This window comes from Pyrus communis, chromosome 1, assembly GCF_963583255.1.
Source record: "Pyrus communis chromosome 1, drPyrComm1.1, whole genome shotgun sequence".
Classification (NCBI taxonomy): Eukaryota; Viridiplantae; Streptophyta; class Magnoliopsida; order Rosales; family Rosaceae; genus Pyrus; species Pyrus communis.
This window is the reverse complement of record NC_084803.1, coordinates 18622104-18692725: the sequence shown is the minus strand read 5'-3', so window position 1 is coordinate 18692725 and position 70622 is coordinate 18622104. Positions and strand designations below refer to the sequence as shown.

Genomic DNA, 70622 nt, shown 5'->3' with positions numbered 1-70622 from the left:
TTCTCCCTATTTTCTTCCGGCAACTCTCTCCCTCCCCTCTCCTTTTTTTCCCTTCGTCCATTTTATCCCTAACCTCTCCCTCTTTTCCTTATGCAGAAGATTCGCGTGGAGGATTCATCGGAGCTCTCCACACAGCGCTTGCTCTGATTTTCTCAAAAAATCTTAGGATTCTCTGGTGATTTTGCCTTTTTGTTTTGAATTTATGTGGGGATTCGCAGGTGCTTGAGCATTTGGTATGCTTTCGGTCCCGACTTGTGTCTGGGTTGCGCGCGAATGCGGAGATCGACGGCGAGCTTCTGGTGATGGTTGTCTGGTGGTGGTTTGGTGGTTGCAACCATGATGATTTTGCTAAGAAAAAGAGTGAATTGAACGAAGAAGAAAGGAAGGGAATCAATGGATTGCTTTTTAGTTTTGTTTGAGGTCTAGGTTTAGGCTTTTGGGTGGGATAGTGAAGGCCCAAGGGAGTGGGCGAAGGTGTGAATCAGAAGGGAGAGGGCGAAGGAGAAGGGAGACGACGAGAGATCAGCAGCGGGGGAGAGAACAGGACTAGCAGTCCGCTTAAAATCGAGGGGTCTCCTTGAGAGCGTTTTGTGAAACGTTCAGTCGGGGCGAGTCCCCTTTAGTCCCATTAAACCTAATCCTTGTCCAGACCAAACAAGGGACTACAGTCTAGTCTAGTCCAGTCCCCCTTAATCCGGTCAAACAAACGCCCCCCAAGTGTTATAATAAAATTGGTTGAAAGTTTAGAATTTTTTTTAATTAATTGTTTAGGCCACTTGGTTTAATTAAAAAGAGTTTTAACAAAACATTCTCGGTACTGTTTATCTTTCACAAAAAATGATATTTTTACCTTTCCTGATACTATTCACTTACACATTCATTTGTCATTTTTTATTAAAACTAAAGTTTTTGAGAATTTTTAGTTAATTTTTCTTTAATTAAGGGAGTTAGTTTTCCTTGTCATTTTTTATTATTGTTTTCCACAACCTTTAACCAGAGTTCTAGACTGGCGGCCACCAACCCTCGTTTAATTACATGCTTTTCCTGGTCATTTTTTATTAGCGTCTCCCACAGCCTTAACCAAAGTTCTTGACTGGCGGCCACCTAATTTGCGTCTTACTGATTGGCAGTGTCCTACTGTTTTCTTTTGTTTGGGGAACAATTTTTTATTTTTTTATCTCAAATAATTGAGACCTTTAACATTATTGGTTTAATCTCTCATAAGAATAGGAATAGTTTATTAACATAAGGAAAAAGTTTGGTACTTGGGATTAAATTCTATAATTAAACTATGTTTTTTTTTTATACAAACGATATTTTGGGAGAAAGATTTGAACACAAGTCTTAAATTTGTGAGTTATTCAATCTGTTTTTGGGCACCAAATGTGGCCTAAATGACCGAGTTTGTTCTAATTATGAGGCGGGCATCAACGAATTGGCAAAGACTAGAGGATGCATCTGTGTTTCAGGTTTTTTGGGTTCCATAAATTACTGTGCATTGACGTGTAAATAAAAAATAGCAATTTCAGTAGGTAAAGTGATAACTTCAATAGTATAACTAAAACATCAAGAGGGCATCCCAAACACAAAACCTAAAAGGGCAATAAAATCAACACGTCTCAAGAATCAAAACTAAAGCGAACAAAAACAACTAAATAACTAAGGAGTTTAGGTTAAAAATTGTGAACGTAATATTAAATACTACAGAAAGTCGATGGTTTGAATTGAGAACTAAATATCTAAAACGGTTATAAGAAAATGGTGAACGTTGAAAAGAAATAAACCAGTTAACTTGCTAATAGCAAGTAAATGTCTGGTTGGCTCTCTATCCTCTCTATCCTTTCTCTTTCTGATTTAGTAAATGTCTGGATTCTACGGTCAGCATTCCAGACCGTTTCGCCATGACGCACTACAATGATCTCCGCGTAATCCGAGTCAACACTGCTGCATTGAATCCACAAGATTGAAAAACAATTGAATTTGAAGCTTCATTTTTTTTAAAATTTATTGACGAAGTATGCGATTGGAAGGAAACGGAGGATTGAGGTACAAGGAGAATGAGAGGGACCTGGAATCGGCCTCCGCCATGGATGAATCGGGAACTGACGACGCCGCCGTACCGACGCTGAGCTGTGAGCTCCGTGAGGCGCTAAGGGTTGAGTGAAAGTGAGAGGAGGGTAAAGAGTGCGCATTGCAATAATTGTTAATTAAATAGAAGAAGAATCCGATTGTCTGTGAAAGGACATGGAAATTGCCTGGAATCAATTCTTTGTGGCGGGCGTTCACTTTCCCACCAGATATGCTCCGCTGACGTTAGTTCAAAGAAAATTGTGACAGTTTGCTGACGTTAGTTCAATGAAAATTGTCAGTGGTTTTTGTCTCGGATTTGTGCATCGAAAAAGAGGATGGATTGCGGTTTATGTGATTTTTGCTCTCTAGATATTAGAGTTCTCTTAAATCTTAGATGAGTTTTTTTTTTTTTTTTTTTTTTAAATTTTTTTTATTATTATTTTTTCTTTTTTTATAAACGATAGTATCTATATTAAGGCTTGGATAGTAGGCTAAGGCCTGGTTTGGTACTGAGGTGATTCTGAAAAAAGCTAGTATCAAAAAAAGCTGGGAGCTGTTTTTGTGTTTGGTAAACATTCAGCTTCAGCTTTTTTTCACAGTTTTGGGTGAAAAAAAGTCAAAAACAAGAAGTTGCAAAACCCAGCTTTGAAAAACTGGCTTTTTTCACATCTGTTTTACATAAAAGGTTACCAAACACTATAATACTGCTTTTTTTTTTCAAAAGCACTTTTACAAAAAAGTTTACCAAACACTCTGCTGCTTTATTTCACAGCTGCTTATTCTCACAGCACAGCAGAAGTAGTTTTTTTTCAAAACACAGCAATACCAAACCAGCTCTAAGTCTCACACTGGGTAACGTATTATGTGGTTCAACTCCGCCTTTAGCGAAAATCAAAGATAACACATTTCACTTACAAGTGAAGATGAATACTAACAGAGCATAATACTAAGTGGCACATTAGATGAGTTATTATTACTTCTGATTCTCTACAGTTTTTTGGAGCGATTTCAACTACATGGTTATTTATACTTTTCTTGTTACAAACAATCTTCTATATGGCCCGGCATTAATCTATTGTTCATGTCTTGTTTTAGAATTATCGCTGAGCAATTGGATTGGTTCTAGTACTTCTCTTTGGATTGATAAGTGGTTGGTTATGCCTATTATGGAGGCTGTTGCTGCTACTGAGCTTGCTCCTTCTCTATTTCAGACAAAAGTCTCAGACATTATGATATGGGAAAATCGGTTATTCCTTCTTCTTTTTTTCTTCTACTTTTCCAGAGTTAGATAAAGAGATTTTAGAGATGCCTCTTATAATTGATGAGGAAAAGGATTGTTAATCTAGGACGCACATTTGGAGATTTTTCGTTTTCTGATTGCTATGAAACTATACGTCGTCGGTTTCCTATTAAAAGTTAGTCTTCCATTATTTGGCATCCTTTCATTCTAGTTTGCTACTTTATTTTAGTGTGGTTGATTCTTTTTAATAAGCTACCAAAAGAGGATCAACATCGAGTACGGGACATTCCTCTATTTCCAATTTTTTAGTTGTGAATTTGCACAACATGCTTAGTGTTAGAACTAAATTCGCGCACTACCTTGAGGGGTGGGGATGCTCAAACTCGATTACCTATAACAAATAACTGTAAGCAACCTAAGGATCGGTAAGGTACTGGTCAAAGACTCTTCGACGGTCAAGTTAGTAAGCAATATTTGAGACTCAAGCAGTTTGCAAGATAATAAGTGTACGATAATTGTGTTACCAGAGATGAACCCTAAAAAGGTGTATTTATACTAATTGAGATAGAGTTATTTTAGGATATATAATTTGTATTAAACCAGGAGAATCCCACAAGATATCTAGGAGTAAATATTGAATCCTCTTAGTGGTATGATTACTTGCGGTGCACACCAAATCCTTAGATTGTAGGAATCTTCTAGATTTTAGGAAACCTGGGTGATTCTATACCATATCAAATTTATGTATCTTGCTAAACAAGCATGGTCAATCTTATTAAAGTCAATAGACTTTGCCCCCTACTTCGAGCAAGATGACAATGGAATCGCTGGTCCGTCTATGCAGCTCCGTGATGGAAGCTGTTAAGTCCATGACCGAATTTCTAAGATATTCGTATTCTGATTTGTCTTACTCCATCTCTAGAAAATCATGGTCTCACACTTAGTTATGCTTAATGTGTTTCTAAATTTTAGACTTGTTAGATATTCTTTTTGTATTTTATTATTCTTTTATTATCTTATGTATGGATTTTATACAAATATAATTTTTTATGTGTCCATATGTATTTATTTACAAGATATACAAGAAATTTGCCTAAATCCGCCTAGGCCACTTAGGCGCCCGTCTAGATCCCACCTACCCGTCTAGGCGCTAGGCGCTAGCCTGCCGCCCGACTAGTTCCTAGCGTTTTTTAAAACCTTGCTCTTAAGTAGAGTTTGATAAACATTTTAGTAATTATATTTAGTTTTCAGGCTTTGCTTGGTAATGTTTATCTGGTTTTTAATAATACCAAAATACGACAATTAAAAATCAAAATCAAATAAAGGCATTTGCCTTAACCATTTTATTTATATTCGCAAGGCAGAAGAACTCATGGTTAAACATTCATATAATGACCAAATTATTCATTTAATTATAGGTTAAGAAATAAAAAATAAAAAAAGTTACGGACAAGATGGTTAAAATGTGCAAATGAGCTATAGAGAGAGAAATGCGAGGGGAGTGTGTGACGGGAACATAGCCAGTACATCAAATGTTATAATAAAATTGGTTGAAAGTTTAGAATTTTTTTTTAATTAATTGTTTAGGCCACTTGGTTTAATTAAAAAGAGTTTTAACAAAATATTTTCGGTACTGTTTTGTCACATCCCCGCCCGGGGCGAATCACTTCCCAGGCTCGCTCCACCACCGTAGCACGATATTGTCCGCTCTAGGCCCCAACCACGTCCTCACGGTTTTGTTTCTGGGAACTCATACGAGAACTTCCCAGTGGGTCACCCATCATGGGATTGCCATAGCCCCCTTCTCGCTTAACTTCAGAATTCCTACGGAACCCGAAGCTAATGAGCTCCCAAAAGGCCTCGTGCTAGGTAGGGATGGGAATATACATTTAAGGATCACTCCCCTGGGCGATGTGGGATGTCACAATCCACCCCCCTTAGGAGCCCGACATCCTCGTCGGCACACACGTGGCCAGGGTTAGGCTCTGATACCAATTTGTCACATCCCGGCCCCGGGCGGATCACTTCCCGGGCCTGCTCCACCACCGTAGCACGATATTGTCCGCTTTGGGCTTACCATTCCCTCACGGTTTTGTTTTTGGGAACTTACGAGCAACTTCCCAGTGGGTCACCCATCCTGGGATTGCTCTAACCCCCTTCTCGCTTAACTTCGGAGTTCCTACGGAACCCGAAGCCAGTGAGCTCTCAAAAGACCTCGTGCTAAGTAGAGATGAGAATATACATATAAGAATCACTCCCCTGGGCTATGTGAGATGTTACAATCCACCCCCCTTAGGGACCCAACGTCCTCGTCGGCACACACGCAGCCAGGGTTAGACTCTGATACCAAATTGTCACATCCCCGCCCAGGACGAATCACTTCCCGAGCTCGCTCCACCACCGTAGCATGATATTATCCGCTCTGGGCCCCGACCACGCCCTCACGGTTTTGTTTCTAGGAACTCACACGAGAACTTCTCAATGGGTCACCCATCATAGGATTGCTCTAGCCCCCTTCTCGCTTAACTTCGGAGTTCATACGGAACCCGAAGCCTGTGAGCTCCCAAAAGGTCTCGTGCTAGGTAGGGATGAGAATATACATTTAAGGATCACTCCCCTGGGCGATGTGGGATGTCACATGTTTACTTTTCACAAAAAATGATATTTTTACCTTTCCTGATACTATTCACTTACCCATTTTTTTGTCATTTTTTTTTATTAAAACTAAAGTTTTTGAGAATTTTTAGTTAATTTTTCTTTAATTAAGAGAGTTAGTTTTCCTTGTCATTTTTTATTATTGTTTTCCACAACCTTTAACCAGAGTTCTAGACTGGCGGCCACCAACCCTCATTTAATTACATGCTTTTCCTGGTCATTATTTACTAGCGTCTCCCACAGCCTTAACCAAAGTTCTTGACTGGCGGCCACCTAATTTGCGTCTTACTGATTGGCAGTGTCCTACTGTTTTCTTTTGTTTGGGAACAATTTTTTATTTTTTATTTTTTTATCTCAAATAATTGAGACCTTTAACATTATTGGTTTAATCTCTCATAAGAATAGGAATAGTTTATTAACATAAGGAAAAAGTTTGGTACTTGGGATTAAATTCTATAGTTAAACTATGTTTTTTTTTATACAAACGATATTTTGGAAGAAAGATTTGAACACAAGTTTTAAATTTGTGAGTTATTCAATCTGTTTTTGGGCACCAGATTTGGCCTAAATGACCAAGTTTGTTCTAATTATGAGGCGGGCATCAATGAATTGGCAAAGACTAGAGGATGTATCCGTGTTTCAGGATTCTTGGGTTCCATAAATTACTGTGCATTGACGTGTAAATAAAAAATAGCAATTTCAGTAGGTCAATAAAATCAACATGTCTCAAGAATCAAAACTAAAGCGAACAAAAACAACTAAATAACTAAGGAGTTTAGGTTAAAAATTATGAACGTAATACTAAATACTACAGAAAGTCGATGGTTTGAATTGAGAACTAAATATCTAAAACGGTTATAAGAAAATGGTGAACGTTGAAAAGAAATAAACCAGTTAACTTGCTAATGGCAAGTAAATGTCTGGTTGGCTCTCTATCCTCTCTATCCTTTCTCTTTCTGCTTCTCTTTCGCCATTTTTCACAGTGCCTGTTCCTCTCTCCATCCGATTACCAACTTCGAAGGAAACAGAGAGATGCCGCAAGGGATAGAGAGATGGAGAAATACATGAAGAAATCAAGAATTTCAGGCCACGTGGCTGTGATGGAGGTTTCTATTTCGCCACCGTTAAGAAAAACAGTCGGCAAAAAACACTACATTTTTGTATCACATCCAGGTATTATATATTGATAAATTATTGGATGTAACAAATAATGTATACATGCGACAACAATTAACAAGCGTCTATTTTTTCTTTAAAAAAGATAATTAAGGGACCGATCAAAACAGCTTGCCTCCTACAATTTTTTTCTCAGCCTGACAATTTAATTGAAAAAAAAAAAAAAAAAAAAAAGCCCTAGCATCTAGTGCTATGTAGTATTAAAGTTGGACTTCCCAAAATTGATGCATCAATAGTAATATATTGTGCTCGAGTTGAGCCTTGTTAGAGCATCCCCTAGGAGCTTTATTCTATGTAAGTCTATTACATTTCATGCTTTTGTGAGAAGTTTCATTCCCAATGAACTAGAAAATAAGGCTAGATCTATTTCTTGGGCTAGCAACTTCATTTATTTGATAGCAAAAACAGTGGGTCCCACAAGAAAGTAGCAAGTGAGCAAAATTTTATTACTCACTCTCTACTTGAGAACTTGAGAATACACTTATACTCTCATTTTATTCTTTTTTTTTAATTCTTTTTTCTTTACATATTTTTCTTGCAATTTGGCTAATTAATCATTGTTTTAAATTCCATAAGAATTAAAATTTCAAATTGATTTAACGTTTATGGGCATTGATGGGTGAAATTTTCAAATAAGTATTTCAAAATTGCATGATACTAATTTACCAATTGGTGCTAGGTAAATTGTTGTGTTGTATGAGAAAATCAAATTATTTTAGAGGGCGAAGTGAGGGTTTATATCTTTCAATGGATGAGATTGAGATAAAAGAATCAAATCCAACGAACAGTTCATAAGTAATGAAATCTAACTTTGTAAGAATTTGAATTTTTTTAGGTTGAAAGTCATAAAAAAAATAAAATTAAGATAACACGTCCAAAAATCAATTTAAAAAAAGTTAAGAAAAAAATTTATCGCATAATCAAATTACTGCATAAATAAATATCTATAGCCCTATATAAAGCTCGAAGGAAATAGCTAGCCCCTCAATGAGAGAGATTCTTTTATAAAACCTCAAAGATTCCTTGAAGCTCTAAAATGGGCTATATCCACCACTTTTCCAATCCCATGTAGAGCCTCTCACTGCCTCCAACATATTTAAATTTTAATTGGAACAATGCCTCCAACAAAATCGGAAAGGGGTCCTCTTCGGATCCCTTCCTTCTAATCCACCAAGTTCGGGGATTCGGGCCATTGAAATTTGATTCAATGACTACAAACAGGGGCCCACTTTAAAAGTTATAATAACTTTAGCCGTTTGATCAAATTTCAATGACTCGAATTCTTGAACTTTGTGGATTAGGAGGAAGAGATATGGAGATGATCCCTATCCAACAAAATCAACGCACAAATTATGAATCAATAACATAAAACAAGCGTTGACCTGCAAAAGAAGCTTTCTAGATGCCGATGTGAATGCGAACTAATTCAATGATAACAACAATTCATCTCAATTAATACCAAAGAAGCTTATAGTCGGTCGTTATAGAGAATTTTCTTTAGTGTTCTTTAGATATAAGCTCATGCAACACTTATTTTTTTTGACAAAAATCCATTCCGTTTTGAACATAATCCAAATTTGAAATAAACTGCCATGTAAACAAATAAATACCTATTATTTTCAAAATATTTACAATTGTGCCACAACACTCTAATTATGTTGATGAATTTAATTATCCAACATAATTATGGAAAATAAGTGCTTTATTATTACAACAATATCTATTTTATACTTGTCTTACCATCATTTGTTCCATTTCTTATATTTGTTTGACAATCATTGTAGGTAAATTATTTTGCATGTATACATTAAACACATTTTGTTATTATTATATATGTGTTGAATAAATTACTTATATTTTTAAGTGGCCTAATCGGATAAACAGTCCTCGTGGTGATAAGGTAATCGGAAGATAGCTCTTGTGGTAAAAAAAAATTAGGATTTAAACCTTCGTGGTAAAGTCCGTTAGAAAATTTGGTCCAAAAGTTATTTTTCTGTTAATTGTTCGTTAAATACAAGGATAAAAATGTACTTTTATGTGTAGACCTTCTTCATCATCTCTCTGTATTTCATCTATTCATATCTCACCAAGATACAGAAGCTTGTTAGAATTCTTCGGCTTCAATTAGTGTAGTACTGACAGAAACCAATTCAATTTCTCACTATTTCCATTTCACTACAGTAAACCTCACAGTGATACTCTCCGATAGGGTATTTCCATCATCATGAATGCGTAAAAAAATGTAACTTCACCGAGACTATTGAACTTCAAACGGGGCTGAAAAATTGTGATCCTCCAGAAAATGGGAAACAAAAACTAAACAAAAATTTCATGTCAATTTCCTTCCTAATCCACAACAGTAATCTAAACTAGCTTCTGAAACTAATTGTACTTCATCAAAAATCCTACCGGCAAAAAGAACAAAACCATCAAAAGGTTTTCTTTTTTACCCCGCAATAACTCATTTGAAGACAAATCATTTCAGTGGTTATGTTAGGTTGCCGCACATCCCTCGTCTGTGTGTTTTATTTGAATTTCTTTCCAAAGGTGTAGTACTTAATTTTGGTAAACAGTAAGCAGTTCCATTCTTCTTTTCCGCCATTCCAGTTATCTGCAAAATTTCTTTTGTTTCTTAGAATGTCAAGATTTTCACTTTCGTTACAACTTACATGTCAATTTTACCATTGGAATGGGATGATGAATTTCTACGATTTTGCTTTCGTTGAATACTTATTCCAAGCTAGTGGGATGTTTTTATATATTTAATTGCAGGCTGAAAAGATTGGGTTGGACTATATGAATATTGAAGGGCTGAAGAAGGGGCGAAGAAATACCATGCCTTTTCGGTTTCAGAAGCCGTTATTAAGCAGATTCTCCATCTTTGTAAGATATAAACAGATGAAATGCAGAGGGAGGAAGAAGAAGACGTACACGTTAAAATACATCTTTATCCCTATATTTAACAGACAAGTAATGGAAAAATTAATTTTGGACTAAATTTGCTAATGGACTCCACCACAAGGATTTAAATCCTAATTTTTTTACCACGATGGCTATCTTCCGATTACTTTATCACCACGAGGACTGTTTATTCGATTAGGTATTTTTAAGTAGAATATAGGTAATTAATTAACTTTGAATCAATTGGCTGAAAACATGCTTTTATTTTGCAGGTAAATAATTTTGCATGTATTATTACATATATTAGGCACATTTATTATTATTATGTGTTGTTTGCAATCAATCAACATTCATTTATTCTATAGGTAAATTACAAAAGTATCTACTTTATACTTGTCTTACAATCATCTATTCCATTTCTTATATTTGTTTGACAATCATTGAAAGTAAATTATTTTGCATGTATACATTAGGCACATTTTGTTATATATTATTATGTGTTGTTTGCAATCAATCAACATTTTTATTTATTTTGTAGGTAATTTATTTCGCATGCATTATTAGTATGTTAGGCACATTTTGATATTATATATATATGCGTGTGTGTAACATCCCACATCGTCCATGGGAGTGATCCTTATATGTATATTCCCATCTCTACCTAGCACGAGGCCTTTTGGGAGCTCACTGGCTTCGGGTTCCATCGGAACTCCGAAGTTAAGCGAGAAGGGGGCTAGAGCAATCCCATGATGGGTGACCCACTGGGAAGTTGCTCGTGAGTTCCCAAAAACAAAACCGTGAGGGAATGGTAAGCCCAAAGCGGATAATATCGTGCTACGGTGGTGGAGCGGGCCCGGGAAGTGATCCGTCCCGAGCCGGGATGTGACAATTTGGTATCAGAGCCTAATCCTGGCCGCGTGTGTGCCGACGAGGACGTCGGGCCCCTAAGGGGGGTGGATTGTAACATCCCACATCGTCCAGAGGAGTGATCCTTATATGTATATTCCCATCTCTACCTAGCACGAGGCCTTTTGGGAGCTCACTGGCTTCGGGTTCCGTAGGAACTCCGAAGTTAAGCGAGAGGGAGGTTTGAGCAATCCCATGATGGGTGACCCACTGGGAAGTTGCTCGTGAGTTCCCAAAAACAAAACCGTGAGGGAATGGTAAGCCCAAAGCGGACAATATCGTGCTACGGTGGTGGAGTGGGCCCGAGAAGTGATCCACCCCGGGCCGGGATGTGACATGTGTGTGTGTGTGTGTGTATGCAAATAACTTAACTTTTGAATCAAACATTATTTATTTATTTATTTTGTAGGTAAATTATTTTGCATGTATTGTTTTACTTAGAACTTATATTGTTATTTTATATATGTAAAATATCGGTAATTTTGAATAAAACAACATTTGTATATTTGTGAAAAATACTAATTTACCTGTTACAATTATTTGAAAAGGATAAAAAAAATGCTTAGTTTTACGTAAACGTGAAAACAACCATATAAGGAATCAAAACTCTAATATCATGTATTTTTGTTATTAATATGCATTGAAATCATGACACTAAAATTTTTCTTTTCCAAATCTGCATAAACATTTTAAAAAGTTTAATTGAATGAAATAATATAAAATAAATGTAGATAACAAGTAATAGACCCAAAGTTCATGATATTAGGGGTAACTTAGACATCCAAAAATACTAATTTTGCCAAGTCATACTTAATTATGGATATTGCTTAGTTGGAGCCTAATCATTGGGTTTTTATTAGAAAATTTTACAATTGTGGGTTTTAGTTAATGAAAATTGAATTCCAAGGGGTATACTCATACTTTCAAATTTTTTTATTATGACGAAAATATGGATGGTATATCACGTGTTTTTATCACCTCGTATGTTGGTTAAACTGAAAAATCTCTCATCGTTATACCATTATAATTAGTAAGAAAACAAAAATCTGGCTTTATATGTCGTATGTGGTGGATAATTACGCACCAACTTCCCCAGAAGAAGAGACCGCTGCTTTAAACGTCTTGCTGCAACGAATGGTATCAAACTTTTCAAGACTAATGTTTTCTCACCAGAATCAAGAACTTTCAAAAATGATTTACCAAAAATAATCTAAACATTAGTCTTTATGGAAAATAATAATTACTAATATATTTTTCCTCCTAAACGTTTTTTTATTTTATTTTATCCATTATTTCATTGAAGTATTTGAATTTAATAATTAAAAATTAAAAATTATTTAGTACTACAGTCTAGTGATATTCTTTTTCACTTGCAAGTGAAAGGTCTTACGTTCGATTTTCATCAAAGACGAATTTGAATAACATTATTGCTAGTTCATTGTGAGGCTAAGTCCACCCCTTCTTTTTTAGTGCAGATAATGTTTGTTCCAATAAAAGTTAGAAATTCAAAAAAAATTGTATAAAAAATATAGTGTGCGGTTATCATTTCAGTGAGTCTGGTGTTTTGGATGATAATATAACTGCAACATGACAAATGAAGACAGGACCTTGGAACTTTATGATGTGACAAATGCATCAAGTAAATAAGTATTAAGATCTTTATCCTCATGCAAATTAATGAATACTTATACGTACGGTAATAGAACACTTTGACCAAACCCGTTCAACTATTGGAGGTGTGAGAGTAGCCGCCTAAGAGTACCTACACAGACAGAGTCAGTAATATGGGCCGCCATGGCTGCTACCATTAAGAATAATGTGTGGGTTCTTGCTATAAATAGCATACTTAATCTCCGTATGCTTCACAACAAGCTTCCTTCACAATCACAACTGGCTCACATCAAGTGCCTTACCGATTTTTTTCGAAAAAATTTCAATTTCGACAAGGTCTCGTTAATTCGAGTTATAACAATGTCGACTGGTTTGACAAAGAGAAGGACGGTGACAGTACTAAGCATTGATGGAGGTGGCATTAGAGGCATAATTCCCAGCACCCTCCTCGCCTTTCTTGAATCCAAGCTTCAGGTACTTTAACCATTTCAGTTTTCAATTTTTATTTTTTAATTACGTGCTTAATTAATATGTTGAATGTTAATAATTTGTGCATGTGGTATAGGAATTGGATGGGCCTGATGCAAGAGTCGCAGATTACTTCGACATAATTGCCGGAACAAGCACCGGTGGTCTTGTCATCACCATGCTTGCAGCTCCCAACAAAGACAACAGGCCCATGTTCGAAGCAAAGGATATCAACAACTTCTATTTCGATCACACCCCTAAGATTTTCCCTCAGAATAGGTCAGTCATTTTTATTTATAACAACTTAAGAAAAAGTTGTTTCGTATCAGGATATCAACTTACAGTATTACTATGTACAAGTTTGGTAATGTCATAAAACATGATCACATATCCACAATGCACTAAGTACTGTAAGTTGGTACCCGTATCCAACAGATCAATCAGGTCACTCAAATCAGCCTACTAGACATCATATATATATAGGTTAACTGGTCCTAATGTTAATTTGTTTGAAATTTTGCAGTCGTAATAACTTCTTGACATCACTAACAAGTATGGTTGGTTCTGTCATGGGACCAAAATATGATGGAAAGTACCTGCGAACATTGACGAACGAGCTGCTTGGCGATCTCACTCTTAAACAAACCCTAACCACTGTGCTTATTCCAACTTTTGATATTAAGCACCTTCAACCTGTGATCTTCTCAACCATCGATGTAAGACAAACAACAATATACAAGCTCTAATTTTTACTCAAATTTTTGGGATTGTTGTAGCTACTTTGTACGTATTCTTATATAGTTTTAAATCTATGGCACAGGCAAAAAAAATTCCACTGAAAAATGCTAAGCTTTCGGATATCTGCGTTAGCACCTCTGCTGCTCCCACTTATCTCCCCGCTCATTACTTCGAGGTCAAAGATAACGAGGGAAGAACCCGAACTTTTGATCTTGTCGATGGTGGGGTAGCTGCAAACAATCCTGTAAGTACTCAATTTGACGATATACTCTCAATAGATATGCATTTTAATCATAAGTTAGGAAAATAACACGTTAGACTATCAAACAAAAATTAGAAACTAATTAATGCACTAAGGAAATTAATTGAATCTACGATCATGTGCAGACGATGACGGCCATAAGCCACATAAACAGAGAGATATTGAAGCATAACTCAGAGCCGATGGATGCGACAAGGTTGCTAGTGCTATCATTGGGCACAGGCGCAGCCAAGCATGAAGAGAAGTATAATGCAGCCACGGCCTCCAACTGGGGTTTGATCAATTGGTTCTTTGACAATGGGAGCACACCTTTGGTAGACATTTTCGGCGATGCAAGTTCCGATATGGTTGACCTTCATGTCTCCACCCTCTTCCAATCCGTCCACGCCAAGGACAACTACCTCCGTATTCAGGTACATTTTATAAGTGGTCTACCTTCGTCAAACATGTACATGTGGTCGGTAAATATTGTATAAATGTATCATTTTAATTTTATGGTTGCAAGCATGATCGTGCTAATTGTTTCCTAATGTGGAAAAATAATAGGATGACACGTTGATCGGCGAGGAGGCATCATTGGACATTGCAACGGAGAAAAATTTGAAAAGGCTTGTTGAGATCGGGAATGCGTTGTTGAAGAAGCCGGTTTCACGTGTGAATTTGGATACCGGAAAGTATGAGGTATCCAAGGAAGAAGGTACCTATGAAGAAGCACTGATTGATTTTGCCAACAGGCTCTCGGAGGGAAAGAAGCTTATAGACAAAACAATTAACTGAAAGTGCAATAGAAAATTTTAATTAATTTTTTTTTTTTAAAATAGTATGTGATTACGTTAATCAATTCCATTGTGAATCTTGATTAAAAAATAAAGAATATTGAATAAGATAAGAGTTTTGGGATCAGATCTGTTGATGGTTATGAATGGGATGATCTGTCTAACTTGTCTTTGTTTGGAACATCCAACCCATGCAAAATAGAAAGGGCATGTATATTTATCAATTCCATTGTGAATTTATAAGTATTTTAATCATCCAACCCATGCGACATTTTAATCTTATGGTTGCAAGCATGATTTTGCTAATTGTTTCCAACCCATTCAATGGACTTTGTGTGAGGACCACAACCTCACCTTCTCCTATATATCATCATAGTGCCAACTACCACTAGGCACTACATGTATGGGCTGTGGACAAATACGTTTCTGAATATTTTCTTATATATGAAATGGCTAACAAATCTCCTTAATTGCCTGATGAGTGATGCTGGTCATTACACATAGAATTTGAAAATATACAATACTCGATCGGTAGATGTTGAAGATTATATTTTTATTTTCTATTTTTGGACAAGGGGAAGATGCTTCAGTTGGAACATTTAGAGTAGAGAGCTAGATTGCAATATAGGGAGTTGCTCAATGCCTTTGTAAGGTTCTTTAATTCCGCGTTATCTGATTCGTACTTTTAACACGTTTCTACATATAAGTGATATGAGATGATGTGCGCATGTGAGCTGTTGGGCTCGATTTGATTTGATATGATACCATGCAAATTGGAATCAACATATAACCTAAACCAATTATCAATAAGAAAGTAGTCCGACTCCTAATATACTCTTTGCAAAGTTTCTTAATTTGTCGATATGGAATTCGCACTCGTATCATGACCAACTAGTGCATGCCATAGTTCATCGAGGTGGTTTTAGCCATGTGATTAACCATCCTCATAATGGTCTAAGATAATTCCTAGTTATGTGACTATGATTTTTGTTCCAATATTAGGTTAAGGCTACACTAAGTTAAGGGGTTGTGGGAAAACAAACTCAAATGTAAAGAAACTAATTCAAAATATCCGAATAAAACTAAAATATATTCAAACCCAAAACTAAATACCGCAAGTGACCACCTATGAACCCAAAATCAATTTCAAACTCTTTTCAAAACACAAAACCTAGTTCTACATATGGACGACAAGCTTACTCAGGCAATTTTGCTTGACGATTTTTAGATTAAAAGAGCGAGAGACTAAACCCTTACGAAAAAGCTATACAAATATAAGAAAAGTCAATAAACATACATTTTGCTAAAATTCAATAAACATGGTTTAAAATATTTTAAAATTTACACACTGTCGTTCATTTTACGGTTGTAAGCATGATGATGCTAATAATATCCTAATGGTGCAAAAATGATAGGATTACTGGTTTACCGGTGATGAAGCATCAGTGGATATAACAATGGAGAAGAATTTTATGAGACTTATAGAGATCGGGAATGCATTGTCGAAGATAAAACATCTTTCATCAAATGGTATTAATATAAAACATACATTAAATTTAAACCCTCTACTATATATTTAGAAATAAATTTATAAATATTAGAAGATTTGGAGTCATGCTAAAAAAACTTAAAACTCATATCATACGTAGCTTCAACCAGCTTGCACGGAAAAGAATAAATAAAGACTTAAGAAAGGGGCATCAACTTGCAATGTCCATTCAAGAATATATAATGCATATCCATTATAAAAAGGCAATTATGTGAGAGAGTGGTTTCTTGGAAGCTTACATATTCACACGGCCTGCCAATGCTGCATTAGGAATAGTTTTTCTCTCCGTGTGAGAGTCCTTCTCTGTTCCTGAAAGTCTTCTTACCATCTGTGTGAGTGAACTCCTCACCATATAAAATCGTTTCTGACAGGGTCGGAGGAAAGCTTTTATTTTTGCTCTTTGTTTCTCAGTTTTTTGGTTAACTTTCCCCCCAGTTCCTCCAGATTCACCCAAATTGTCTCTCTGCGACGTCTGTCTTCCCAAATACTTTCACTTTAATCTTCAGTTAGATTTCAACGCAAATTTTTGCGATCATTTGAGAGGGTGCATAGAGCTCCGGTGGACACATAGGCTCGAGTGTTTAATACACCACCTCCTTCTCCTTTGTTTGCCTTCGTTGGCAGTGCCATTTGGGGTATTCCCACGTACTTCTTCCGATTTCTGGCTGAGATCAGGGCAATCGGAGAAATCGGGGCAATCAAGACAGCTTTCGTGGTTGGGTTCTGCATGGCTGCTTGATTGGATTTGGCGTTGGCTGGAATATTTGTTTTGGGTTGATTGGAAATTTTTTTACGACGATGGATGATGGGGTCAAGAAACTTCTTTTGTTTTGTCCATAGTGCTGGCCTCTTTTTTTTTAGCTTTGTTGGGTTAGTTGGAAGGTCCAGTTGTGTGTATAGTACTATTTTGTATGTGGGTCTCTATTTGTAATCTAGTGTTTGAAATAAAATTGTCTTCTTTTTTCGGAAAGGTTTTACCCAAAAAAAATACTCAAGAGTAAATTTTTCATGTCCCAATGACGTCATCTGATATTATCATCAATCCATTCATGCCATAAGACTATTTCCAACCAAAAATGGCTAAATATAGTTATGTCCAAAATTATAGCTTTGCAAAAAAATTATTTTTAAATGAAGGCTTTTTAGCTAAAATGGTCCATGAGATTTGCATAACATATCACTTTGGTCCATGAGATTGAAAATCAATAGAAATGGTCCCTGAGATTGTCCACCATCTATTATTTTGGTCATTCTATTAAAAACTCCGTTAAGTGTCCAAGAGCTCTTGGCCGGAAGTTTGGGCAATTTTCAAAGCTTCATAACTCAATCGTTTCTTAACCAAATTCGATCCATAATATATCAAAACGAAAATAGGAAAGTGTAGAACAAGATTGTACCTATTTAGAAGCCCAATGATTGCCGAAGATAGCTGGAAAATAGCCTGAAAGGTGACTAGTCTGCGAGAAAACTGGAAAACTCGCCGGAAACTCGATAAACTTTAAACGTTCATAACTTCTTCAATACTCAACGAAATCGAGTGATTCAAAAATGAAAATCATACTTCTTAATGAGACAAAGAGAATGGTACCTTTTTATGGCTAATTCTCCATGGTTTGGCTAGAAAACGGCTCGAAAGTGTCTAACTTGAGACCAAGACAGCCACTTTTGAGCCCTTTTTGGCCAAACATGGCGATTTAGCCATCAAAAAGGTACCGTTCTCTTTGTCTCGTCGAGAAGTATGATTTTCATTTTTGAATCACCCGATTTCGTTGAGTATTGAAGAAGTTATGAATGTTTAAAGTTTACCCAGTTTTTGGCAAGTTTTCCAATATTCCTGCGGACCAGTCACCTTTCAGGCTATTTTCCGGCTATCTCCGGCAACCATTGGCCTTCCAAATAGGTATAATCTTGTTCTACACTTTCCCATATTCATTTTGATATACTATGAGTCGAATTTGGTTAAGAAACGATTGAGTTACAAAGTTTTGAAACCTAGTCCCCTCAATAATTTGTTAGTTTTAAGTTTATACTTTGAATTTATTGGTTAATTTAATTAAACTAACTTTGGATGTTTTCAAATCTAACCGTTCAATTTGAATCAATTATTGCAACTGAGGAGCTGACCCAAAAAAAAAAGGGCTAAGAGGGGGTCTACATTTGGCCAACCTGATGCCCCTTTTGCCAAATGTAACCTAGAATTTAGGAGGATTTTAAAAGACTTTAAAAGTAATAGGTTTGATGGTTTTTGAAAACTCTCACAAATTTCATATGGATTTTTTAGGATTTTTAGATAGATTTTTAAGGATTTCTGTTAATTTGGTTTATGATTTTGGTGGATTTTTAAGACAATGGAGATGGTAACCCAACAGACAGCCGAGAGTAACCATTGCTCTTCACCACTTCTACACTCCAACCACCACCGCCACCCATAGGAAATTCACCATTACCCATCAAGTCTCTGTTCGGCTTTTCGATAAAAAAATTGCAAAATAAATATTACAAATAGTGAAATCAACCCCACCATTCCATGAAATTAGAAAACAAACTCAGAAAAATCCCCAAAAATCAGTGGGAAAAAATGATAAAGAATAAGAATTCGTTGAGCGGGAAAAAATATGAGATGTGAAAATTGGGACCCAGCAACACTACATATGAGAAATGATGCGACCCCATCATCTTTATTTAGAAATAATGCAACCCATCAACAAAAATTGAAGGAAAAATGCAAAGACGAAAGGAAGAAGATGAAGAAAACAAAGTGGCTGGCAGGCAATGAGACAAAGAGAGAGTCAGAGGTCGCTGGATGTGAAATCCTAGAGGGTAAGGTAGGATTCTATTTGGTCTTAATTATGGAGGTAGATTGTCTGCCCTCCGCCATTTCCATATCTTCCTATTTTGTGCGGTCACGGTTAAGCCACGTCAACATTTTATATTGATTTTTTTATAAAGATAATAAGACAAAAAGTAATAGGATTATAAAATATTGACGTGGCTTAACTGTGACCGCATAAATAAGAGGACATGGGAAAGGCACCATAACAGGAGGGCAGACAATCTGCCCTCCCTTAATTATACATACTTCTCGCTCTCAAATTCCACAAAATCCACAACTTAATGAAATCCTATAAAATCTTTAATTTTTTAATACACTTGAATTTGGATGGACTCTAAAAATGTCTATTAAAATCTCAATTGACTATACTAGGATTTTAAAGTTTTTAAAAATACTTTTGTTGACTACATTAGTGTGACAGCCCGTCTCGGACTTTTCGTACCGTAAGGGTGAAATGACGGTTTTGCCCCTAGTATGTTTGTTTCGTTGTGTGGTCATTTTTGGGTTTTGCTTGGCTGATTTTGGACCACACTCATTTCCCCTCTCTCTCTGCCCTGTCCTGAGTCTCTCTCTCTCTCTCTCTCTCTCTCTCTCTCCCATTCCTATTTTCTTGTATGGACGACACCCAAAACCCTTGAAACCTTCACAGATCGAGGAAACAATTTATATATTTGTGCTCGTGCAGTCTTTAGGAGTTCAACCATACCCATTTCAGGTAAGGATACCTTCGTTATCACGTCGAACTCGGGATCCCCCGATTTGGTCACTGTTCATGCACACATTAATTCTTGTGTTTTTGGGAATTTCAAGCTTGTAGGAAGCTTGGTGAGGTCCTTAGGAGGCTCGGGGTGGTTCGTTTGAAGGTTTTGGACGTCGGGATCGTGAGTTGCAGGTTTGGCCGGAGTTGGTGGTATTTTCCCGGCGAGATTCCATTGGTTTTGGTGCTTGAAAGTGGTATAGATTTGATCCTCTTGTTGTAAGCTTCATTTTGGTACCAATTTTGTGAAATTTGGTTGAAAAACGAGTGAGATACGAAACTTTGAAATTTTCCCAGTTTTCCGATGCCAGCGACGGCGCCAGAGTTTGGCCGGAGAAGACGACGGAATATTCGGTCAGTTTGGACAAAATATTCCTAACGGCGTTAATGGAATCCGTCAGAGTTAACGGAATATTCCTGACGGCGTTAACTGACGCCGTCAGTGTGCCAGGCACGTGCCTTGCGCGTGGGGGTGCGTGCGGCGTCGGAAATTTTTTCTAAAAGTATGGGGATGTTCGTGAGGTTGAGTAGATCATGTTAGTGTATTCATACACCCCATTTGAGCATTGTATGAGAAGTTATTTCGTTTGGTTGGTTATGTGCTTTAAAAATTAACGTATTTATAGTTGTTTCGCATATAGGTGAGACCTATCCCGAGGACGAGCGCGGTCACTCGAGGTAAGGGGGTTACGACCTTCTACGTACTAGTGAGTAGGCTTTTGGTTTTCCGTATATACCTATATACTTATGTTTTTCCCAGAAAGTAAAATGAAACATTTATACGTTTATACGCCATGCATTATGTTTGCCCATTGAATTATGCATTATTAGTTGTAAATATATATGTGTGTTGGTGTTGCAGATGCACAGGTAAGTGCCAGGTAAGTTATGGTTTATGTTTATGTTTAGTAGTGATTTGAGATGCATAGAGAGCTCATAACCTGCACCCCTGGTGTTAGTGATCCCGCCCAGAGTTGGGCACAGTCCTTCACATGATGTTCACCTCCCGCACCACACGTTCATCTTGGATCAAAGTTAGGTGCACAGTCCTGTCATACAGACCACTTTAGGTGGTTCCGACTCGTAGGTGACCCACGATTATTCGCCCAGTCTTCATGTGATCGTAGCACTTGAGCGTACTTATTATACACCCAGTCCTGTCGTACAGACCACTTTAGGTGGTTCTGACTCGTGTGCAGGTGTAGTTAGTGAATTGGAGATTTGGGCTCTAGATTCAGCCGTACGGGTCATGTTAGGTGACTTTGGCTGATAGATTACATGGCATTGTTTGGCATTACCTGAGTACTTGCATTTTATTTCGAGGCATTTGGCATGACATATTTCTGAGCATGATTTATATATATGTATATTATATTTTCTGGGAATTATACAGGTTTTACGGCGAGGGGTTAGAACTTTGTTATGAAATGGTTTTTGAAAAGCTTTGTTTTTGCCTACTCACGCTTTCTGTTTTGCGCCCCTCCAGGTTCTAGTTTGGCTAGCACTTTTGGTGGCTCCCCAGAGGATTTTCTCGGCTTATCTGATAGATCATCACCAGTGTAGGACCACCTTTGGGTGTGTTTATTTAGTGTTGTTTCTCCCGGACTGCACTAGGTCTTTCGTGCTCTGAACTTTGTTTCTCACACTTACGCTTGCACATGTATGTTATTACTTGTGTATAGTTGGTTTTTATTTAATCGTACTTTTATTATTATTTATTAGCTTCCGCACTATGCACATGGTTACGTCATTTCCACGTGACGGCCAGCATGCCCTAATCTCGGTCGGGGTGTGTCAATTAGGATTTGTATAAGTTCTAAAAATCCTTTAAATTCCTTTAATTGACTACACTAAGATTTTTTTTTTTTTTTTTTAATTCTCTCAAATCTGAGTTTGACTGCCCCTAAATTACAAATTGTGGACTTGCCAAATTAAAGAAGTGTTAGGCCATCTCCAACTGAGGGCTGGTCAGATGGCTCGTTTTAGCCCTCTGGCCCTCTAAGATATTAATATTTTAATTAACAGTACAGTTCTATGTTTGCCTCCGTCTCTAATCGAGGGCCAAAGGGCCAGAAGGCTCGTTTTAACCCTGTCACAAAAAATCGTTTCCAACTGAGGGCCATAGGGCCAAACATAATTTATTATTTTAAATTTAAAAATTACAACAATTTAAATTTAAAAACTACAACTTATATTTGAAAACTACAACTAAAATTTAAAAACGACAAATTAAATTTAAAAATTACAAATTAAATTCGAAAACAACATTAACTTAAATTTAAAAATTACAACAACTTAAATTTAATATCTATAATCAACATCATCTTCATCATCCGCCATCGTAGGAGTATAGTCAAAGGTAAACAACTGTTGTCGGCTCATAATTTCTTTTTCTTTTTTTCCTATCAAAATAGGCCTTACTCATTGGAGTGTAATTCGAAGTGTTCATTTCCTTATTCCTATCATCCATCTCTTCTTGTATTTGTTTAGCCCGTTCTTCATGCCTACACTTCCTTTCTTCCGCCTCAAGGCATTTTGCTCTGCCAGTAATTGCAATGAGGCCGCCATTTCATGTTGAGCGGCGTAATCATCATTTGCCTTGCCCTTTTCCTTCAACCTTCGCGCCTTGTTTCGTCCCATAGCCCTAGGTATGGAATCTTCACCCGAAGACGGATTTTCTACCCTTGTTTGTTGAATGGTTGGAGATCCATCTTCATCCATATCTACAGCTGAGGATGCAGTTCCAAACACCGGCGTAGGAGCTCTCTGTGGTGGATCTTCAAATAACACCCACCCTTTACAAATTTCCCAACAACTGTGAAACTGAAAGGGTTTTGAGCTGCTCTCCATATACAATTCCTCCGCTTGGCGTACCTAAAAAAAAAATTTAAAGGAAATTAATTTATGAAATTAAATGTAATATAATTAAATATTTAAAATAAATTGTGAAAACACTTACTTCATCGTAGTAATTAGCGCCGCTTTCATGTCTACTTGCGGCTGCTAACAATGCTTGATGCCATTTGTTCAAACTTGGCTGAAGTAGTTTATTCCATCTTGAAGAACAACTCTCGTGGTTTCGAATATTCACTGGAGTGGTGCCTTCATAGAACTCTAAGTATTTTTTGGACACATGAGTCTAAACACAGTCATTTATTTGACAATTCCCCCTTACACTATCTTCCGACACCCATCTATAAGCCTTGCAAAGAGCTTCATCTTCTTTTCGGGTCCAAGCCCTACCTTTCATTGCAGACGAGGCCGTTTCAAAATGATTAGAAAAATTGAAGGATAGATTTTTGAAAGGGGAAGGAAAATATGAGAGTTGAAATGGTGTAGGAATGGTGAAAATTTTGTGAGGAATGGTTTAGGTATTTATAGGAAAAAAGATAGATTTTTTTTTTTTAAAAGGCCCAAAAAACCTATAAAAAAAATTTGAATCCAACAATAACTGGTACCAGCTAGCCGTTGGATTCAAAATTCTTTTTAAGAATTCCTGTCGGTTATAACCGACATGATGAATCAGTTTTCTGGCCAGCCTCAGGTTGGCTGGTTGGTTGGTTGCAGCTAGCCCTCCATCCCTTTCAGATTCCGTGGGGTCTTCTCAGATTCCAAGAGCCCTCTGGCCTAACCCTCAGTTGGAGATGATTTTTGGGCCTCTGGACCCTTCGGTCGGAGATGACCTCAAGTTCCAGAGAAAAGGAAGATAAGAAACGTCCCCACCATTTGCAATTATTACCTAATTGGTATAGGATGCGAAATGATCACAATAATTGGTATAGGATCCGAAATGATCACAATCAGAAAGTGTCTTTCCGCATCCTCAATAATTGGTATAGGATGCGAAATGATCAGAAAGTGTCTTTCCCGCATCCTCAAATGGATAGCGAAGGATGGTTATCTTTCTTAACACCACCACATAAAGTCATATATGGAAGGTTCAAAGTTCACAGAGAAAAGAAAGTAAGTTTACTAATAAGCTTTCCAAATTAATTGGGAAAAGTACCCACATGAAGCCACAGTTCTTATCTAAATTCATATGGACTATGTAAATTTGAACCCCATGAATTAGAACATAGGCCGAGTAACAAATGCAAGGAATACAACGGCTGGAGAGAGGCACACCGGTTTAAAATGGTTTAAAATAAAGTGTGAAGGCAACGTTAACGACGATAATTCGTGGACACAAATCACTTCAAATACTATGGACGTGAACAGGGACGAAGCCAGAAATCTGTATGGATGGGGTTATTGTTAAGCAACATAGTCACAAAATAAAAAACTAAAGAATTTACTAAACAAATACTTATATATTAATCCATAAGATTTTTCATTCAAAATATAATACCCCTTGACGCATGTTCATGATTGGAAAGCATTGCACGACAACTTCATTACCAATACCATCAAATATCTCTTTTATATAAAATAACCATGTTATCATCCATCTATTGATATCCCGTCTGATTTCTCAATCGATTCTTCAGAAATTTCATGGCAAAAAATGCTCTTTCAACTTTGGCAATTACAACTGAAAGAGTTAATAGTAATGTCACAAGCAAGTAAACCAGTTATACACCTTGCCAATGTCACAAGCATGTACATTTTTTTGTTTGCCAAAAAAAACTGAGCGGGCGCATCCGCCCCCTTTGAGCCCAAGGTGGCTCCGTCCCTGGATGTGAACCATCTCAAAGCAAAAAGTTCAATGGACTTCCTAGTTTAAAAGTGTCTGGACTCGTGCCATGTCAAATTTCAAATGGCACAAAGCCACGTCAAGTCTCAAGTGGCACGAAGTCACATCAAAAATCTCAAATGGCACAAATCCACATCAAGTCTCAAATGGCGCGAAGCCGCGTCAAATTCCAAATGGCACGAAGCCGCGTCAAGTCTTAAATGGCATGAAGTCGTGTCAAGTCTCAAATGACACGAAGCCCCATCAAGTCTCAAATGACACGAAGCCGTGTCAAGTCTCAAATGGCATGATACCACGTCAAGTCTCAAATGGCACGAAGCCATGTCAAGTCTCAAATGGCGCAAAGCCACTTCAAAATTCAAATGGCACAAAGCCGTACCAAATCTCAAAAATTATACAAAATCATTCAAATTTCAAAATGGTGCAAAGCCTATTCTAAATCCAAAATGGCACAAAGCCAATTCAAAGTCCAAACACAAGACATAGCCATACCAAAATCATTTGTAAACTATGCCGGTTTGATTCTGCCAAGGATATGTAGGCAATCTAGTTCATATTTCAGACGCAACCGCAAAGTCCCAAACACAAAATCTTTCCTTTTTAGTGGTCATTCAGTCGCTAAAAATCCCAATCCATTCTGAACTACATGAAGTTTGATCATGCCAAGGGGATGTAGGCAATCTAGAGATTCAATATAGATGTAACAGCGCAAATTCAAAAATACCAAATCGAATCCCTGGTTCACTTCAACCAAATTCACCATCAAATCTAAATCGAATCCCTGGTTCCACTCAACCAAATTCACACAAAATCCAAAACCAAATCCCTGATTCATTCAACCAAATTCACCACAAATCCAAATCGAATCTCTGGTTCATTCAATCAAATTCACCACAAATCTAATTAATTTATTGACCACATTTCTAACAAAGGTAAAACATTTACTATGGTTATCAAAATGACCAGTAAATTTGGTACGAGTAACATTATTTTAATTGTGTTTATTGTGAAAATTATAGGATGACTCATTGAGTGGCAACAATACATCGATCGATATAGCGACAGAGAAGAATCTAAAGAGGTTTGTGGAGATTGGGGAGGCAGTATTGAAGAAGCCAGTGTCACGAAGCACTGGTCGATTTTGCTAAAACCCTCTCAAAGGGAAGCTCAGATAAAACAATTCGAAGCTCAATAGAGACAGCAATGTTTTAATTTTTTTTTTTTTTTTTTTTTAAATATTTCATGTTCATGAATTCAATTTCAAATTTTAGTTCAACATGTACGCATAGTAAATTCGCCGGATTCATTCAAATTATAATAAGTATTATGATACAATAAAATTTGTGACAATATGTCATGTAGTTTGGCTTATTTATACGGTCAATTGATATGTGGTGAGGGATAAATTCAAACTCAAGATCAATGTCTGGAAAAAATGCTAACCGCCAGAACTACAAGGCAGTACTACTTTTCCTGCTTGGCTTTGTATCTTCTATTTAGTACATCCACAAAAATTTTCCAAAACACTATCAAATCAATCTCTTAAATATCCTAAAAACAAAACAAAATATTCAAGAAAAAAGGAAGTCAAGGAAGACCTAGCTATGGGTGGATGATATAAAGTAGAACAGTTCTAAGCTATAAAAGTGTATTTTGGTGTCTACCAAACAAGAGATTCTTGCGTACGACTGGCCGCATGCAACAACAGGATCATACTTATGTTATTGGCCACATGAACACGTGGTCTGGCGGTCGTGCACTAGATTTTCTTCCAACAGACGACATCAGACAAAGATATTATATAGGACATTTCTTCAGACAAAGATCCGGTGACTACAAAGTACAGCTTGGAATATCAATTTTGAATCTATCTATAATTTTGAAACATGTCTTGATTGGAATTCCGGCCAAACAAAAACGTTCACAACTTAACACAAAAGCAGAAGCAACAGATCACAAACAACAAAACCAGGAAAAGGTTGCTCTATAAGTAAACAATGAAGGCAAATGATCAGGCAGGGGTTCCCGAACACCCAAGTGCGAAGAGCATATGGAGCTGTACGACAAGCAAAGAGCGCAAAGCTACTCCTGCAAATCGAAAGAGTGGGACGAAAGCGAAGACAAAGTGGGGTCTAAGATGGCGGAACTGATAAAGACCAACGAAGAGATCAAGAAAGCTAAAGAGAGCACCATGCAGGTGTGGATAGACTCCAGGCCTCTCATTGATGAGCTTGAACTGCTGAAATGCGGCCTTGCAAGTGCTGAGAACCCATGTGACACACCCAGTATCATCTCGGACCTTGAAGCACAGCTTGAGACGACAAATAAGAGCATCAGATCCAAAAAGGAGGAACAACACAAGGCGACGAGGATGATCAATGGAATAAATCAGGCACTGGATCAAATGCGTCAAGAGACGGAAAGGTTTAAATGCGATGCAGATGAAGAATTACAAGCAAGATCAAGACTGAAGCAAGGCCTTCTTATGAGGAGACACACTCTGCGAACACTGCAGCTTGGACTTGAAGCTGTACGAATAGAAAAAAAAGCACTTGTTGCATCGGAAGAAGAAGCACTTAAATACATAAACTGTTCACAGATGGAGAAAACAACCATCCGTCTCACTCAGGAAGTGTACCATGCCTTGGCAAAAAGAGCTCAAGATGAAAATTTTCTTTCAGACTGGCTTGTTTTGGTTGCATCAGAACAGAAACTCGCAACGGAGGCAAGCAGAAACAAAGCTTTGGAAAAGTTGAACAGATTACTCTCTGAGAAAATATCAAGAGAAGGGGAAATAAAAGAAGAAAGTATAAGTGGAGACGGACACAATGGAGATCCAAGAAACAGGACGGGAGGCCAAAATACTAGAGATTATATACTCCCTCAAGCTCGGAACAAGGCAATTGCCAAGACAAAACAGAGAAACCCAAGATCAAGAAGCAACAACAATAAGTTGTCTGCAAAGAAAAAACCATCCGTAGTGCAAAAAATAAGACAATATTTTGTAAGAAAGATAAAAGGGCTGTTCGGATGATTTCATACAAATTCAGAACGCAGCAATCAAGTTTTGAACAGAAATAAAGTCACATGTGCTAGTCTAACAGAAGGCGAATGCACTTGGAACAAAATTTGATTTAAGCTAGAGTATTCTGATTTTCCCTCAAGTCTTCTGCTAGTTGTTTTGCCCTTCATACAAAGCCTGAAAACAAGCAAGCTCCATCATAAATCGAGCAAAGATATTAACCTATTTCAAAACTGGGTTTAATCTTTACTGCCACAACTATAAGAAAAGCAACAAATGATCAGATCGATAAGATCAAAAAGAAAGTTAATAATCTTGCAGAAGGCAAAGGTATCCTATCTGGAATCTCACAAACATTAAGGGTTGCATACAAGCGCCTGACCATTTGCAATATGATGAAGGGGTAAAAGTTTGATACCTGATATATCCTAGGGGCCAACTAAGACTTTTAACAGAATATTTTAACCAGTTGACATTGCCGAAGGAATCAAAATTTATCCATACTATGTGCAGCCTCTGCATAGCATAAACAAAAAACTCAGCCCAAAATTGGTTGATAACAAAGCAATACTGATAGAAACAAACTTACCATGTGACTGCGTAATCAGTGAAACATTCTTGAATATGCTTTTTTTTCTTGCTCAGACCTATTAGCAACCTTCTTCTTAGCAACCAGAAGCTCTTTCTTAATTCCTCCTGAAAAATAGAAAACATCATGAAAGGTCAGGAATCTGTCATTGATGGTATAATGTATCGTTGGTCTTGGTCATCCACTCTGAAATCATAGGGTTTGATTATCCAGTTATAACATGTAAGAGAAAATATTTGAAAAAACAACCACAGTCAAGTTAATGTCCATTGAGGTTCCCACAAATCTGGTTTGCCGTTGGGAAAAATGTGCAAATTTATCAAAACTAAAATTCTGGAAGGAAAAAACATATAAAGCATTTGAAAGATTGGCATAACAATCCTGTAACAGCTCTCTAATCTCAAGAATCCGAACCTTGGCAAACTTTAATGATTACAAGAAAGAATAACCTAGTTGGCTAGTTCACAAAAGAACCTAATACTTTCAGTATGAAGTTAGGTAAATAATCTAACACTACTGACCATCATTTGGTTCCAACTCCAGTGCTTTCTTGAAGCTTTCAACTGCAGCGTCAATGTCATTGAGTGCCATATAGGTCTGCAGGCAGCAAGATGCATAGAAGTCAGATCATAAACAGCAGCCAGAAAGCATTATAAATTCTTTTCTTGCCAATTAAAGATTATTACCTGGCCTTGGCGAAACAAAGCCTTCACATTGTCTTCCCAGTCACGCAATGCAAAGTCAGTGTCCAACAATGCTCCGTCTAGGTCTCCTAATTTCAACCTACAAGCCTGAACAGAAAACTCACATATCAATCAATCAGATAAAGGGAAATGCCGTTCTTTTTAGTTGATAACAGTGAAATCAAAGTACCACAAAAGAATATACAATACTCCTGAACATAATCAAGCTAGCCTTTGGGGAAGTATTCATAGTTATCTTCTAGGTATCACAGAAACTGAAAAGCGATGGTACTTTTCATTTTGTCCAGCAGGTTAATTTGAATGTGATTAAGTTACTGTTACACAATTTCGATGTCTATCACTACCACTCATAAATGTACAATTTCTGCAATACAGATAGCTCAGCAAATTGTCATTTACATTTTACACCACTGAGCTGAAGATATTGGTTTACTTATCCATACATGTAATTTTGTTTTCATTTCAAGAAGGTTTCTTGGAGAATTCATTTAACATCAAGTGCTTTCAAAATTGATACATGAAAATTCTTACTGAGCTATTAGTAAATATCTGAGACTTTGTCTTCCGCAAAGAGGAGCTCGTTTCTGTACAATAAAAAAGATAAAGCCATAAGATGATGAAACAAAGTAAGGGACACTCTATAGTGCAGAGCAAATGGTGTACCTTCAGCAATTTCTTCCAGCTCCCAGCATATATCCACGTAGCGCAAAGCCTTGCGATACTTTCTAAGGGCCATCTTATAGTCTTGCTTCTGTATAAAGATCAGAAATCATACTATTGGGTATTAGTGAATGAAATGTATGACATAATTTACCATAGTTGTGATATTAAATGCAATATCTCATTACCTTGAACTGTTCGTTTCCAATGGCCTTAATAGCATCCACAGCCGTAACCCACCAAGAAATGTCCTCTGGTTTTGTATCAAGATCAGCAGGCCAATCAGGATAAACATCACCATCTTTGAAGAAGTTACACACCCCATCATCTGCTCCCTCAGGAAGCTGCCCACAATCCGAAATAACGACTTCTTCGATAGGCAAGTCGCCGTCTTTCGTGTTCAAATGTTCAACCGAACGAACCACGCCCATGCCCTTGATCACCTTCCCAAACGCAACATGTTTCCCATCAAGATGGGAAGTCCGAGTGGTGGTAATGAAAAACTGAGAGCCATTGGTGTCAGGGCCCTTATTAGCCATGGACAGCATCCCTTTTCTCTCATGCTTTATGTCAAAGTTTTCATCTTCAAACTTCAACCCATAAATCGACTCTCCCCCGCTGCCATTTCCAGCCGAAATGTCTCCACCTTGTATCATAAAACCTTTGATAACGCGGTGGAAACAAACACCCTGCAACAAGATGCAATGCAATTCTTATTGCAACTCCACCCCATTAACAAAATTACAAATTCTTGCACATACACACAGAAATTAAACAAAAACCTACCAATGTAAAAATCAAAAGAACAAAAACCCAACAATTTAACAATAGAAAAACAAGACCCCACCAGTGTTACAATGCAAAAACCAAAACCCAACAATGTAACAATCAAAAGACAAACCCAGAAATAAAAATTGAATCTTTTGACGAGAGAGAGAGAGAGAGAGAGGACCTTGTAATGCAGAGGAGCATTGGTGTGGGGGCCAATGCCCCTCTCACCAGTGCAGAGAGCTCTGAAATTCTCAGCTGTTTTGGGGACAATGTCATTGTAGAGTTCCACTACTACTCTTCCTTCTAGCTCTCCTCCAATGGTCATGTCCAAGTAGCACCTTGGCCTCCCCATTTGTGAATAACCCAGAAGAAACTTAACTAAAATAAAAAATTGGAAAAGGGGAAAACTTAAAACCCTAATCCCGCTTTTATAAATTTGAACTGGTTCGAGTTCGTCGCGAGACTCGGTGACTCAGTGAGACCAGGTCGCCTTCACAGTTCACAGTCTTCCACACTATGCCTATGAAATATCCGTCTCTTTGAGTCACCAGAGGCTGGTGGGGAGGTATAGGCGGGTTAGATGTGAACGGACACTTGATGTATACTCGTATGACTAATGATATTCGTTTAAATTAAACATTTTACATTCAATTTTTGTTCGAAATAAATTTAAATAACATTATTACTAAGGTACCATCAGTCGTGAGATGTACAAGAGGACGTGGACGGACACTGACTCCTATAGGGGCAGGACACTGCAGGGTATTTTGGTTGCTGTAGAGGGGTCAGCGGAGATGGGTATTGTTGGAAAGTAGCGAGATTTGACTGAAGATATATGGGTGCAGCTCACTGTACAGGACTCTGCGTGCGCTTCTTCGGATGGCAATGGATCGTGCTCGGGTTTAATCGTATGGTGTTTGTGCTTTAACGTTGATCGTGTTTGTGCCACCTCTTGAGTTGACATTTGTCTTATTTTTATAACTACATATTAATAAATAAAAAATTGTGTCAACAAAAACATAGTGAAAAAACTATTCAATCTTTCATCATAATACTAAAGCTAGGTACAGTAAAGTAAATTTATAAAATAAAATTTGCTTTTTTTCTTTAAGCATTACTTACAGTTAATTTTAACATGTTTAATTATAAAAAAATAAAAATAAAACCTCTTTCCCTCTCTCTACTCTCACATTCTCTCTCCCTCTCTCCTTCAATTGTAAAACAAAAATAAAACATTACACACATACTTTGTGTGTAGATATATACTAGTTTTTATTTAAAAGAGTAATGTGATATTGTTTACTAAAATGCAGATTGTAGTCTCTATATCATTTCTCATAATATAACTTATATTCTTCATTGAAATAATGAGAAAAATTATCATTTTAGTGATACAAACGAAGATCCTCTTTATGAGAATCTCAGGAATTCTCAAATCACATCCATTCATCGTACATCGTGCAATCAGTTTTCGTCAGGTACTGTTTATATTTAATTTTAAATAAAAAGCTTTACAATGATTTTTGACTGCACAATATATGATGAACGGATGTGATTAAAGGATTCTGAGATCCTCAAAAAGAGAATCTAGAAAGGATCCTCATTCTATTTATACAATATTAAGTTAATAGTGCTAATTGTGTTTTAATTATGTACACATCAAGTTATGTATTCATCTTGATATTGAGTGCCGTTTCAAAAATTGTCACCCTCACGTGATGATCATATAAACACATAGTAGCATGTAGTCGATGATAGGAAAATGTTTCTCAAAGAGAATATTTCACATATTTTGGATGAGGTTTGGCCCAATTTTTTTTTCCTTTTTATTTATTGTTTATTTTCACAAATGATAGCTTTAGTTGTTAAAATGTTAGTATTAGATGGAGGATAGAACCTGCATCAAGTGCATATGCATGTGATTGCTTTCCGCTACTATCATAAGGTGCCATATGCAGTTTGGCCCAGTTCCTTTGATTATTCTCTTTTTTTCATACCATAGCTTCAAATTGAGTAACGTGATTTCCCCACATTTTTCTTTTCTTTATATAGATGCTGACTTATTTTTGGTCTTTGATTATAAAAAGATGAATTAAAACTCACAGGGAAATAAATAACTCGAGTGTGCATAAATCATTTCCTTGTGCTATTTTCATTTTTTCAAAAAGAACATGGTCAATTTCAGTTTGACACAACCCATGTAAAATCTATATCTTTTTAGAGTGTGAATAACAACTTCTTTTAAAATTTATACCCTTACAGTTTTCTGAAAAACATAGCTATATCTTTTACTAGTTGGCAAAAGCACAAGTTACAAATTGTTTCATCGTTAATCCTTTTATCCGTCTAACTGTTAAGCATAACTTTTACTTACCAACAAGTACATATATAAGCCGTAGGATTCTCACTAGAAACTCCTAAACATGGTATTATGACATTTTCAACATCATACATTTAACACAAACACACTAACATCAATAATGCAGTATACCCTACTATTTATTCACCACCCTACAATTCTTCCTGATTTCTCCATTGCTTCCTGTGAGTACACCAAGATTGGCCATCTTCACCATCGATGCTCCAAAGTCGTTGTTAAACAGTAATGGAAACTTGCTGTACCTAAGAACCATGGAAGCAGTTCTATTATCCCCCATAAGCACTTGGTCTGATTGGAGAAGTCCAGAATTGTTGACTAGGGTTTTATAGTAGATGTTGTCAAACTTGGCTGAAGTGACTGGATCAAAAGGAACCAGATTGGTATCGGAGTCGGCTTGATTAGGGCACACGCTTTGCAGGTTTTGTAAACGTGAAGTGTCCAGTGTTGGGTCAGGTTTGCCAGAGTCATCAAAGTTGAAGAGTCTAGTCTTGAAAGTGAAGCATTGAGCAAACCCAATTGTATGTGCACCTGCACGGAGAAAAAAAATAATAATATATATGGTTTATTAAGCTTTGTAGTCAGGGGCGGATCCAAAGAGAGACCAAGGTGGTCTCAGGACCACCCAAAAGGTGGAAAAACGCCCATGAAGATCCTCTGGGGACCCTCCAAATGTTTCGGCAGAGGGAGAGATCTACTCCTAAGACTATATAGGCTACGCCATGGCAATTATTTTGTCAAATAATGTTATAGTCCATTCAAAACCTGGTCCATCCATGGAGGAGGTGAAGGAATTGAAGGGCTGCAGCAGCTTTCTCACGAAGAAGATGAAAGAGACGCTGACTCTTTTTTTTTTTCCTTACACGTTGTCGTTTTGGATGTCTCAAGTAACATCTTTATGGGCTATCGAATTTAAGAGTAATAAAAGCCCACTAACTTTTAAAGACCTTTAATTTGTTTATTTCTTCTAGAAGTTGCCAATTTTTTAGATAATTTAATAGAAAAAATAATTGATTTTAGAGAACTATTATCTTCTTTTCTTGCCAAAGAAAAGATTTTTTTTTTTTTTTTTAATTTCGTAAAAGATAGAAAACTATCAATGTAAGAGAACAAGGGAATCAAGGCCACTTAGTACTACGGTCTTGTGATATTCCTCTTCACTTTTAAGTGAGAGGTCTTAGATTCGATTTTCACCAAAGGTGAATCCGAACCATATTATTACTAGCTCATTATGAGGCTAAGCCCACCCCCTCCCCTTTTGGTGTAGATATCGTTTGTTCAAAAAAAAAAATGTTTAGATTTTGTAAGTTCTTGTGTTGTTTTTACCATGATTTATGGATGAAAAGTTAATGTTTAACTTTTTAATGTTATTTTCCCTTAATTTATTTTTGGATGTCTTACATTCGAACCACCCTATGTTAAAATCCTGGATCCACCACTGTTTGTAGTCATCCAAAATTTTATATATAAAAACGGCCACTATAATAGGGCTGGTCCTAAGATTCTTATGAGCATGCGTGCGACAACAAAGAAAACCCTTAACGTAGTGCAAAATTTTGAGTTTAACCGTGAATCCCTATATATAACACTTATCACGGTCAAGTGATCACGTGTTGAGTGTTATATGATGATGATCACTTGTTGAGCGTTATATGGTGATGAGAACATTTCTCCATGATGTATAAGAATATCTTTCAGTAGTAGAGATGACATGGGAAGCAAACCTGAGAGCACAACTACATCCTTTAAGTCAAGGCCTTTGGCTGTGAACTTTGTAGTGATGTTTTCCAAGGGCTCAAAGGGTGATGGCAATTGTTTATTAGCTGCATCTTCACTTGCTGTTGTGCCATCTCTACGACCCAAGGGTACTGACCAATATGGCCCTCCACTCTAACCAAAAAATAAATATATGAGTGCTAAAATCAGTCACTTGCACATACATGAGTTAATCTTGACCGTTCATGGGCAACTGATTGTACCATTTTTCAAGAAACAATATAAAAGATAAACCATGTAGAAATTTTAACTAGTTGGAGTTGTTAAATGAAGAAGGTGCTTACAAAATAAACGGCTGCTCTTGATACAAGAGTGATTATGTCAGTGCAAGAAACAGTGGATGGGCAAGCTTCCTCCACCTTTGACTTGATTGTGTCAATCACCTCAAAACCTCTGGCTGAATTTTTGTTGGGTGCAGCATTTTTCTCCCCTTTAAAACTGCTGGTATCATCAAGTAGCAATGATGCATCACATCCCTACCTCCAACAAAATGGAACAAAATCAGGTTTCTAGTCAATTTAATTTGGCTCATATAATAACCACAACTAGTAATCAGGTCATGCTTATACTTAATCAGACCAGTTCTTCTCTAGACAAGATGTACGTTTTTTTATTAAAGAATGCACCAACAATGCGGTGCCAATAAGTGGTTGATATTAATAGTAGATAACATATCAATAGCAAAACTTATTAATGTAATATCGATACATTACTTGCATTACATATTGCTATGAAAGTGTTCTTTAACAAAAAAACAACGTGTTGCGTAGAGAAAAATTATAATGCTTAGACAAACATAATTATTATGACACTCTTAAAAGGTCATCTTTCACTTTAAATTATATTAAAAAAATGAATAAAAAGAAATGTAGAATAATATTTTTAGAGTGTCAATAATAGTACTCTAGACTTAGAAGTAAACAATAAGAAATGAGGGAAGCCAAATTAATTACATTAACAAAGCAATCATGGAAGTGAAGCCTCAAAAGTGAGGCCGCAATTCTAGTATCATTTGCAATAGCTGACCAAACTCCAAAGTGAACGATCTTCGTCAGGTTGGGACAAGTTGAATCATAGAATTTAAAATCAAGCTGACAGAACACAAGATTAGGGCTTAGGAACAAGAGGCAAAGCAAGGTATTAAGAAAGGAAAGTTTGTGATCCATTTTCTGGAATACGAATATATAAATTCTCTAATTAAATTGTCGCTAATACTTTGTGACAGTTCAAATGGTACTGAGTAGTGAGTAATTGAGGTATATTTATATAGAGAGCGAGAGTGTCAAAGACAAAGGAAAAGTGCATGAAATTGTGCAGATGCAGTTGATTATGTTATCTGGGGAGAGTGGTAGAGGCACTAGATTGTCTTTTTATTCAGTTGAGTTTGGTAGAACTGCATTTGTGTAATTAATGGGATCAAGAAGGCGGCTAGGTTGGGACTGTTCATATTGCTCTAAGTGGTAGGATACTAGGATGATGTATTCTAGTCCTAGAAAAAAGAGCATTAGTTCATACTCAAGTTGACTTAAATTTCTTAATATCTTTTTTCTCAATAAATAATCGGATGTGTAGAAAGATATTTTTCTAGCAGAATAAATATACACTCAACAAAATTTGTCATTGCAAGGAGGAATTGAATTCATGATATAACATATATTGTAGTTAATGTATGCGAGTTAAGCCTGAAATGTCCTCCAACAAAGTGAAGACAACTACCACTAAACCAAAGGCTAATTAGTAATAAAAATGAAAACGGGGGCTTCATGAAAGTCCAAAGGCATGTTGTGACTCTCTGTTAGCCCTAGATAATATTTGGTCTAATTGTTGGCTATATGTACTTGAAGGGTTGGAGACATTGTTCCAAAAATCTCCACCCAACGCCGCCTACTATATGTACTTGGAGGGTTGGAGACATTATTTTAAAGACGTTAGATGGTTAGTCACCGCCTCGATTAGTCCCAAGTGTTTGAAAATCAAGAAAGTGCGCCTAGACCCGCCTAAACCCGTCTAAGTATCCGTCTAGGTTGTGACTCTCACGTAAATAGAAAATTGATAACTTTCATTTTGCATTTTGTTTTTATTAAAAATTTAAGAGATGTGTTGAATACTTGGATGAACACTCATTATATGCTTGTTCCCCATGTTTTCAATATGTTTTAATACTTTATAATCTACATGTCAGTTTATTTTGTAATGTATGTATTCCAATACAACTTTGTGTTTTTTTTTAAAGTATAAATGGGCAGTTATTTATACAATATATAATAAATTTACTTTAATCTGCTAAGTCTGCCTAGACTCCCGTCAATACCCTGCTTAGCCGCTTGAGCACTAGACCCCAATTCACCGCTCAACTGGCGCCTAATATCTTTTAGATCCTTGCTATCAACTAGTGAAAATAAGCATAAGCATAGAGAGTGTGATGGGGGCTATAGTGAAACGGATCTATGGAAGCAGCCAGAAGGAAGAAAAGGGGATTGAACTTTGAATAGCAAGTATCACCATCCATAATGCTAAGTGGAAATTTGAATTATTACTCAAGTATTGATTAACGTGCTTATTTCTTATTGTGACACATTATTTGGTTTAGAAATTTGATCTCTTTAACATTATCTTTATAAATAACCAGAAACTTTTGTCAACATAAATTTAGATTACAATATTAATTCTCTGCAAATAGTGCAACATCTAGATGTTGACAAAAGTGCTGAGAATTATCCGAATTCCACAAACACAGACCAAGAACACCAACTACTGTAGATTCCCATTATAGGATAATGTAATAGTACTGAATTACTAATACAACATAATTAAGTTAAAGTCTTAATCTAAATCTCTCATGATTCATCTAACAGAGATAACAGAATAAGTAATCAAAGCAGGTCTCTGTGCAGTCATAAAAGCAGGAACAGCTGCATCCAAACACAAAATTACACAAAAAGTACAAATTACAAGCTAATTAAACCATAAAAGAAGATAAATAGTTAACAAGAAATTAATTAGATAATTACCATTCATTGATGACTTTGTCCTTCTCATCTTCTTCTATCTCGAAATTCTTGGTGGAAGCATCTATGGCTTGTGCTGGTGGAGGCTCCATATCTGACCTTCACCTATCTTCTGAAATACTTCCAGAGAGAGAAAGAGAGGTGGAATAAAAGAAAATGAAAAATAAAAAATAACATATATGATGCACAACGGATTCGTCATTTTCCTAAAATTTGTAATAAATATTCGTTCTTTATTTTGATTTGACCAAATGAAAGGAAGAGAGAGAACTCATATCCTAATTTTAAAGGGCACTATCATGACTTGTATGTTTCATAATGCTTTTATTGATTTTGCTTATTTGCTTTTATACATTTCATAATTAGATTAAAGTAGTGTTATTTACAATTTTTTTTCTTTTATTGTACGCACTTTTGTTAATTTTTATACATTTATTATTTATTATTTTATTCGATACGAAGATTGAAAATTAAAATAACGTGTGAGAGGTAAAATAAACATGTAAATAGTATTATTCTTAAATTATTTTATATTTTATTAATTTTTTACAAAGATAACTTTTAAGTAACTATAATATAAATGGTTACGATAAGTATGAAGTTTTGTGGATGGATCACAAAGTGTTGAGCCAGACACTGTATCTAGAGAAATGCAAAAATTAAAGAGAAAAGTAAATGGTTTTGGAGAGTTGAAGTGGACCACTGCAGGAGTTGATAAGGCCATTTATCTGTGAAACTAATGGTGCTTCTGTGCATGCGTTACTTGCACTACCAAAATGTATTTCAAAGGTTTACCCTTTCGAGCTATTTTAGTTACGAGTCGTTTTCATTGATTGATGACTTCATTTTCTTTGTGAATAATGTCTTTCAGTTTATTTTTTTACACTATATATGCATTATATCAAAAGAATGTAATTTTAGGATATTTCAGGGCATTATATATTCTGAAGTTTTTAGTCGTTAAATCTTTTGTCAAAGATATCAGCATCGAACGCGTAATATTCCCATAGCATAAAATACTTTAGAGCACCATAATATCTTTTTTACTAGAAATTGTTTTGGAGATTTTCCATTTGGGAGTGGTTTATGTAGGAAGGACAATATTTCCCTGCTTCCCAGTAACATGCCATCATTTCAACGTGCAAACGTCATATTTGGAAACCGTTTAGTTGTGCTTATGAATGAAAGGAATTAATAATTCATAATGAGGATATTACTTGTTACCATAATCATCGATTTGTTTGACACATGAATGATTAGACATCTCTGAGTCAATAAAGTTTTTTAAAGATGAACTTTAGACGATGATAAAGAGAGAAAAAAAAAACAATTATGATTATGACGTTGTCCCATAAAATAATGTCATGTTAAATGAGAAGGAGGAAAGCTGCAAAGGAGGAAGTATTATCTTAGAATCCAAGAATTTAGAAGAATTATAGCATTTTTTTTTTTTTTTTGGTTTTTTGCTAAAATCCAAGAACTTTCTGGTGGTTATTAGGATCTTCTTCTTTAATCCATTGTGTTCGGGTTCAACCATCACCCTTCTCTAGTGTAAATTAACATAGGGATATTGCTTGTATTAACAGAGTGCTTTGGAAGCATATTTCATGAGGAGTTGTTTCAAGGTGCAGATGTATCTGTAACTCAGGGTTTAGGCAAAACTCAGAAGTGCTTATTAACTTTCTTCTCTGCCAACTATAGCCAAAACTGCTTTTTCAGAAAAAACACTTCTAACGTTTCTAAACAAACCAAAAGTATAAAATGAAACTTAAAACAAATTTGCAAAATCAGATACCTTGTTAGTGCAAACAAAAGCACCAAGTGCAAAAATAATTTGAGCCCCTTGATATATAGAGATGTCATTTTTTGAGTCCACCAAATTATACACGAAGACGAAATCATCCTTCAGAAGGCCTTGTTAAAAGACTTCTGCTGAAGCTCTAAATTAGTTACTGGTATACAAAAAATGCTTCTAAATTCCCAGGGCAAGATAAACTTCCACCATCGAAAAGGACGGCAGAAAGAACCTACAAAACACTCAATGGCTGCGAGTCACGTACCAGAGTCTCATCCAGCACCTACAAGTCAAGAGCCGCTTCTCTGCAGAACTATGGGCAGAAAGGCAGCTATCGTTCCCTTTCCACCAGTCATCTGAAAAAGCTATATGTTTCAGCATTGCGGTTGGCACAATGCAGAGCATCTGCAGGAGGGATGTGGTATTTGAATTGCAAACTGTGCTGGAGGAATTAATCCGGGAAGGGCCTCATGGTTAACTTTCACACGAAAATGTTGGCCAGTTCCACTGGAGAAAAGGCTGGACCCGTCAAGCTTGGCAATCACCAAATTGGGAATGCACTGCTCTGTGATCCAATTATGGCAGGAATCATCAGCGACTGATCAAATTTTCTTTCAAGTTCGACTGGACTATGGGATTTATCCTGTAGACATAACAAAAACTGTAAAAAGAATATATAAACTTTAATAAAACAAGTGGCATGGCATTTGTACTTACCGCGTAATTGATCCCATTAGATGCCTGAGTGCCAGGTGGGACATCCTGCTGCTGCGAGTTTTTTATGAATCGATGTTCTAATAACATGGCAGCAGTTGGCCTCTCTGCGGGATTTCTTTGGAAGCAGCAGCATAGGAAATCCTTACCCTCAGGTGACAATGTTTCCGGAATTGGTGGTGCATCCTTCATAACTTTAAACATGGCCGCAGCCTGAATTAATAGACAAGAGTTTAGAAAACTGACAGAGGGCTTAAATGCAGAAAGTTATGTATGAAACTCGAACCCAATTATATATTCACAATGTCAACTCTCGAGAGGCAGATGAGCAAAACTACAGGGCAACGAAGAAGCTAAAAAGAAGTTTATGATTTTATCGAACTGTGAAAGCATGCAGAAATTAGCAATTTTGACATAAACAATGGAGTAGACCCCTTCAAAGCACAAATTGAAACAAGTTTCATGGTAAAATACAGAAGATACGAGCTTACCCCTTCATACTCACTCCAAGGAGGTTTTCCGGTGAACATTTCAATAATTGTGCAACCCAAGCTCCATATATCGACAGCAAGAGCCAGATCAGAGCTGGTATCTTTATGCATCTCAGCTTGCATCAGCTGCAGGAAGAAATTGTAGCAGTATTAGAGCAGTGCATAACCCCATAGGCTGCCGCATACTAGTTAGCAAAAGATTACCTCTGGAGCCATCCAGTATGGGCTTCCCTTTAGAGAAAGATTTCCTACATGACCTGAAAGCTACAAAACAAACAAGTTTAAACTATGTCAGACCAAACTTAGATGGTAAAGAATAAATCCCAGAAAGTGATCTGAAACTATAACAATGTGATGACTGTAATGATAGCCCCATGAAACGGTGTGGAGAACCGCCAGATGATTAGATTGAGGAAACCAGCTCAAAATCTCAAAATAACTTAGCCTATTACCCTGCCAAGAGTAAAAAAAGCTACTAGCACTCACATGTTTTGCCATTCCAAAGTCAGCTAGCTTGACAACTCCACATGAATCGACAAGCAAATTAGCCCCTTTTATGTCCCTATCAACAGAACACAAAATAATATGCAGCCTAATTAACCCCAAGCACAATGCTATAGGCCCTTACACCAAAAAAAATTCTTCCACATTTGACAATGATAAAATTCGCATAGTCAGAACTCATTCTTATTTGCTACTCGAATTTAGTCTCACATTCCGTTTTTGTAAGACAAACTTTATGCTGATAATCGTGCATTTGATTAAGAATGTGATGATACCTGTGTATTGTCTTTGTGCTGTGCAAGTAAGCCAACCCAGAGAGTATATGGCGAGTAAAATTGCGAACAACAGCTTCTGTTATGGCTCCACAATGTTCATGGACATATTTGTTAATAGAACCAGGATGGACAAATTCCAGATATATATAAAATCGATCATCAACCTGCATATACGAAAGTATGGTGTGATTTGTTTTAGGCAACACCAATGGACAAACATGAGCCTGGATGCCTAAACATGCATGTAACACATTACTCACTATTTCGCTTCCATAATACTGCACAATATTAGGATGCTTCAGCTGGCTGAGAACTTTGATTTCCTGATAAAAAAAATAAAAAAAAAAGGTTTACAGAAAATGAGTAACACTGACATTGTAACATAATACATCACTCAATACACCTGAAGAACCAGAACATCATAGTCCACCAAAATATATTACATGAAAAATTATTTTGCCCCAATCTCAGTCCACAATGTACTTTCAAATTTTCGTGTTTCTATGAGAGATCAAAAAGCAGAAAGCCGTGCTGAATCGCTGATGCAGTGATACTCCAGAGGTTAAACAGGTAAATTAGGAAAAAGCTTATGTGATGTGTTACATTTGTAGAACAAAGTGAGAGTGATGATAACCTGCTGTAGCTGCTTTATACACTCTGCAGATTTTGGGTCCTCAGGAAATAACTCAACTTCCTTCATTGCACATAAAGCTCCAGTTTCTCTATTACAAACGAAAAACCTTCATCAGCATTTAGCAAAGCAAATAGAAACTATGATCAGCTGTTCATGGAACTGTATATACCTATTGGTAGCAACATAAACACTTCCAAACGTGCCACGCCCAATAAGCTTTCCCTTTTGCCATTGTCCTTTCACTGGCTGGGACTCTGGTTTAGGTGTGAGTATAGCGTGTGGTGAAGGTAGGCTAAGACTTGCTCCAGGAGGCAGAGGCAATGGATGGACTTCAGCATAACCATTAACCTCACGCCGCGCGGTGGAGACTTCAATTGATAATCTGGGAGGCAATGGCGATGTTGAGCCTGGCGGGATTTTGACATTTCGGCAGGGACTTCTATTTGATGGACTTTGTACAGGGGAATTATCATTACTCTGGGTGGAGTATTCTGACAAGGAAGGGGGAGGGAGCGCAGAAGTCATATCGCAAGTGGGCATCGCGGGGGCAGACCAGCCTTGATTTCCCACAGGAACAAGGTGTGGGAGAAGATCACCAGCACTGGCACTGTGTGGGCTGAATGTAGGACTCGAAAAAGGGCTAGCAGGTGCGCTCCAAATACGATTTGGAACTTCAAGCCCCAAGTCAGTATGATAGCTCTCTAAACCATTCCTACCTTGATTCCTCCTCGTAGACCTTGACCTTGATTCAAAACAATTCTCTTTAATTTTTCGCGCTTCCCGGCCAGCAAACACACTGAAAATGCAAGACATCTACGTCAATAAACAATGCATATGTGCAAATGAAGGAATTCAAAGGCCAAATCTGCAACAAACAAAGCAAAATCTGACAAACATGGAAATGTTGGTGCAATCAAAATCACAAACCCCTATCTTTTTCGATTATTAATTTAAGTATGTAATTAACATCCATTAATCGTTTTGGTTTTCGAAATCCAGTAATAGTATCATTTTTTTTTCTTTCAATTTTTTGTTTTCTCTAGAACTAAACAATATGAAAAGAAATTATAAATTTTTCTTGTCAAGAAAAAACAAATTATACGCAATATGAATCAAAGAGACGGCAATCTACAATCGCCGGAACTGCATCCGGAGCACCTCTCTCTCTGGCACCTCTCTTTCCATCGCGAGTCCGCTGCCAATTCCGGCAAAGGCAGCGGCTGAGGAGTCCCGGCTGCAGACGTGGTTTCCGGAAGCGAGGAACTCGAACCCGAGCATTTATGATTATTCACGGCTCCACCTCCCCCGTCCTGGTCTCCGCCGCCAGTGCAGATCAAAAGCTGCTTTTTCTGTCGGGTGAGCTTCCTCCTCGACCGGAAAATCCACCCTCTCCCGTCATCGCTGGCCTTCTTTTTAGGCGACTCCCCGTTTGCCGATCTGAACGGCGACGACGACGATGCCGACGAGGAGGAAGAAGAAGAGAAGGTAATGTTAGACAGCCAACCCATGGTGGAAACCATTCATGATCGTCGCAATCGCACAAACCCTAACAAATTTGGATATCGATTGCGGGAAGGCCTAGGAGGTCCAGGAGAACAAGATCCATGAGCGGCCTGGATCTTCGTCGAGAGACCTGCAGGCCATGAATGAATTCCCCGGGACGGTGTCGTTAACTCGGTTATTTTCTTTTCACAACGCGGTTTCGAAAATGGGTACGGCTCTCGCCATTTTTGAGAAATTGAGAGGTCCATATTATTGTGCTCCGTTTTCTCTCTAACCATGTTTGAACAACGCGCGCGCGCGCTTGGTTTTTCGTTTTTCTTGTGTCCCGGCCGTTAATTCTGTTATTTTTATTTCAAATTTATACATCTATTTTTTATTTTTATTTTTTATTTTGATGATAAGTATGGATAACTACCCAACCTTTGACTCTAAATTAGTCTTAACATTTTAACTATACTATGGAAATACCTAAGGTTTTGTGAATTAGATATCTGCTGGATCTCTAATATTAAGTAAAGATATCTCAACGTTAAGTGATGACATAGACATATAAATTGAAAATTCGAGCATCCCGTTCAATATATTTGTCAATGTCATTAATTCACGCACTAGTGACCTAACATATGTCCATTGAGTAGTTTGGTTAAAATGTTTTAAAAGGTTTAGACTAATTTAGAATCACCCTATAAGGTTAGGTGTAGGGAGAGTCCAACAAATGTCGGTGAGCGATCCATATTCTGCGATTTACGTAACTGATACCACGGAGAAAATTAAGAACAAGGTATATATGAATTTTCTGTTGCAAAGTTTCTGTAGGTTTATAAGTTTGTACAACATTTCTATTTACCTAAGACTCTCCCTTCAAATTGCTGCATGTCTTCATTTTACGTGCAGATAAACAGGCCGCATGCATTATCTGGTGGACAAAAATTTCCAGAGGATCAGAATAAGTTTGGAGCAAGAAAATCTTAATCTACTCATCCATCTGCAGTTGCATGGAAATTTGATGTTTCATGTCTTGTAAGATTTGTTTGTCAGTAGTTGGTGCCTTGTAACTCAAGGAATAATTGTACCTCGTGGACAATACATCGTGCAGGTAGACGTACCATTCAAATATATCAGTTTCTTCCTAGAGGACGATGCTAAACTCGAAGATATGCGAAAGGTGAGACGGTTGATGTAGTTTTGTATTAGCAGTACAATTTATGCGTGTGTTAAGTTGTTTGCTAATTCGCTTCGGTGCTTCTGAGGAACAGAAAATGGTTCAGATTCAGAAGGCATGATGAGTGGTGATGTTAAGGAGCTGCTTAGTGAATTTTTGACGGAAATAGTAGGAAGAAATCGTTGGGCTGAGGAGATGGTGGATGCTTTTAAGGCAGTGAGGCCGTTCTCGGAAATGTTCGCCTAAAGTGTTGAGGCTGTAGTCTGCAGGCACATCCATGAATATCATCACTTACTAGTTTAATTGAAGGCTTGTATAACATTGACAACTTACTTAGAATTAGATGGAGCTAATTACGCATTTGTTACGGTGTTAACTACGACGAGATCGACATGCATGCGACAATTATAATGTAATATATGCTTAAGATCAGGCATGTTCGGATAACCATTATAATAAAAGCACAGATGTAACAAAAACACGGTTCATATCAAGAGTGCTACAACAAAATCCAGCTGATTATGATCTAAACAATCACGATTGTTTTACAACTTGAGAATCACACAGCATATGGCGGCGGGCAAATCTGTAGCTTAGGATAAATCAAAGACTTATTATACTTCTTGCTTCTACTCGTGATTCATGTCAATGCAGGAAAGCCGTAAACCTGTGCTTTGGTGACTATACTCCTGCAGATTCTGGGTTCTCCAAATTTGTTGCGACTATCTTGCATATGGGCATGGTTTCGTTCTTACTTAGAAGCTTCATGGAAGGATGAACCTCGACGTCAGGAATGAACACCCTATCTCCTATATCTAGATTGCTGACATCCACCTCAATCTTTGTAGGAATGTGCTCAGCCGGTCCCAGGTACTTTAGGCTAGTTCTAATTTTGTTCAGATGGCCACCTGTTTTGGCACGAACAAGTCATAATCAGTTCACTGTCACATAACCTCGTACTTAACCAACACAAATCAGTCTCTAAAGAACGCATGAAAACAACATGATGCGTCAAATAGGGACTCCGATAGTAACAAGCTTTTAAACATTTTACATGCACCGTTATAAATATATAAGAATGTGAGCATCCAACCCGGTAAAGAACTGCAAAAGAGTGGAGCGGCCCAAGATCATTTAAACTATCATACAACGCGTAGAAGCACATTCTTAACAATAAATATCCTTATAATCTCAACAAGAACAAGAACAACAACAACAACATAAGCAGCAGCAATTCTGTTTTCAATACGTAACCGCTATAGTATAGATGCGTTGAGGATAGAAAGAACAGCCTTTAAAGCAAAGCAATGTACCACATCCATAACCAAAATTTTCTCTCTTCCTAAACCATCCAACTTCGATGTTACAGTTTACGGATCGAACACGCAAGCTTCTGTTTACCAAAGATATGAAACAAACCTAACAATGTGCAACCAAAGAAAATCAAATTACCTTTCTTGAGACCAGGACAAACATCTTCACCTTTGAAAACAACAGGGACATCAACTTTCAGCTCCGAGCCCTCATCCGCCCAAACAAACACCAAATTCAGAATCTTCCCACTCTCTTCGTCCCTATGAATCTACACAAAATCACAAAAACCCAATTTTTAAATAACTCAGAAATTTTCAATTTTTTTTTTTTTTATATTATTGGAAATTGTATCGAATTATAATGGATGAAGAAAATGAGAAATTGCCTTGATGGGTATGACATTTCCGGATTCGAGCAAATCCAATGACCCGGACCCGGCTCGGATCTGGAGGGGGAACCGAGTGGAGCAGAAAAATGGGAGTTCTACGGACTTGAGAATGGCCTGAATCTGCTTCCTTTCGGTGGTCAGCAGGTGCTTCCTGGACACCGGACGAGCGGCGGCACTGGTAGGATTTAGCTGCTGAGAGAACACGACGGCTGGGATTCGACCTTGAGCTCTGTCTTTGACGGAGACTCTGTTTCCAGTGACTTCTCGAGGGATGGCTTGGATCGTGTGGTACATAGCCGCGAAGGATGAGAATGGAGGTTGGGGTCCGGAGCTGGGGTTTTGCAGAAGCGCGCGGAGGTTGCTGCCAGCTGCGCGCCACCGATTGGCCATTTATTCGGGTGGTTAATTTTGGTCTCTGGATTTTTCCGCCGAGGGTTTTGTGTTTAGTTTTGGGGTTTAAGGGTCTGCTCGTCTGGGGAGAGGTGAACTTTACTTAGCAGAGTAATGGGCTCATTGAATAATGGACTAGGCCTTTAACTTCCCTATTTGTTCTTTGGTCAAGCCCAATGTTCAAAGGTAATTTTCTTAAGACCATATGGTCATTTACTCTTTTCTATAAAAGTTAAAAAGTTATCTAGACGATATACACATACCCCTTCTTTGATAGGGAAAAATGGTTTTAGTTTAACCGTCGCACCGACACATGGTGTTATCAATTTATATGTTATAAAATGACTAGAGATACTTTCTTAATCTAAGACATATTAATATTAAATCTATAATATGTGTAGAACTAATTGTGGTGAGAGACGTATGAGTAATGACATCATCGAGGAAGGATTAGGGAGTTCAGTTCACACACCAATTTTAATCTCTCACACACACCTTGTTGTTTCTGGCTATCAAATCAAACCAAAACAACAAACATAATTAAACAAGAGTATATAAGGAGAAAAGAGTATGTGTTTATCAATTCTCATGTTGCTAGTACAAGCGCGGACTCAAATTTGGAATCTCTTGGGACCATTTGGATACAGTGGGGATAAGTACTAATTCAACCCAAAGCTAGCTGGCTAGCCAGCCAGCCATCTCAAATTGTTACCTACGTCTCATTGTCTCAAGAACATTTGAAGAAGCAACCACCATAACGCTTTCCAAATTCCCTACAAAACTATTCCCTTAATGGTGCAAATAATACCAGATGCTGCAATGGCAACGCAGCAGCTAATTTTTGTTTTTGGTCGAACCCTCGATCCCCAGTCTTTTCTATATGTCGAAAATATTGCTCTTTCACACTCATGCCCATCGAAGGAACCTTATTAAGTCCTCAACCTTTTCGTATATACAATAATAAACTACTACTTTTCCTCTTATATTTTAGCCTTGTAAAGTCACTAAATCGAATAGAGAAAAGGAGAAAACCGATGATTCTAGAGTACATTATACATTGAGGTTTATCTTCGGTAATCCAGCTTACAAAATAATTCAACCATTAAACAATATTCATTATTTGATTTCTTAAAATCAATCGTCACCATTTATTTTTTGAACTACTTAGTAATCTAATCCCGTACTGTCGAACAAAAATTATTATTCGTCGATATATAATAAAAAAGATTTGGCATTAAGTTTGGTGAATGGTGACATAAGAATATTCACACATATCTGGTAATGTGTTGCATGCTAAAACCTAAATAAAAAGTGATTGGCATTCCATGTCAAATCCATGCAGGTGATAAAGCTCTCAACCTTGGGCCCTGGGCCACCGGCCCAAAATCGTAAAAAAGAGTCAACAGCAAAAAGGCAGGGTACAGCGAAAGAGATTGAGAAGAACAAGGAATCAAACTTCTCTAAAATTTGGAAAAAGCATGAGACAAATTGGTTGATACGGATGCAGGGCAGATCTGGCAATCCCACAAAGTCCACCCTCTCCTACCATTCTATACAAATTCAGGTGCGCGTCTTGACATAAGACTTACATAAAACGAATTAATTGTTATGTTGTGTCTTATTTAATAATGTATTGTCAAGTTTAAATTTTTCTCAACATAACAACAATGCATTATTGAATAAAGACATTATTGTTCGCTAAACTCGTCTAATGTAAGTTATTTTTTTGATCTCAATTCTTGAGAGATGGGACCTCCAACTTGTGCGTGTGTGTATTTACATGATTATATTATTTATACAACCCCACCACACGCCCGTACCTTTTTCTCTTTTTTGTTTTTGGAATTTTCTCTGTCTTTTCATATTCCAGATTGCAAATCATTCCGTGGACTCATGGACCACGAAAAGTTTTTGTGATGTGATGATATATGCTTAGCCGCATTTGATGGTTTTGTTTTTTAACTAACGATATAATTGTTACGTTAAATTCATCAAAATTATACATAAGAATTCAAATTTGACGCAAAAGAGTACATTATTTTAGTTAATTTAACTAAATTCATATTTTTAATGAGTTTTCTTTGTTTACTCTCGTAGATTACGCAATTAAGAATCATAGATTATAAATACGACATATATATTTGATTAATTTTTTTTTTATTAACGATGGATGTGAAAGCATAACATATTAAGTAAAAGAATTCATAAATTACATGTTATCAACGTGAGGCCTAGCAAAACAAAATAGCGAGTAGCACCATACCCTTGACTACCATTACACAACTTCGAAGAAAAACTTTTCATTTTTTGTGAACATATGAGTACCTTTTCATATAAGAGTGACGATCCTCGCTGGATCCTCTTTGTGAGGATCTTGAGAATCCTCAAATCACATTTAAGAAATTATTGTAAATTCTTTTATTTAAAATTGAATTTAAACAGTACCTGACGAAAACAGACCGCACGATGTACGATGAACAGATGTGATTGGAGGATCCGAAGAGGATCCTCACTCTTCGTATAAATCCTTCTATCTAAGGGTAAATAACTCATAAGTCAACAATATCCCCATTATACCTAAACAAAATATAGCCCGGAAACCGATTAAAGAAGAATAGGTTCTTGCCTGCTTGATTTCCACGATTTCTAATCTCTCTATCTTCCCCCAAATCTTAGGTTTTTTGTTTGTTTCTCACGTGGTCTACTTGATTGTTGGCATGTAACTAGATTTTTATTTAGTTTGCTTCTGAAATTTAACTTGGGTTCGATCAATTTACAGAAGAAGACAATTACTGTTAATCTACTTGTGCTGTTGGCATGATCGTTAGAGAGTTTTTGTATTGGAGAAATGGCATGGCATCATTTTCATCTACATGTGTTGATGTGATAACACAATAGTTAACAAATGCACGTGCAGCTTAATAGCATTAAGCAAACAATTACTGTTAATCTTTATTTTATGCGACCGTACATGTGAAAACAATGGTCTTAAACGATGCCTTGTATGAGTATCACCGGCCCAACATTACTCGTTTTCAAGTAGCAAGAGAATTACAGGTATTCAATCAATGTCATCATTTGGGCTCGTTAGGGAATATTTTTAAAATGACTGAAAACGTTTTTAAAGAAAATGTTTTTGGGTTATAAAAGCACTTGAAGTCATTCACCGGTTATGTGCTTCGTGCAAGAACCAATTCAAGTGCTTTTTCGGAATTCACTTGTATTTTTACTAAAAATTGATTTAAAAAACAATTGTTCAAAATCGCTTTTAATTATTATAGAAGTATTTCTAAACAAGCCCTACATGTTTGTAAAGATCCTTGGAAGGTCATCTGCTCTAATTCTCCTTTTGTCAAAAAGAAGAAAATTATTTGATTGTGAGAAAATTAAATTTTGGATCCGGATATGATGTCATACAGCGATCATGACTACGAACGAAACGTACACACAACAAATCAGAAAGATACAAAGATAATATATGTAATGTTACACTCAATGGCTAAGCTTTGGTAATCTACAAATAAATTAATATTTTGGTTAGCTTACATTCCACACGAAAAGGATTTGGAAGAATTAAAAAAGATTTGATTTGTCGTTTAAGAAAAATTAAAAAGATGAAAAGTAGGAAATAAAAGACAAAAATAGAGAAAATCTGATCACTTATTTTTTAAGGGAAATGAATTAGGATAATACAGACAGAGAGAGGTTGGATGAAGTATGAAGGGTATGTGAGCAACCAATTGCTTAACGAGACACAACACATCATGATTTACAGTACAAAAATTCAATATGTGATGTTTCGTGTTAATAAAATAAACGTTAGCATAGCAGTGTACCGTATACCTCACTCATGAGGCAGTTCCAGTCCTTCACGGTTCGGTGGTACGTACGTACCGGTCGCACCACCACCACCCCTGCTCTTCTTCCCTCCCTCCCTCCCTCCCTCTTGTCTCCCTCTTGGTGGGCCCCACTCATTAATCTTCTCGTCACGTTTACTTAACTTCTGACGTCCTTAATTTGTAGTTCATACCACGTTGATGAAAATCGGTTACCAATTTATATATATATATATATATATATATAGTTTGAGTTTTAAAATATTTCATGTATAAATACACGAATTGTAACAATTATTTGACCATATATATAAATATATACATGAATTCCTCATTGCATGCTTAAAATTACAGTTGGTATATATCACTAGCCTTGGTCGGGCGTTAACTGTTTTTATTGAATTGAATGAGTTTTGATACCTTATTATTGTTGTTGTTTTGACACTCCTAATTTAATGTTAACAGTATCTTTCTAGCTTTTCTAAATAATAATGTTGTTGAAAATACAATCTAAATAGCTCTTTCTCTTTTCCTTCGTGCTCAAGAAAGCTTCACAATCGTAAGCAACACTTGTGCTACACGTAAAAGAGTCAATGTTCTTGTCACATGTCATTCAAGAGAAAATGAAGTAGATGGAAGTGAATACGGTTGCCAATTTGTTACACATGGGAAGTTCAAATAGTCGGTTGCATATATATTTTTTTACAGCATATGGTAATTTTACAAAGCTTGTGTTTTACAATTTTTACCAAATTAAGAAGCACATACTCATCCACACCTAACTTTGAGGAGCAATTTTTACTCTTGTACCAGCTTACAAACAGCTACTTCAGAAGTCACACCTGGCGCCATGTTTTGACGCAAATAAGGACACCAGGTTATAGTACTCGGAAAGGGATCCTCTCTCCGGATCATTTCTTTCTAATCCATTAAGTTTGGAGATTCAGACCATTGAAATTTAATCTCATGGTTAAGTTATTATAATATTTAAAGTGGATCTCTGTTTATAACCGTTAAATTAAATTTCAATAATCCGAATCTCTGAGACTGAACTTGATAGATTAGGAAGAAAAGATAAAGAAAGAATCTTTTTTCATAGTAATTGGGTCGGTCACATGCTGACTCGAATAGACTCGTACACACTCGAAGTTTTCTTAAACCTTCTCGAAATGCAAAAACATAATTACTACTAATTTAATTAATTAATTAATAATTAAAATAAATTAATTGACCGGCCGAGCGGTCAAAGAGAGCGACGTGATTAGCCGGTAGCGGTGACAGTCCCTGACGGCTGAGGATGCAAACCACCCATCAGTTCTCGGGATGAAGCTTAAGGTTTGGTCACGTCGAAATGAATGGAAAAGGCAATCAAAACGACTGTGCTTGGGCCTTCCTCTGGCCGTACTGAGGAGGACTGATGTCTGACCGGCAATAGCAGGTCATCCCTTCCATCCCACTCTCTTGTAACTCGTGCTCGCTGCTGATGCCTGCAAGGAAGGTTGAAGAAGGAGTATGAGTAGGCGAATCGGGAAACGATGTGCTGGGGAATGTGGGTTTACCATTTTGCCCCGGTGTCCAGCTGAGAGTGACAACTGTCAATTTAGTAAGGTGCAGTAGTGTGTGGGAGCAGTGAAGAGTGGTAATTTGATAAATTTACTGCTGGATAATGCTAGGAATACTGAATTTCTAAGTTAAAATTTGTAAACTAAATAACATGTTGTTGATAATTGAATTATTAATGTGCTTACTTTATATTGGTAACATATATTTTAGTTTGAAAATTAGTCTCTTTAGCATTACCCTGGTTAGGTAGAGTTAACATGCATGGTATCCGAACGTGCTGCTACTGGAAAATGAATATTTATGCCACAAACCAGCTTGTGATCCATTAGGCACTATTTGGTAGGTTGGAAGGGCTAGATTGTGATCAATTAAAATTTCTTTTGTCCAGTCCGTTGTTTGCTGTGTTAAATGTGAGATTGATAGGATTGGACATGATCGATTATGAGTAGGGGTGCAACTTGGGTTGGGCCAATTCGAACTCACCCATGTCCAACCCGACTTTAAACCCGAGCAAGTGAGTTTTTTTTAGTTATAGCCTGCCCAAACCTAACCGAATTTCAACCCATTTATTGATTGGGTTGATCATTTGCCCATCCATCCCCAACCAAACCCAATCTAACCAAATTGTAACTCATATCAATTAATGCTCATACTACACCCAAATAAGCCAAGTCCAAAAACTAACGCCCTTTCTAATATTTTTTTTAAAATAAATTACCCTTTATAATTACTTAAGCTTTTAGGGAATAAGAGGATTTGATTAGTCAGCCCATATTCCTAGTCTCTAAATCCTAAAGTTCTATAGTAGATTGATTTATGAAATTAAAGTTAGCTAGCTTTGATGCTACTTGACTTAATTTTTTTAGGAATTCTAGGAAACTAAGTTGTTACAAGATTAAACTTGAACAAGTTGGGCAACTAGAACCCAACCCAAGTAAACCCTAACCCAATTAAACCCGAGCCCAAATGAACCCGAATGAAACCCAACCCGAATCCGAGCTCGAATTGTAAAAGTTGGGTTGGGATTGAGTTAATCTTCCAACCCGCGCAACCCGCGCCCGAGTTGCACCCCTAGTTATGAGTGCACAAGAGATTGGGTTATGTAATCTATCCTTATACATGAGTTATAAATCTTGTCTTACAAGTTCTAACCAATTCAATCCTATCCCTAAAGCCAGTTCCATGAAGCCCACCAAATCGGCTCTTAATACACATCGGATCTTACGTAGTTCCAAAACGATATGTAATATGAAATATGGATACTTGGTTATTAGCCTCCCGCTTACGCTAAAATTTTGATGAACAATGTTAATTTCTAATGAAGTTTTTATTTTCTGTAATTTCGTTGTGTGTTTTCATGTCATTATTTCGTTTTTGCTTATTAGAGTTGCTTTGTATGCCTGCGAATACACTTTTTGTACCAGACACTAACTTTTAACAATATTAATTATCAAGTACTTTTTGAGAAATATTTTAAAATTAAACAATACAAGTAGTCTTATTAAACTTATGTTCACTATTCTTTTAGAAAATTTAATATAATTGACAAATATTTGGCATATCAAGCCAAATATCAACCAACTGACCAAGTGATATTCTCCAACCAAAAAAAAAAAAAAAAGATAAAAAAAAAGATGATAGATATGGTTATTTGAAATTCAAAGTTTGCATACCTTATCCAGCTATTAGTATCGGTTGCAATTTAGTTTGGCGACCGGTCTGTACAATTAATTTATTAATTTGGGATTAGTGACAACATAGTATTTATTCATGACTTTTACCAGGAATGATTATTAAATTTTGTTTTATCGTTTATGGAACCTATAAGAAATAATCAATTTTTCTTGTACTAGAGAAATTCTAATTAACTTCAAGTTACGTGTGTGTGCAAGCGGGATGACGCAATTTGAATTTGCGTACAAAAGGGAGCATTTCTAGCCAAATAAATTACGCGAGAGCTCGAAAAGTTTTAGAATTCGAACTAAAGTATCAAAAGGAGCACACTGCTTAACCAGCTTGGTTATACCCCAAGTCGGTAAACTATCTTTATATATATTTTTTTTCTACTTCAAATTTATTTTTATTTTTATTAAGAACCACCTAATAAAACAATTTCATGACAAAAGAGAGATACATAAGGGTATTTAGGTAATTAGGAGGCTTGCGTTGAAAACCAAGGCAAGCAAAGCGTCCAAACAGGGGTAGTATCGACAATTGACGCAGACAGTACAGGGACAAAGAGGAAACTCAGAAGGCACTAAATGGTCGCTCAGAATAACATGTCCTTCCTTATAAAGGTCAGTAATAGTATACCATATAAAAAACCAAAAAAGCCCCGGAAACCCAATCCAACGGTCACATAACGCTTATAAAAAAAATTTGGCGTCGACGCCGTGGTAACGCCCCCTCCCTCTCTCTCATCATTTTTCTTTTTATATAATCTTAATTTCATTTTTTTCTCAATCTTCGAAATAATAAAAATTTGTGTTTTTCCATTCTCTCTACTTCTTCTGTTTGGGATCCTGCGAAGATCGGATCGAGCGCTCTCTCGCTCTCACAGGTCTCTCCCTCTTGTTCTTCCTCCCTTCAACTCTATCTCCATTTTCCCTATCGGCGAAACGCCGTCCTTCTTCAAAGATTTCAGTGTTCGTTTCTGGTTCTGTGTCGTATCGCAGGTGTTTGATGGACTTTGACGGCTTGGGGAGAGAGAGAGGGCGGAGCCGTCGACTGTGATCGGAGCAACCTCTGCTGATTAAGTAAAAAATCGAAGGTAAAAAATAAAGGTTAGATTCATAGATTTTGAGGTTTTTATCGCCGTTTTTTCCGATTCGGTTTTTGCAGATTGATTGTCGTTTACGCGGATCTGAGATTTCAGTGCATTTCCTTACATATGAAGTAGAGAGAGAGAGAGAGAGAAAGAGATGAGAAATGAGAGAGAGTGTGTGTGTGAGGCACAAACGCAAACACACATAAACACAGCGGAGTGTTTTCTTAGAGAGAGAGAGAGAGAGCTTCTTCTCGACGACGCCGTTTGGCTGTTTTCCTTTACATTTCTGGTAAAATTGACAGCAAATTAGCTCTCGTTTCATTGTTTTCCGTTCCACTTTCTCTCTCTCTCTCTCTCTCTCTCTCTCTCTCTCTGTGAGTGCAGTGTGTAAAGGAAGCCATTGTTGTTGAAGCTTTTTTTTTTCTTTTTCTTTTTTTTTTTCTGACAGTATCTGCAATTTGTGAAGCTTCAACACTCGATGATCATCAGATACTCCAAAACGATTCGTTTCGTTTTTGTTTTCTTCTTCTGAAAAAATAAAATAAAATCATATTTCTTAATAATATTATCGCTTTGCTTTGGTTAGAAGAAACTGTTTGATTATATGGTACCATGTCCGCTTTCTAAAATCTGTGAAGCTTCCCTGAAAAATCCCCCTTCCATTTCCCTCTGATTTTCTCACATTTCAATGAGTATTTTACACAACATAAGTCTCTCTCTCCCTCTCTCTCTCTCTCTCTCTCTCTCTCTCTCTCTCTCTCTCTCTCTCTCTCTCTCTAGTTTTGTCCTTGGTGGAAAGTCCATTTGTCTTTCCTGCATTGTATCAAATTATCGAATATTGACTTGTGGGAAAGATTTCTAATAATTTAATTTAATCGTTTTGGGTTTCTGAGATTTCTTTTTCTTTTTTTTTTCTTTTTTTTTTTTTTTTGTGTATTGCAGGTGGTTAATTTTTTATTAAAATAATGTCGTCGTCGTCAAACTCTCCTTGCGCAGCGTGCAAATTTCTACGGCGGAAGTGCACGCAGGAGTGCGTCTTCGCGCCCTACTTCCCACCTGACAACCCCCATAAGTTTTCCAAAGTCCACAAGGTCTTCGGTGCCAGTAATGTCGCGAAGATCCTCAACGAACTCAGCGCTTCTCAGCGCGATGACGCCGTCAACTCTCTGGCCTATGAGGCGGAGGCCCGCCTTCGCGACCCCGTCTACGGCTGCGTTGGACTCATTTCCATCCTCCAGCAGCGGCTCAAGGAAGTCCAGGCCGACCTTTTCAATGCCAAGAAGGAGCTCGCCACTTACATGGGCCCACAAGCTATGCTCTCCATCCTCCAGCCGCCAACTTACATGGCTCAGCAGCTCCAAGGAAACGCTTTTTCCGCCGTTTCGCCGTACATGTCTCCGATGATTGGCATTCCAACCGGGGCTGCTTCCGGTCAGTTGATGATTCGAGAGCCACAGCAGCAGCAGATTTTTGAGGCGCAGCAGTTGGCGGTGGCCGTGGCAGCGAGGGAGCAGCAGGCGCAGGAACATGTGAGATTCAACAGTGGGTTTGACTCGTCCCCTGGCTCGGTCACTGTGGGCGGCTTCACTCAGATGGCCGGAGCGTTGGGCAACGCCGTTTCGCCGTCTTTGGCTCTGGGGTTTGATAGCGGTCCGTACCACCAGATTCAGCAGCAGCAGCCTCACCATAATCCCCACCTCCACCTGCAGCTTCAGTCTCAGCTGTTGCTCCAAACCCAACAGCCGCAAGGGCAGCATCAGGCTCAGCTGTCCCAGCAACCCCAGCTGCAGGCAAAATCCGATCCGGGAGAGGAAGGCGGTGGTAGGAGTGTGGGTCCCTCTTGCTGATGGTTTTTCTTCAGCTCTTCCCTGCCTTCCCCGCTTTTTCATTTAACTAATTTTCATTCTAGGTATGCGTCCTCCTCCTTCCTTTTTGCTTATTCCTTTTTTCTGAGATGAAAATCCATACATTTCAATTTCGTTAATTTCTTTTTCTAATTGTTGTTGAGGGTCTTCCACACAACTTGCACCTCAAATTTCACGGCAGTTTAAGTCAATAACACTCTTCCAAAATATATGAATACATGAATGATTTGAAATACTGTTATATTGACATTCTAAATGTAGATAAGTATCCCTACTTGCACATGAGGGTTTGTTGGGGTTTTGCATTTGTGAACTTATGGTCTTGCATGTGGCGGTATTTTAAACCAATAACGCACCGATACATGGAATAATTAAACATATTTCAATTTGTAAGTTGTTTAAAATACCGCCAAAATGGCATTTATCTAGATATAGATAAGTTTCCTTCCTTGTACATTAGGGTTGGGCATTTATGAATGTTATGATGATTTGATTTTTACTACCCAATAGTGCTGAATTAGTTTAAAATACCGTCACACTAATATTCTAGTAGGGGTGTAAATGAGTTTCATTTTCCTTGTACGCATTAGGGTTTTGCATTTATGAATGTTGTGATGGTTTTGATTTGTGTGGACATAGGATTTGGGTTTGATTTTTCATGAAACTCTTTATTGCATAGAGATAGATGATAGGGTAGATTCAGAAGAAAGGGGTTTAGTTAGGTTAGGTTTGAGGGAATTATTGTCTTTTCACAGCCAGGGAGGGATGTACCCCTCTTGACCGTCATCAATAACATCTGAGGTTTCAATTCCCCCACCTTTGTGACATCCCTTTCCTTCATCATGCATCAATATATTTTATTTCCTGTTTTTTTTTTTTTGGTTAATTATGTTTTGTCAGAAAATACAAATAAAGAAATATACGCTCGCAGCTGATGGCGATGCTTGCTTGAGCTAATTTGGTGCACGCATTGATTGTATGGTGTTGTTTTGATGGTCCAAATTGTGAAAGAGAAATTTAAAAACAGGATTATGTGGGTCGTCTTCTTCTTCTTCGTTTTAATGAGTGGTTTTTTCAAGGCATTTTCCGCTGACAGCCACAGCAGTACTAATTATGATCTTCACTATCTGCGTCGATCGTTCTTCCCTCTTTGTGTGAAATGACCGAAGCACCCTTGTCTTTGTCTCTCTGCACGTAGTTAGCTAATGAAGAGTGTTTCAGTTTGGCATGTGTGGAAAATGATGATCCAAGAGCCAAGTGTTTGATTCTCAACAGTTGATAAGTAATATATATATATTGGTCTGAGCTCTGATGTACGTATGGCGTAGAATTTTTGCTTATTTTGTTGTAATTTTCAGATTGAGATTTGAAAACTGGTTTTTCTTATGAAAACGATACATGCAAGCACGTATGTATGGGTTTTAAGTTTTAAGGTGGCCTCCTAATTATTTTATATTTTGTTTTGGTGCAGTTCATATCGTCTGCATGCATACACAGCTGGAGATCCTAATGTTATCAATTTTGAGTTTTGAAGAGAGAGAGAGAGAGAGAGAGTAGTATTGATTGGAGAGGGCAGGAGAGGAGAGACATATTTCCAAAGAGTACGTAGTAGAGATGTTGGAGTACAGTTTAATTAATTGTATCTTCTATTTAATTAGTATTTAGTAGACCTGGCAAACGGGTCGTGTCTGTCGTGTTCGTGTCGTTTTCGTGTAACACCTGTTATCTTAACGGGTCGTGTCGTGTCACACCCGTTATCTTAACGGGTCCTTAACAGGTCGTGTCACTTTACCCAACGGGTAAAGTGACCCGACCCGTTATGACCCGTTATGACCCGTTAAGAAAAAAATATATTTTTTTAAAATTTGCACATACCACACATTGCGACATAAATATTACTTGAAAACATTAAAACATTTCTCGTTCAAGTACTATATCTACACTCGAAAATGAAAGCCTAATAAAAAAAATAATACATACACTACTAATCTATTACAAATATTAAATGTGCAAGGATAAAGAGTTTTTGTTTTTAAGATTGACTAACACTTAGAGTTTATTTATACTTTTATTAAGTATAACATAAGATTTTGTGGTATCCACTTGTGTAAATATTTTAAATTGAAGATCGAATTCATTCATTGTATTCATATAGGGTCAAGGAGTGTAGTTATAAAAAATCATCAAAATCGGAGTTAAAATAACCGTTAAATCGTGATTTTTCGTTTATAACCGTTGAAAAGCTTTGTCCCGTTACTTGATCTCTGAATGTTTTTTTTTTGTGATTTTTTGTTGATGTGATCTCCAAGCATATACAAACAATTTTGACGGTTTGGATCATTGAAATTAGTTTTGGAGAATTCGTAAAACGATAGATTGACTAACACTTAGAGTTTATTTATACTTTTATTAAGTATAACATAAGATTTTGTGGTATTCACTTGTGTAAATATTTTAAATTGAAGATCGAATTCATTCATTGTATTCATATAGGGTCAAGGAGTGTAGTTATAAAAAATCATCAAAATCGGAGTTAAAATAACCGTTAAATCGTGATTTTTCGTTTATAACCGTTGAAAAGCTTTGTCCCGTTACTTGATCTCTGAATGTTTTTTTTTTTGTGATTTTTTGCTGATGTGATCTCCAAGCATATACAAACAATTTTGACGGTTTGGATCGTTGAAATTAGTTTTGGAGAATTCGTAAAACGATAGATTGACTAACACTTAGAGTTTATTTATACTTTTATTAAGTATAACATAAGATTTTGTGGTATCCACTTGTGTAAATATTTTAAATTGAAGATCGAATTCATTCATTGTATTCATATAGGGTCAAGGAGTGTAGTTATAAAAAATCATCAAAATCGGAGTTAAAATAACCGTTAAATCGTGATTTTTCGTTTATAACCGTTGAAAAGCTTTGTCCCGTTACTTGATCTCTGAATGTTTTTTTTTTGTGATTTTTTGCTGATGTGATCTCCAAGCATATACAAACAATTTTGACGGTTTGGATCGTTGAAATTAGTTTTGGAGAATTCGTAAAAGGATAGATTGACTAACACTTAGAGTTTATTTATACTTTTATTAAGTATAACATAAGATTTGTGGTATCCACTTGTGTAAATATTTTAAATTGAAGATCGAATTCATTCATTGTATTCATGTAGGGTCAAGGAGTGTAGTTATAAAAAATCATCAAAATCGGAGTTAAAATAACCGTTAAATCGTGATTTTTCGTTTATAACCGTTGAAAAGCTTTGTCCCGTTACTTGATCTCTGAATGTTTTTTTTTTGTGATTTTTTGCTGATGTGATCTCCAAGCATATACAAACAATTTTGACGGTTTGGATCGTTGAAATTAGTTTTGGAGAATTCGTAAAACGATAGATTGACTAACACTTAGAGTTTATTTATACTTTTATTAAGTATAACATAAGATTTTGTGGTATCCACTTGTGTAAATATTTTAAATTGAAGATCGAATTCATTCATTGTATTCATATAGGGTCAAGGAGTGTAGTTATAAAAAATCATCAAAATCGGAGTTAAAATAACCGTTAAATCGTGATTTTTCGTTTATAACCGTTGAAAAGCTTTGTCCCGTTACTTGATCTCTGAATGTTTTTTTTTTTTGTGATTTTTTGCTGATGTGATCTCCAAGCATATACAAACAATTTTGACGGTTTGGATCGTTGAAATTAGTTTTGGAGAATTCGTAAAACGATAGATTGACTAACACTTAGAGTTTATTTATACTTTTATTAAGTATAACATAAGATTTTGTGGTATCCACTTGTGTAATATTTTAAATTGAATATCGAATTCATTCATTGTATTCATATAGGGTCAAGGAGTGTAGTTATAAAAAATCATCAAAATCGGAGTTAAAATAACCGTTAAATCGTGATTTTTCGTTTATAACCGTTGAAAAGCTTTGTCCCGTTACTTGATCTCTGAATGTTTTTTTTTTTGTGATTTTTTGCTGATGTGATCTCCAAGCATATACAAACAATTTTGACGGTTTGGATCGTTGAAATTAGTTTTGGAGAATTCGTAAAACGATAGATTGACTAACACTTAGAGTTTATTTATACTTTTATTAAGTATAACATAAGATTTTGTGGTATCCACTTGTGTAAATATTTTAAATTGAATATCGAATTCATTCATTGTATTCATATAGGGTCAAGGAGTGTAGTTATAAAAAATCATCAAAATCGGAGTTAAAATAACCGTTAAATCGTGATTTTTCATTTATAACCGTTGGAAAGTTTTGTCCCGTTTACTTGATCTCTGAATGTTTTTTTTTTGTGATTTTTTGCTGATGTGATCTCCAAGCATATACAAACAATTTTGACGGTTTGGATCGTTGAAATTAGTTTTGGAGAATTCGTAAAACGATAGATTGACTAACACTTAGAGTTTATTTATACTTTTATTAAGTATAACATAAGATTTTGTGGTATCCACTTGTGTAATATTTTAAATTGAATATCGAATTCATTCATTGTATTCATATAGGGTCAAGGAGTGTAGTTATAAAAAATCATCAAAATCGGAGTTAAAATAACCGTTAAATCGTGATTTTTCGTTTATAACCGTTGAAAAGCTTTGTCCCGTTACTTGATCTCTGAATGTTTTTTTTTTGTGATTTTTTGCTGATGTGATCTCCAAGCATATACAAACAATTTTGACGGTTTGGATCGTTGAAATTAGTTTTGGAGAATTCGTAAAACGATAGATTGACTAACACTTAGAGTTTATTTATACTTTTATTAAGTATAACATAAGATTTTGTGGTATCCACTTGTGTAAATATTTTAAATTGAATATCGAATTCATTCATTGTATTCATATAGGGTCAAGGAGTGTAGTTATAAAAAATCATCAAAATCGGAGTGAAAATAACCGTTAAATCGTGATTTTTCATTTATAACCGTTGGAAAGTTTTGTCCCGTTTACTTGATCTCTGAATGTTTTTTTTTTGTGATTTTTTGCTGATGTGATCTCCAAGCATATACAAACAATTTTGACGGTTTGGATCGTTGAAATTAGTTTTGGAGAATTCGTAAAACGATAGATTGACTAACACTTAGAGTTTATTTATACTTAGATTCACCACTTCTATTAATTTTCATTTTTCCCTCTCTTTTTTGTTTCCTTTTCAACTTTTTCTTATCATTTTCACTTTTCCCTCCAATATCTTTCCCTAATTGAATTCCCTCACTTTTTTGTTTTATTTTCAACTTTTCTTAACATTTTCATTTTCCCTCCATTTTTTTTTTCAAAAAGGGCGGCAAGTTGGCAAATGGCAATGGCAAGAAATTGATTATTGAAATTTGAGAATGGAAACAAATCACATCTGAGTCCTGACGCATCAAATTTCATTGGATGCAAAATCATGCAAATATGCAATGCATGATCATGCATATTAAATTATTAATTAATAATTATTATAGTTTTTATAAAATTTAATATATATATATATATATATAATTAGTATAGATAGACTTAATATTTTGGGGGTATAATTATTATAGTATATATAATTATTATAATTATTATAAATTTTATAGTTAATTTAATATATATATATATATATATTTATTATAATTTTTAGGGGTATAAAATTGTAAAATTAATGTATATAATTATTACAGTATTTTTTTAGGGTTATAAAATTATAAAAATAATATTCTGCTTATCGTGTATCGTGTTTACCCACGTGTATACCCGACCCAACCCGTTATCTTAACAGGTGCTTATCGGGTTACCCGATAAGACCCGATTCGTTATCGTGTCGACCCAAACACCTGTTAATTTCATGTCGTGTCGTGTCGGGTTATCGGGTCGTGTCAGAAATTGCCAGGTCTAGTATTTAGTAGTGATTCAGGACAATTTATATTCATCCATCCCTCTATTACCCTATTTGTTCCATGATCTATGGGTCTACTGGAGCTCCTCTCTTAATGTCTTCATTTTGAGGAACTGTGAGGACCAAAAGTATATTAGCCATAAGATTATATTTGTAACATCCCACATCGTCCAGGGGAGTGATCTTTAAATATATATTCTCATCCTTACCTAGCACGAGGCATTTTGGGAGCTCATTGGCTTCGGGTTCCGTAGGAACTCCGAAGTTAAGCGAGAAGGGGGCTAGAGCAATCCCATGATGGGTGACCCACTGGGAAGTTGCTCGTGAGTTCCCAAAAACAAAACCGTGAGGGAATGGTAAGCCCAAAGCGGACAATATCGTGCTACGGTAGTGGAGCGGGCCCGGGAAGTGATCCGTCCCGGGCCGGGATGTGACAATATTAGTTTAGATTTAAATGCTTAAAAAGTTAATAAACCAAAACCAACTTAAAATTCATAGAAAACTCATTTTCTTGTTTTGGTTTTTTAAGTTGTCAAATATTTTAATTCTTTGAGTCTAAACTTATATAATTTTGTGACTAATATACATTTGGCCCTCACAGATCCTCAAAACGAGGACCTTAGTAGAGCATGACTCTATTATGTTACTATGGTTCTATCGTAAGGTTGTTGTTTTGAGGACTTGTGAGGACTAGAGATTGGCAAAATACCCGCGGTTACCCGCTCATTTAAATTTCACATTTACGGATATGGGTAACCGTTCAGATAAATAAACGGTTATGGGTATAACCGTTTACCGGTGATGGGTATAACCGTTTACCGGTGAAATTTAAATAGTTGGTTTTGGGTATTAACTGTAGTTATAAACGGATAACCATTTACCCGTTTATTTTATATATGTGAAATTAACACAAACCATGTTCTCTATCGGACAAAACTTAGATCAATGCTATTACTATAGTGCATGGTTTCTATAGCTAATTATAATATAATGTAGCTAATTATATATATATGTATATATATTATGTTAATACTTTAAATAACCCAAGAATATTTTCTTCTAAACAGTTTTTGTAACCAAGAATATTGTCTTCTAAACAGTTTTTGTAACCCAAGAATACTTAGCAAATATTATATTACCTTCATTGGTAACAATTAAAAATATTGTCTGTAAATTATTTATTTCAATTATTGAAATTGTATAAAGACTTAAAAAATTAAAATATGGAAATGTATGATGAATGTACCTATAACAGTGTTTAACTGTAAAAAAAAAAATTTTATGACAATTTTTTTTTTTTAATTTTCAAGTTGTTAAAAAACATGTAAACGGGTGAAAAATGGGTAAATGGTAAAAAAAAAAAAAAAAAAAAAAGGATAAACGGGTTAAAAAAGGGTTAATGGGTACTAAACGGTTATGGTTATGGGTATGGTTAACCATTTATAAACGGTTATGTGTATGTGTATAACCGTTTAGACAATTACCCAATAGGTAAACGATTATGCGGGTATGAGCATAAACGGTTATGGGTAAATAATAATTGTTGCCCATCCCTAGTGAGGATAAAATGCATATTAATCACAAAATTATGTTAGTTTAGATCCAAAAGCTTAAAATATTTGATAGCTCAATAAAGCAAACCAACTTAAAATCCATGAATCATTAAAAAATTCATTTTCCTGTTTTACTTTATTAAGTTATCGAATATTTTAAGCCTTTGGATATAAGCTAGTATAATCTTGTGACCAGTATGCATTTAGATATAAACTAATATTTTAAGTTGTCAAATATTCTAAACCCTAAACCATATTCCTAGTGTGTGTGTGTGTATGCATTTAGATATAAACTAATATTTTAAGTTGTCAAATATTCTAAATCCTAAACCATATTCCTAGTATATATATATATATATATATATATATATATATATGCATTTAGATGTAAACTAATATTTTAAGTTGTCAAATATTCTAAACCCTAAACCATATTCCTAGTATATATATATATATATATATATATATTATTTTAGATATTAATACCGTATATTATTATTATTATTATCCTTGTTACAAGCTATATATCACTATTTTAATTTATAGTAAATGAAGTAGAGGGTTTGAACTCGAAATGAAGATGGTTGCCAAAGATCTTATCCACCATTTGTTTATCGGCCATCCTTGTTATATAATACTTTTATGGTGCATGTCATTGTTAATTGTATATTTTTGTTTATTAGTATTATTATTGCAATCATCCATCATTATAATTACGACCAATACTATTATATATACAATAACATAAAAGAGAAGTGTTCACACTTGTACATGTGCATTGCATGGCTAAGCGTTGATCTTTCCATAATTAAATGTTTCATGTGCACAAGTGGGTTTTTTATTACACGGCTTTTTTTTTTTTTTTTTGTTTACTTACAAAAACGACAACGGTTTCATTATAATGTTAAAATAAACCTTATACAAATATCAATGAGGGTATTCAAGATAACATCCAAGAGGTTCTCAATCCAAATAAACTTTAGGCCATCACCAATCGAAATGGCTAAATATAGCCTTGTCTAGAATTATAGTCATGCAAAAAATTATTTTTAAGTTTATACTTCAAATTAAACATAGCACCCTCAATATTTTATTGATACTAAGTTTATACTTTAATTTTATTGGTTAGTTTAATTAAACTAATGTGGATGTTTTTAAAATCTAGCAATTGAATTTGAATCAATTATTGAAAGTGGGGAGTTGGGCCTCAAGAAAGGGTTAAGAGGGGCTACATTAGGGCACTCTGATGTCCCTTTGGCCAAATAATGGCCTAGTAGGCTCCGTAGAATTATAGCCAGTCATCGGTTGGAGATGAATTTTTGAACAAATCAGGCTATTTTTTGGCTTTTGGACCTTTATCCCTCTCCATTGGAGATGGCCTTAACAAAACATTGGCTAAACTAAGTGCCACAATATTTGTGGAATTGAGGGCAAGACATGCCCGAGAAGAAGCAAAAGAACGCATCCAACCCTAGAAATCATTCACACCCAAACTCAGGACTGAGATGTCACTTCAAAGCCAAAGAAATTTCATTCTCATGAAAAGGAAGAGCACTTTGTGAATTAGCATATGAGAGCTTCTACGCACAAAACCTTGAATTAATATATCAAATATGAGGACCTCTTTGACAACGAGCAATGCCGACTCCAAAGAAAAACTGACAACAGACCAACTAGTATCCGTACTAGTATGAATTTTGTGCGCAATACCATCAGTAAAAATAACCGATTTCAAATGTTTCATGTGGACATGCGGGTTTGATATTACACGCGTCCTTTTTTGGGTATCTGAATCCAACCTAGTTATCTTCAAGTAGTCAAATTAGAGTTTCCCATATTATCACAAGGATTAATATATTGTAACGTATTAAAAAGAGACTTCAAGCTCACACTATTCATTTTGCACTCACCCTTGACCCTTCCCTTATTTCCTGATACAGCTGCTATTTGCACTATAAAAATGTCATCAACACTCTTTGATATTAAAAATAAAGAAGAGAGAAGGGGAATAGAAAATTGGAACTCCCTTTTTTAAAGAAATGATTTCAAGCTCTGATTTTTTTTTTCTCCCTTGAGTTATTTAAATTGAAATTTACAGAAAAAAAAAAAACGAAAACCCACTTCTATTATATTTTCCTACTAATTGAAAAGACAAAAGATTATATCTCCCGACTACAACTAATCATCTCTAATGATATAGACAGTCAAAGCAGGCGAACTTGTAAATTCAATTGCCTATAATGTTAGAGCAGAATTTTAGTTACTTAACTTATCATTTGTGTTAGACAAATAAGGAATATGGTTGGAGTCCTTGTGTAATTGTATATAATATTATTATTGGAAGAATAAGTCGTCCTACAGCCGTCAAGCCGTCTTACAGCCGTCCTACCTTGTCCTACCTACGCACTAGCCGTCCTACAGCCGTCAAGCCGTCCTACAGCCGTCCTCCCTTGTCCTACCTACACACTAGGACGGCTACCTTGTCCTCTACAGCCGTCCTACCTTGTCCTACCTACACACTAGGACGGCTACCTTGTCTTACCTACACATTTGTATCATGTATATATATCCTTGTAATCTTGTAGAGAAAAATTAATGAGAAAAAGCATTCTCTTCCATATTTTCCACAAAGCATTCTCTTCCATATTTTCTACACATTCTCTTCCATATTTTCTACATGGTATACAGAGCAGGTTTATAACCCTAGCCCTAATTTTTTTTCGGCAGCTTTCTCTGCCGTTCCCATGGCTGTTCGTGGCCCGTCCCGTCCCTCCACTGCACCTACTGCAATTTTGATTATCATACCCGAGACACCTGCCATAAACTTCATGGCTATCCCGTTGGCCATCCCCTCCATGGCCAACCGTGGCGACCATTGCGCCGTGCCACTGCTTCCAGTTCTTCCCGCAGCCATGCACATTCCAGTCCTCCCCGGCAGCCACGGTTTTCTGCTTCCCGGCCTCATAATTTCACCCAGGCCCATCACGTGCAAGGCACCCAGGCCCCCGCCTCCTCTTCTACTCCAGCGACCCACCAAGTGCACGGGGCCCAGCCCACTTTGCATGACTTGCAGCTTGCCATGCCTGACCTCTCTGCCGAGCAGCACTCCTGTGTTCTAGCCGCTCTACGTGACACCACCACCCCTCCTCAGGCCAATGCCGTTCTCACTACTGATTTTGCCCAAGGTTTGTTACCTGTCACCTCTCGTCATGGTCAATGGATTCTTGACAGTGGTGCTACGGATCATATTACTTCTTCCGCTTCATGTTTGGTTAATCGTTCTCCTTCACATTTGCCGCCTGTTTCTTTGCCTAGTGGTGTTTCCGCTCCTATTACTTTTACCGGCACTCTTCCTTTAAATTCATCAGTTACTTTGAAGGATGTTTTATGTGTCCCTAATTTCCGAGTGGACCTTTTATCGGTTGGTAAACTTACAGATGGATTATCGTGTTCCATAACCTTCTTTCCTTCTTGGTGTGTTTTGCAGGACTTGGTTTCGAAGGCGATGATTGGTGTGGGTAAGCGACGTGGCGATCTGTATTACCTTGTGGCCCTTACCTCTTCTCTCCCCACCCGTCAACCTCTCTGCAACATCATTACCATCTCCTCCTCCCTCTGGCATAGGCGTCTTGGTCACCCCTCCTCCACTCATTTGCAAGCTTTAGCATCTAGCTCTCTTAATTGTACTTTTGATTCTAGTCATATTTGTGATGTTTGTCCGTTGGCAAAACAAACTCGTCAACCTTTTCTTTTGAGTTCAATTTCATCAACTTTCCCTTTTGCTTTAATTCATTGTGATATTTGGGGCCCGAATCGTCAATCTTCTCTTTCTGGTGCTCATTATTTCTTAACCATTGTGGATGATTTTTCTCGCTTTACGTGGGTTTTCCTCATGAAACATAAATCCGACACTCAACAATTAATTAAGGATTTTTTTGCTTATGTCACTACCCAATTCCGCACTACCATCCAATGCATTCGTACTGACAATGGTGGTGAATTTTTATCTCTTCGTAGTTTTTTCTCTGATCATGGGGTGCTTTTACAAACTTCTTGTGTTTATACCCCCCAACAAAATGGCGTAGTTGAAAGAAAACATCGTCATCTTCTTGAAACCGCTCGCGCCCTTCGTTTTCAATCTCATCTTCCTATCAAGTTTTGGGGGGAATGTGTTCTTACCGCTACTTATCTCATCAATCATCTCCCTACCCGTCTACTCCATCATAAATCCCCATTTGAGGTTCTCTTTTCGAAAACCCCATCTTATGACCACTTCCGCGTCTTTAGTTGTCTGGCATATGCCACCTCTGTCACTCCCACCACCAAATTTTCCCCTCGGGCTCATCGTTGCATTTTTCTCGGTTATCCTCATGGACAAAAGGCCTATACCCTTTACGATCTCGACAATCACCGCATTTTCACTAGTCGAGACGTCATCTTTCACGAAACTACTTTCCCTTATGCCGTTTCTCACCCTCCTATCCTATCCTCTTCGCCTACCCTACCCATCCCACCCCCTCTGGACTTTACATATAACCCACCCCTTCCTGCCCCGACGCCTCACCCTCCTCCACCTTCCTCCCCTTCCACGCCTCCCACAGATTCCCTTGCTGCCCCATTACCCGTTCCTCCCCATGCCCCTGCTCTCTCGGCATCCCCTCCTTCCCCCCCCCCCCCCCCCGCCACTTCCTTACCTTTCACCCTTTTACCCACGGACATCCCTACCCCCCCCCCCACTACCTACCAATCCTCCCCTTCCCCGCACCTTTTCCCGTGCCCATAAACCTCCATCCTATTTAAAAGACTACGTTTGCTCGCAGGTGATTCTGCCATCCCACCCATCTTCGACTTCGCAACCCGGTTCTACACAAGGTACGCGATATCCACTTTGTAATTTTCTCTCTTATCACCGTTACTCTCCCAGGCATTTTTCTTACATTAACTCTGTCAGTCGGACTGTGGAGCCTTCCTCCTTTGCCGAGGCTGCCACTGACCCCAATTGGCAACGTGCTATGACTGAGGAGCTTCAAGCTGTACATGCTAATGGTACTTGGACTTTAACTTTTTTGCCCCCTGGCAAAATTCCCATTGGTTGTAAGTGGGTGTACAAACTCAAGCACAATTCCGACGGCTCTATTGACCGCTACAAAGCTCGTTTGGTTGCTAAAGGCTTCACTCAGGCTGAAGGTATTGATTATCATGACAATTTTTCTCCTACTGCTAAGATGATTACGGTGCATTGTCTTCTTGCTCTTGCTGCTAGTCAGTCTTGGTCTCTTCATCAGCTTGATGTTAATAATGCTTTCTTACATGGTGACTTACATGAAGAAATCTATATGTCTCCTCCTCCTGGTCTTCGGCGACAGGGGGAGAATCTTGTGTGTCGCCTTCACAAGTCACTTTATGGTCTTAAGCAGGCTTCTCGTCAATGGTTTGCCAAATTCACTAGTGCCATCATTTCTGCCGGTTTTCAACAATCCAAAGCTGACTATTCATTGTTCACTAAAAAGTCTGGTATTTCTTTCACAGCTTTGCTCATTTATGTGGATGATATTGTGATTACAGGCAATGATGCTAGTGCCATTAATTCTCTGAAGTCTTTTCTCCGTGATCATTTTCGGATAAAAGACCTTGGTGATTTAAAATATTTTTTAGGTATTGTGGTTTCTCGTTCCAAACAAGGGATTTATATTTCTCAACGCAAGTATGCATTAGAGATTCTCAAGGACTATGGTTTTTTGGGAGCACGACCCATTGCTTTTCCTATGGATGACACAAAATTATCTGATAAAGGAGAACTTCTCAAGGATCCTGAAAAGTATCGACGATTAGTAGGTCGGTTAATATATCTCACTATCACTCGGCCGGATATCACCTATTCTGTGCATGTTCTAAGCCGTTTTATGCACGAGCCAAGGATATCTCATATGGATGCTGCGCTTCGTATTGTTCGTTATTTGAAGGCTACTCCAGGTCAAGGTTTATTATTTCGTTCTGACAACCAGACCAAGTTAACTGCATTTTGTGATTCTGATTGGGCAGGTTGCCCTATCACTCGCCGTTCGACTACTGGGTATTGTGTATTCTTGGGCGGTTCTTTGATTTCTTGGCAGACGAAACGACAGAAAACCGTTTCGCTCTCTTCAGCAGAGGCGGAATATAGGGCCATGGCAGGTGCTTGTTGCGAGATAGTTTGGCTTCGTTTTTTGTTGAAGGATTTGAACATTCCTTTGGATGGTCCTTCCATTTTATTTTGTGATAATCAAGCAGCGTTACATATAGCTGCCAATCCTGTTTTTCATGAACGAACTCGTCACATTGAGATGGATTGTCACTTTATACGAGATAAGATTGTAGATGGCACAATAGAGACCAAGCATGTGGGTACGGCACAACAGTTGGCAGACTTGTTTACCAAACCTCTTGGGAAAGAAAAGTTTTCGGGTATG

The 70622-nt window shown here is 36.9% G+C and overlaps 7 protein-coding genes across 10 annotated transcripts; 3 read left to right on the top strand and 4 right to left on the bottom strand.

Moving 5' to 3' along the window:
* The first annotated feature begins 12888 nt into the window (after positions 1-12888).
* On the top strand, positions 12889-14804 carry LOC137731195 (patatin-like protein 2). Its single transcript, XM_068470606.1, has 6 exons — positions 12889-13033; positions 13125-13306; positions 13551-13743; positions 13848-14009; positions 14153-14440; positions 14574-14804. The coding sequence occupies exons 1-6, from the start codon at positions 12920-12922 to the stop codon at positions 14802-14804; spliced, it is 1170 nt and encodes a 389-aa protein (XP_068326707.1). The 5' UTR covers positions 12889-12919.
* An 11881-nt stretch (positions 14805-26685) lies between these two features.
* Positions 26686-27669, top strand: LOC137717734 (WEB family protein At5g55860-like). The gene has a single exon (XM_068457236.1). The coding sequence runs from the start codon at positions 26686-26688 to the stop codon at positions 27667-27669; it is 984 nt and encodes a 327-aa protein (XP_068313337.1).
* LOC137745053 (peptidyl-prolyl cis-trans isomerase CYP40-like) lies at positions 27619-30868 on the bottom strand. 2 transcript variants are annotated; one of them, XR_011069659.1, is made up of 9 exons: positions 30563-30868; positions 29799-30299; positions 29614-29701; positions 29482-29534; positions 28933-29037; positions 28768-28843; positions 28247-28353; positions 28076-28173; positions 27619-27834 (listed from the first exon to the last, which is right to left on the bottom strand). XR_011069659.1 is itself a non-coding variant. In XM_068484923.1 (8 exons), the coding sequence occupies exons 1-7, from the start codon at positions 30731-30733 to the stop codon at positions 28262-28264; spliced, it is 1086 nt and encodes a 361-aa protein (XP_068341024.1). In that variant the 5' UTR covers positions 30734-30868; the 3' UTR covers positions 27619-27834; positions 28247-28261. The 2 variants fall into 2 exon arrangements, 1 of the variants encoding a protein (XP_068341024.1); XM_068484923.1 differs by lacking the exon at positions 28076-28173.
* Positions 30869-32758: 1890 nt separating this feature from the next.
* On the bottom strand, positions 32759-35753 carry LOC137719138 (peroxidase 10-like). The gene is made up of 4 exons (XM_068458402.1): positions 35488-35753; positions 34819-35010; positions 34483-34648; positions 32759-33289 (listed from the first exon to the last, which is right to left on the bottom strand). The coding sequence occupies exons 1-4, from the start codon at positions 35698-35700 to the stop codon at positions 32877-32879; spliced, it is 984 nt and encodes a 327-aa protein (XP_068314503.1). The 5' UTR covers positions 35701-35753; the 3' UTR covers positions 32759-32876.
* A 3611-nt stretch (positions 35754-39364) lies between these two features.
* On the bottom strand, positions 39365-43675 carry LOC137709329 (mitogen-activated protein kinase kinase kinase 5-like). Of its 2 annotated transcripts, none has more exons than XM_068448416.1 (10): positions 43114-43675; positions 42125-42751; positions 41956-42043; positions 41582-41644; positions 41322-41485; positions 41029-41104; positions 40747-40806; positions 40543-40668; positions 40055-40264; positions 39365-39980 (listed from the first exon to the last, which is right to left on the bottom strand). In XM_068448416.1, exons 1-10 carry the CDS (start codon positions 43473-43475, stop codon positions 39879-39881), a joined length of 1878 nt encoding a protein of 625 aa, XP_068304517.1. In that variant the 5' UTR covers positions 43476-43675; the 3' UTR covers positions 39365-39878. The 2 variants fall into 2 exon arrangements, with proteins under 2 accessions (XP_068304517.1, XP_068304525.1); XM_068448424.1 differs by having other exon boundaries at positions 43129-43675.
* A 1381-nt stretch (positions 43676-45056) lies between these two features.
* Positions 45057-46774, bottom strand: LOC137709899 (uncharacterized). The gene is made up of 3 exons (XM_068448883.1): positions 46320-46774; positions 46073-46202; positions 45057-45528 (listed from the first exon to the last, which is right to left on the bottom strand). The coding sequence occupies exons 1-3, from the start codon at positions 46710-46712 to the stop codon at positions 45302-45304; spliced, it is 750 nt and encodes a 249-aa protein (XP_068304984.1). The 5' UTR covers positions 46713-46774; the 3' UTR covers positions 45057-45301.
* Positions 46775-54579: 7805 nt separating this feature from the next.
* On the top strand, positions 54580-58411 carry LOC137717143 (LOB domain-containing protein 36-like). Of its 2 annotated transcripts, none has more exons than XM_068456450.1 (4): positions 54580-54671; positions 54787-54881; positions 55821-56787; positions 58215-58411. In XM_068456450.1, exon 3 carries the CDS (start codon positions 55844-55846, stop codon positions 56723-56725), a length of 882 nt encoding a protein of 293 aa, XP_068312551.1. In that variant the 5' UTR covers positions 54580-54671; positions 54787-54881; positions 55821-55843; the 3' UTR covers positions 56726-56787; positions 58215-58411. The 2 variants fall into 2 exon arrangements, with proteins under 2 accessions (XP_068312551.1, XP_068312554.1); XM_068456453.1 differs by having other exon boundaries at positions 54787-54894.
* The last annotated feature ends 12211 nt before the right edge of the window (positions 58412-70622 follow it).

Excerpts from the sequence above, each read along its gene's own strand:
- LOC137745053 (XM_068484923.1), bottom strand. The coding sequence starts at position 30,733 with ATGGGGAGGCCAAGGTGCTACTTGGACATGACCATTGGAGGAGAGCTA. Across the intron at positions 29,702-29,798 it reads TTGGAAACGAACAGTTCAAG|AAGCAAGACTATAAGATGGC; the intron begins GTAATGAGATAT and ends ATCTTTATACAG. Across the intron at positions 29,535-29,613 it reads GCTGGAAGAAATTGCTGAAG|AAACGAGCTCCTCTTTGCGG; the intron begins GTACACCATTTG and ends TTTATTGTACAG.
- LOC137731195 (XM_068470606.1), top strand. The coding sequence starts at position 12,920 with ATGTCGACTGGTTTGACAAAGAGAAGGACGGTGACAGTACTAAGCATT. Across the intron at positions 13,034-13,124 it reads TTCTTGAATCCAAGCTTCAG|GAATTGGATGGGCCTGATGC; the intron begins GTACTTTAACCA and ends CATGTGGTATAG. Across the intron at positions 14,441-14,573 it reads ACAACTACCTCCGTATTCAG|GATGACACGTTGATCGGCGA; the intron begins GTACATTTTATA and ends GAAAAATAATAG.
- LOC137719138 (XM_068458402.1), bottom strand. The coding sequence starts at position 35,700 with ATGGATCACAAACTTTCCTTTCTTAATACCTTGCTTTGCCTCTTGTTC. Across the intron at positions 35,011-35,487 it reads TCCATGATTGCTTTGTTAAT|GGATGTGATGCATCATTGCT; the intron begins GTAATTAATTTG and ends TGTTGGAGGTAG. Across the intron at positions 34,649-34,818 it reads CAAGAGCAGCCGTTTATTTT|AGTGGAGGGCCATATTGGTC; the intron begins GTAAGCACCTTC and ends TTTTTTGGTTAG.
- LOC137709899 (XM_068448883.1), bottom strand. The coding sequence starts at position 46,712 with ATGGCCAATCGGTGGCGCGCAGCTGGCAGCAACCTCCGCGCGCTTCTG. Across the intron at positions 46,203-46,319 it reads GAAATGTCATACCCATCAAG|ATTCATAGGGACGAAGAGAG; the intron begins GCAATTTCTCAT and ends GATTTTGTGTAG. Across the intron at positions 45,529-46,072 it reads TTGTCCTGGTCTCAAGAAAG|GTGGCCATCTGAACAAAATT; the intron begins GTAATTTGATTT and ends GTGCCAAAACAG.
- LOC137709329 (XM_068448416.1), bottom strand. The coding sequence starts at position 43,475 with ATGGTTTCCACCATGGGTTGGCTGTCTAACATTACCTTCTCTTCTTCT. Across the intron at positions 40,807-41,028 it reads ACTTTGGAATGGCAAAACAT|CTTTCAGGTCATGTAGGAAA; the intron begins GTGAGTGCTAGT and ends TTTGTTTTGTAG. Across the intron at positions 40,265-40,542 it reads CTTGGAGTGAGTATGAAGGG|GCTGCGGCCATGTTTAAAGT; the intron begins GTAAGCTCGTAT and ends CTATTAATTCAG.
- LOC137717734 (XM_068457236.1), top strand. The coding sequence starts at position 26,686 with ATGGAGCTGTACGACAAGCAAAGAGCGCAAAGCTACTCCTGCAAATCG.
- LOC137717143 (XM_068456450.1), top strand. The coding sequence starts at position 55,844 with ATGTCGTCGTCGTCAAACTCTCCTTGCGCAGCGTGCAAATTTCTACGG.